Raw genomic sequence first — 72089 nt, 5'->3', positions numbered from 1 at the left:
ATCCAGTGTTCTTGAATCTTCAAACATGTGTGCCTATAAGAAGTATTTCCAAAATAACATCCTATACAATAATCTCATAAAAATATATTTAAAACTTCAGTTCTTAAATACCTATTTTATTCTTCAGTTTAGAAAAATCTAGACTCAACTCCACAGACAGGAAGAGAATGCCCTTACTGCATCCCAGATGACGCCAGATCAGTTAATGGCCTGGGTGCTGTCACTAATGGCTGGAAATTATGGGAGTAGGTGTCTGATGCCCTCTCCTCATCGGAGGGGGATAATGAAAATCACCATCGCACTGCAGGAATCTCCAGCAGCTACTTGAACGCATGAACAGCAGGCAGGCAAACCAAACAGGTTATGCTTTTACTGGGCTAAGCATGTATCACAAATATACCCCCTGTGATTGTCTAGATGACATGTCAAAAGAGACTATCCATCCCTAGTTGGTGGATAGCTTCATAGGTAAGTATTAAACTAGTTGTCTTTGGGGGCCATTTTAAGCCAAGACAATTTCTCACAAGGGTGAAAATGAAATCCTGTACCTTGTGTCTGTAAGGTAAACACTTTAACCATTAAGAAACCCCCAACCCCTACTGCTCCAAAAAGAATAAACAAGCAGAAACATTATTTTCTCTTAGGTAACAGTAGGCAATGTATAGATGAGGAGAAGGAGTAGGAATCTGGCACACATGAAGAATAAAAAGGACTAAAAAAGTCTGGAAAGGTACCTGATTAATAGAAACTTAATCTCAGACTGGGCCAAACTGTGATATTTACTTTTCTTTAAAATGTTTACAGACTGGTATATGGCAATCTACTCTTCCCTGCGTATTAAAAGTGTCCTTCTTTGGTGTAACAGAGGTTGATATCAAGCATATTTTGAAAATCTATACATATTATGTGGAATCTTTAAATAGAAAACATTTAGAAACTGTTAAAATTAAAATGGATATGATGTATGGTAGAGCTGTATCAGACTATACTGGATGTTTATGAAGTACATTCACTTAGCATTGATATGCAGTTTAAAAAATGCTTTCAGTATATATTGTATCACACATGCTGGAAAATCTTGAATTTGTTACAGTTAAACATTTTATGATTAGTGTAAGAAAATTCATAGATGCTGTAAGCCTGTGATCCAAGCCCATTAAACTTTTCAAGGGCTAGTCGCAGGTCTAGGTGCAAACTTTAGGCAGCTTGTTGTGTTCTAGGCATATTATAGTTTATATTTATTGAGGTGGGACAGCAGTACTCATCATGCATTACAATGATATATCATAACAATTCTTTTTCCTTCTTCAGTCAATATTTGTCGTTGGTAGTAAGTTTGCTATAAAAAATTGCTATGCAAAAAAAGGAATGATATAGCAGTTTCCTTACTTACACATTGTAGGAAAAGCAAAATGTGAGTAAACAGAATCTTTTGCCTGATTCTACTAAAGCACTAAATCCTGAGAAAGTAATCAAAAATCTAAAGACTCCTTAAACACAATATCCACAATATCCATAATATACAACCAAACACCCTAATACTGGGTGATTTCAACTACCATGCCATTAACTGGGAAAACTACTCGTGTATCAACACCTTTACCCAACGGATCTTGGAATTCATAAATTCCAATGCTCTGGATCAACTAATCCATAGTCCCACCAGGGGCTCCAATATCCTAGACTTGGTCATTGCCAACATGGGAAATCGATGCTCCACACCTATGGTCACCCCCTCGTTGTTCAGGTCAGACCATAAGCTAATCACCCTTAACATCCACATCCCACCCCTACACCACAGTAAGGAAACCTCCATAAAAAACTTCTCCAAAGCCAACTTCATGCTACTCAAGTCAGAAGTTACAAACTTCATGACACCCATGCAGATGGGAACTGAAAGTTCGACTGCTGAGTCCTACACTAAGCCACTGTACGAGCACATCCACTTATGCATGAATCGTGCCATCCTAAATAGAACCAAGATGCTCTCCTCCAAAAAAAGGAAGCCAATCTGGTAGTCTCCTGTCATAAACAAACTTTACAACAAAAGGAAGAAACTGTTGCAGAAAAAAGGAAAATCCCAGGATGCAAAAAACTCCTTTACCAGCCTCAGTAAGAAGTTGAGATCCCTCATAAAATCATCCAAAGCTAGTTACGAAAATAAAATTGCCAAAGATTCTAAAGACAACCACAAGGCATTCTATAACTATGTCAAGAATCTAAATGGCAATGCTCAGATCTGCTCTGAGCTACAACAGAATGGCATTAAATATACTGATCCCAAGGATATTGCCAATATCCTGGCAGATCGATTCAGTGCCAACTTCACCCCCCTCTCACCCCCTAAATGGTCCATCTCAATACCGGAAGATTGCCAAATTCTGGTAATAACGGCCACACAGGTAAAAAACGCACCCTCCAAACCTAAGAATACAGCATCCATGGGACCAGCTGACATCCCAGGCTGTGTACTACATGAACTACAAAATGAACTGGCACCTCATCTAAGTGTCATGTTTAATCATACCCTCACCTCAGGCTTCATGTCCACTGAGTGGCGCACAGCTACAGTTATCCCACTCCACAGGGAGGGATTCACCTTGGATCCCAGGAACTACCGCCCCATCAGTCTGACGAGCCTGATCTGCAAGGCCATGGAACGTATTATCATGGAACTTATAAACAAAGATATTGGCAACCTTAAAATACTGGAACACACCCAGTTTGGGTTTGTGAAGGGCCGATCTTGTCTCCTGAACCTGACTGACTTCTTCAAATCAGTCTCCAGAGCCATGGACAAGGGTAAGGCAGTCCACACAGCCTATCTGGACCTCACCAAGGCCTTTGACACCATCCCCCACTCTGGAATCATAGATAAATTTACTTGGCTGGGCATTAATCCCTACATCACTCAATGGGTTGCTAACTGGCTTACTGACAGAACTCACACTGTAAAAGTAGCTGGCTTCAAATCCAGCTCCAGACAAGTGACAAATGGAGTACCTCAGGGTTCAGTCCTGGGACCTCTCTTGTTTAGCATCTACTTCTCTGAAGTACAGGCCAACACTATGGGACTCTGGCTAACAAAGCTCACAGATGACTGCAAACTGGGAGCCATTATTGAATCCCCAAATGATGTTGATACTCTACAAAAGGGCCTTACAGAAACAGATGCTTGGTGCCAGAGCCATGGGCTCAAGCTCAATGCCAAAAAATGTATAGTTATTCCCTTTGGGAAAAAATATGTACCCGTGAATTACCATATAGGTGGCAGTACACTAAACACTGAAAGTGTGATAAGAGACTTTGGGACACAGGTGGTCAGTGGTCTCACCTTCAATAACCACATCGCCACAACAGACAGGAAATCCTTCTTCCCTCAATAGACCCATTATAGAATACAACGCCCCATTTGGTATGTGCCTCTCAAGATATCTGCAACAACTAGAAAGGCCGCAGAAATACCTCACTAAAAGAATCACATGCCTAAAGCAGATGCCCTATGCTGACCGCCTTAAAAAACTCCAGCTATACTTTGTCGCATATCATCTACTCCAAGGCAATCTCTGCTTAAAATACAAGGCCATGTCAAACCCAGAGCTGTTGGACATGCTACACTTAAAGAAATCCCAATCCCTCAGAGCCACATACTCCAGGGATCTAAACCTTGTCATCACAATAAACAAAACATGCTGGAGGGATAGGTTCCTGACCCAGAGACTCCCCAGACTCTGGAATAGACTGCCCATAAATGTCAAGTAGAGTGCCTCTTTGGCCGTCTTCAAAAGGAACCTTGATGATTGGATGGGAGAAAGCAAATTCACCCCAGGGATCACGTCAGTCATCCTGCTAGACAGGGGTCCAGGGAAGTAAATAGTGTGGGAAGAAATAGCCAGGGAATTGTTATGGCTAGGCTTGTATAGGCCCTAGGGCCAATAGCCTAGTACCAACCTATGAACCTATAAATAATGGCATATCACAAACTCATAAAGACAAGTATATCTAACTGGTACAGTACTGACCTTATAACCCCTATAAAGAAAGTCATTCTGCACCCCTGTATGTTGGGTGGAGTGTGCCCCAATTCTCATGCCACATAATTATTATCTTGCCACAGTAAGAAACCTCCCAACAATTAGTGCTATACATGCCTGCACATGAACCTGAATGTTACACTGATCTGTGCAACCCTATAATAAGGTTTGGGGGTTCTGTCCTCTCCATATTGGTGGTGCTACAGGTGTGTGCTCCAGCATATGCAGTGTTAATCAAACCATATTTTTTATAATCCTGTTTTAGACTCATATTCAGCATTTTTCAATAATTTCTGTTTTTTTGCAGTTTCAGCTTTAGGACTTTGGTCTCAGGATTTTGTGTTTCAATTCTGTAGTACTTTTTAAAAAATGTTACAATAACTGAAACAATAAAGCTGAAGAAATATTTAGGCAATAAAATGTGTACAATGCAAATGTTGCCTCTGTCAACATACAGAAACAGAAAACGATTACTTCAGAATTTACAAATTAAAATATCAGCATTTTATTTATAAAAATGATACTTTTAAATAAAGATAAACTCTGCATGATTATAATGTAACCCCTTGTTAATACATCACTATGCTTTATATGAGTCAGCACGCTACTTCTTTATTCATTGTATCCTCCTACCAACCCCTGATTCCAACTTTTTCACCCTATTTATTGCACTAATACCTCTTCAATAGTCATACACAACTGCATTCTTATCCATCTCTTCCAGGTCTCATCAATACCACCTTCTAATACCTTACTTTTCCCTTGTCACATTAAAACAATAGCTCGTCACCACTTTAGTTTGACATAAGAAGCCCAAACTTAGCCATGATATTATACTTTTCCTGTACCCTCATTTATTCCAAAACTGTGGTGACATTCACCATAACCCAGGCCAACAATATGCACTCCCAAACCACATCAGCTCAGACAACTTCCCTGCATCCACACACATCAAACCATCTCAGATATTGCAACCTTAATATTCACAGCATCTGTAACAAACTCTTGCTGATACAAGCTTGGATACCCCAAAACTTCCTAGACATTCTAAGATTAACTTTCATCTGCCTAAAACCATCTATCTCCAATAAAGAAACCACTCGGCAAGGGCACACTACTTTGTGCATTATATAGACTCTCTGAAAGACATGATAGCGTGGCCATCCTCTTTCAACAATCTACAATCTAGACTTATGCAGAGTTGCCCTCTATGACCTGCATATAATACCCAAACATTTGAAGGCATCCTCTCCTGAGCTGGTGAAAACAATCCCAATGGAACAATAATATTAGGGGATACAAACATCAACTGGTCTGCCTATAATCCCCTGAAGATGAAATTCAGTGCATCTTCTCAAACTCATCACTCTGCCACCCTGATACTTTCACCCAAATAATAACTTCCCCAAATAGGGAAAATAAACCAACAGGTTCTGAAAATATACTCAGCTGGATTCTTACCAGTAAACCCACCATCACAGTTTGGTATAATACCAGACAATCTAAGTGACAAGTCCCCCACCTGAGCCATCCAGACTTACACTTCTGTTAGAAAACCTACTATATATAATTAAGTCAGACACCTCTCCAACCGTAACAAAGACAATTTTACAGGCATTCTAAGACCATATAATTGGTCCATTCTCAAGCAGATGAACACTTTCACCAAACATTCCTAAACATACTAAATTACCATGCCCCTCTAAGCAGGAAAAAAGTAAAATCCAATTCATTCCTTGGCTAATTCTAGCAATAAAGTAGCTTATACAATAAAAAGGCATGGTGTATCTGGAAAACCATTAAAATATCTTCTTCCCTTTATGTCTTTCATACCCTCAGAACAGGGTTAAAACCAGCACTTACTAAACAAAATAATTACTTCATTATCCATCAAAATCTAAGTACTATATCAACAAAGAAATTATGAACCAAGATATGCCATCCCTAAAGCCAGGGAAACTATCTAGCCAAATATGCCTAGCTGTGAGATCATTCATGTCTTTAACTCCCACTTTATACATACCACTGCTTATCTTTCTAGCTCATACTCTGTCAACAATCATCCATCCCATCCGCATATCACCTAGTAATAACCAAAATGAGTACATGTTATAACCTGGTCTTTCAAATACAAATAGATACTATCTCTCATAGATGAATCTGACCACGCTAGTCCGAGATGACTGACCATCTGAATTTCTGAAACTAGCTGCTGATGTTAAACTGTACACATTATCTACTCTAATTAATAAAGACTGTACACATTATCTATACTAATTAATAGAGACTGTACACATTATCTACTCTAATTAATAAAGACTGTACACATTATCTATACTAATTAATAGAGACTGTACACATTATCTATACTAATTAATAGAGACTGCACACATTATCTACTCTAATTAATAAAGACTGTACACATTATCTACACTAATTAATAGAGACTGTACACATTATCTATACTAATTAATAGAGACTGTACACATTATCTACACTAATTAATAGAGACTGTACACATTATCTATACTAATTAATAGAGACTGTACACATTATCTACACTAATTAATAGAGACTGTACACATTATCTATACTAATTAATAGAGACTGTACACATTATCTACACTAATTAATAGAGACTGTACACATTATCTACACTAATTAATAGAGACTGTACACATTATCTATACTAATTAATAGAGACTGTACACATTATCTATACTAATTAATAAAGACTGTACACATTATCTATACTAATTAATAGAGACTGTACACATTATCTACACTAATTAATAAAGACTGTACACATTATCTATACTAATTAATAGAGACTGTACACATTATCTATACTAATTAATAGAGAATGTACACATTATCTACACTAATTAATAAAGACTGTACACATTATCTATACTAATTAATAGAGACTGTATGCATTATCTATACTAATTAATAGGGACTGTACACATTATCGACTCTAATTAATAGAGACTGTACACATTATATATACTAATTAATAAAGACTATATGCATTATCTATACTAATTAATAGAGACTGTGCACATTATTGCTACTAATTAATAGAGACTATACACATTATACTGATTAATAGAGAATGTACACATTACCGATACTAATTAATAGAGACTGTACACATTAACTATACTAATTAATAGAGACTGTACACATTATCTACACTAATTAATAGAGACTGTACACATTATCTATACTAATTAATAGGGACTGTACACATTATCGGCTCTAATTAATAGAGACTGTACACATTATATATACTAATTAATAAAGACTATATGCATTATCTATACTAATTAATAGAGACTGTGCACATTATTGCTACTAATTAATAGAGACTATACACATTATACTGATTAATAGAGAATGTACACATTACCGATACTAATTAATAGAGACTGTACACATTAGCTATACTAATTAATAGAGACTGTATGCATTATCTATACTAATTAATAGAGACTGTGCACATTATTGATACTAATTAATAGAGACTATACACATTATACTAATTAATACAGAATGTACACATTATCGATACTAATTAATAGAGACTGTACACATTATCAATACTAATTAATAGAGACTGTGCACATTATCTATACTAATTAATAGAGACTATACACATTATCTATACTAATTTATCGATCAATGCAGGAATCTCATTTCCTCATTACTTGAAACAGTATTTCATCCTGCCACTCCATAAAGGGGGCACCTCAGCCAACCAAACCAATGTCAGACTTATAGCTATCTTAGCTCCTCTCTCTAAGATTCTAGAGAAATGTATTCACTCACAAGTATGCCAAGACCTCCTTGCAAAAAATGTTCTATCACTAACTCAGCATGAATTTTGGACAGTTCACAATACAGATGCAGTACCTCTGTATTTTCTTGACACCTTCCACAAACATAAAACTACAATAACTTAGTATCCACTGTTTTCCCAAACCACTCCAAAGCATTCAGTGCTATCTTTCACCACAAAAAACATCAAAAACTCACTCATCATCATTTCTCATCCTATTCTATTGTCTGGTTTTCATCTTACCTTCCTAACAGGTCAGAAAGTGTTAAGTGGCAGCAAACTGCATCATCCTCTCTTCCCACTCTTGTTGAAGTCCCACAAGGTTCCGTCCTAGATCCCCTAGTTTATAAAATTTCCATTAATGACCAACCTGTCCATTGCAATAACTCCATCATTGAATATACAGATAACTGAACAATCAGGTGTACTAATAAAACATTCAAAGGTCTATAATGTACTACAGCACAATCCACCTTCAAATCAGGTGAAGCCTGACTTAAAGAATCAAAACTTTTTCAGAATGCAAACAAAAATTAATTAATTCATTAATTCATTCATTCATTCATTCATTCATTCATTCATTAAATAAAATAAAAGGAAATAAAATAAAAAAATAAAGACTTCATGGTACTCACCCATAAAACATTCTAGATGCCAGATCAAATGTTCTCAAATGACACCGCCACTCAGACCATCACACATGCAAAGCTACACAACTGACAAAAACCTCAAATGTCACCTCTACATTGAAAAAGTCACTAAAAAATCTCACCAAAAACCAGAGCAACTATACATAGCTAAACCATCCCTCTCTAACTCTACTAGGATAACTGCTTCATTTATTTTTATACTTCTGTCCCTTATATACACAGCATCAACTCAACCCTACTGTTTAAACTAAAACAGACCTACAATAAAATAGGTAAATTTGCTTCCAGCCTCTCCAGCAGAACCCATCACTGCATGACTGTCAAACCACTGATCCAGTGAGAATTTCCGAACAATCTCAAGTACCAATACATGAGATAAGCCTGCAAAATCTATATACTTGTAATGTAAACACTGCAGTCCCAACATTCATATCATGGTACTGCCCATTCATGCACTAAAGTCTGCAGACATGCGCGCACACACACACACACACACACACACACACACACACACACACACACACACACACACATGCACACATACATGAGCATGCATACACACACGCATGCACACACATACACACACACACACACACACACACACACACACACACACACACACACACACACACGAACATGCAGATATGCATATATGCACACATACATGAGCATACACACACGCGCACGCATGCGAGCGCATACACACACACACACACACACACACACACACACACACACACACACACAGAGTCATGCAGTAAAGCTTTTTGCATTTAGTGGAGAGGCCCTGACCCCCATATACATAAAATCTAACTATGAGATCAATGTGCCAATAAAGGTGGGGGGGAACAGTGCTACAAGATTCACAAAAATCCTGTTCTTTCACTGCATCATCATCAAATTTCTTAACTGCTCCCACTGCTCACCTATTACAGCCACACTGCAACTTGAACATAACCACCCACACCTGTTCCATCCATACAAAGGAGATGATGATTTATCATTTGTAAGGTCCAACTTAACAAAAGCTATAGGAGAAAAAACTTTTTAAAAACCTGCACCTGTTATCTGAAATTCAGTAATAGAAGGTATCAGGGATGTAGGTAAATTCACAATACTCAAAAAATGTTGTTATCTTACAAAAGAGTGTTAAGGTTCCTACTTAGGCATTGACTAACTAATACTGATAAGCAACATTTACAAGAACTTGCTTGTCTATATTGTTTTACATAATGCATAATGACATGTATATCCATGCATACCATGATTTTTTAACTTAAAAACAACTTGCATACATGTGTTGAGTAAATGAGGAATAACTGGGTGTATATATGTATATATTTTTGACCAAGGACCAAATAACAAATATATAAACTACGTAAAAGTTGGAAATGAATGGCAATGCATTGTAATTCCATTCAAGGCCACACTTTGTTGCCCACTAAGTAGCTTGTTACCTCTCTGTATTTTCAAAAACTGTGTAATGTAATGTTCAAACAAACTTGTAACTACCTACATGGACTGGGTTTTGTCTGAAAATGGTCTGTGGACCATCCCACCAACCTGGTTCACAATAATAATAGAAATAAATAAATAAAACAATAAACCTTTGCAGATTACATCAAACATGTCATTCATAAATGGATTCCACAACAAATCATGCATGCATATACTATCACCAAACAACACTCTTTGAAATATTGCTGAAAACCATTCAAATATAATAGACAATCACTAAAACTCATACATTTTGCAAAAAACAAACAAAAACACAAACAAATTGAACACCAGCCTTTTGAACAAGTGTCTATTTCCTGTAAAATGTTGTTCATTACGTGTGTGAAGGAAAGTTTCATTATACCTATAAATTAAAAATCTACTGTAAATAATGAACTTTTTAAAAATATGTACTTAAAAAAAGCTTCCAAGTTATTAAATGTTTGCATATTTTATATTTTGTTTGCATATTCTACATTTTAAAATGCAAGCATTAGTAAAGGCCCTACACACACACACACACACACACACACACACACACACACACATATATATATATATATATATATATATATATATCTATATATATATATATATATATATATATATATATACATACATATACATGCACAGGTCTACTTTGTTTGATTTCACTGAAACTCATTTCGTTGAAGCCTCATTGCACTGAAAATGAATTGCTTGAGCACAATTCACTGAAAGCTCACTTCACCAAAAACCCATTTGACTAAAACTCATTTCATCTAAACAGGTATATGGCCTGTTACACACTGTAGTGCGATCCTGGAATTAGTATATATAGTAAGTGGGGGTATGGGGGCATAGTCCACCACCTATTTTAAATGTTGTAAACCATAGACATGGATTCTTACAAGTCAAATGAATAACTCGTTCTAGAAAATAATATATACCCAAACATTGTGGGGGCTATGCCCCCACACCCTCCAATGTGAGGGGCGTAGCCCCCCCAACTATATATACTTTCTCCAGGATTTGACTGCAGTGGGTAACAGGGCATATACCTGTTTAGATTAAATGAGATTCAGTCAAATGTGTTTTCAGTGAAGTGAGATTTCAGTGAATTGTGCTAAGGGAATTCATTTCCAGTGAAATGATTTGACGAAATGATTTTCAGTGAAATGTGTTTTCTATCAAACAAAGTAGACATATATATATATATATATATATATATATGTGTGTGTGTATATAAGGGTTTATTTGTCAAATAGGTTGTTGAAACTACAAAACTGCTGGCACAACTGATCAAAAATGAGCTGATTGTACATGTTGGCAGTTATTTTGTGCACGATCACAGTACAGTGTGGATTAGCGAATTTGCCTTTTCCCCACTGCAGTGTGATCTCTTAGTTGGTATATATAATTAGCAGGTGTGTGGGTGCACATCCCCCCACAGAAGGGAGTGCACGTTGGCTTGCTCCCATGTTCTTCTCTTTAGTTTTTTCAATGTGCTGCTGAATTGACAAGTTGTGCTTGAAAAGTTGCCATTCAATGTATCTCTCTCTCTCTCTCTCTCTCTCACTAGGCTACTGACCTCTTTTCATGGGAGACTTTGGCTGGTACTTATACCACTAAGAGAACTATGGGCAGGGCATCAGAGACCTTCCCCTATTCTTTTCGATAGGTGCCATGAGATCTTTTACATCCACCTCAGCTACCCCTAACTCAAGCTGATGAGGCCTCAGTTTATTATCTTACTAGATGTATGACACATTCAAGAGTGCAGAACACCCCTCTAAGCTGCACTGCTGTGTCAGGTAATGATTTATTTGGTGCAAGAATAGAACCCTCAGCCTTCAGCACCAAAGGCAAGTGTGTGTGTGTGTGTGTGTGTGTGTGTGTGTGTGTGTGTGTGTGTGTGTGTGTGTGTGTGTGTGTGTGTGTGTGTGTGTGTGTGTGTGTGTGTGTGTGTGTGTGTGTGTGTGTGTGTGTGTGTGTGTGTTTAAACTCCTTTTCAGTAATGTCATTATTTCTGAATGCATTCTGTGACTGGTAAAACTCAATGAGCAGAATGCATTCTGAAAGGAATAAGAAGGAGACAATAATTTCTGTGAGATGACGAATACCAGACTCAGAAGCACTTTCTGCTTTAGCTGGTATTGTCCAATCCCTGAGCTGCTATAGATAAGTTAAAAGGAATGTGGGGGGTGCAGTCTCTCACATGGGGAGGCCACCTCCCTGCAAAAATAATTATTTGGAATTTTTGTTGGATTTTCCTTTTAGCACTTTTTTCAGTGTGTGTGCATTCAGGGAATTTTGTTTTCAGTACTGTATCATTTCAACATATAGCTATATAATAGCTGAAGCTCATTATGCTGGCAGTTTGAACTATAGTGTCAGAATATTGACACTTCATTTTACTAATACTTCACTTTGTTTTGTAGAAATGGGTAAGTGGGTTAGTGTTAGGGATGGGAGTGTGTTTGCATGAGTATTCTTGGGTTGGATTAAGCGTTAGGTAAGATGATAGATTTAGTGCTATGCATGTGTCTGAGCCTGTTCTGTGTATTAGTAGCATTATGGACAGGGTTCTTCTAAAGCAAGGTACAAGGCTAGGGTTAGGGTTCAAGGGTACAGGGGGAGGACCAAGAGGGCCTCCACCCAAACCTTAGACCTTACTTTAAAAAAAATTCTGAAATACTACCATTCTTTAGAAAAAAACTATGAATTATAGTATTGCTAGTTCTTTTTCTTTGTTTTATTTATTTATTTTATTAAACTGATGGGAAAAGGAGAATGTATGTATATACTTTGTGATTAGTTTATGCGGTGTTTGGTATTTTGTTTTTTGTCAGTATTTTTTATAACACACAAAACAAACAACCTGAACCAAACAAAAGACCAAAAAAAAAAACTAATGAGCAAACAAGAAAGTATGTTTACCACACAGAGTCTGACTAAAGTTCCTCTCCACCGTGTAGAAAAACAAAAACATACAGTGGAAATGTAATTAGTGCTTTCATTTTAATATTTGAAACTTCTTCTTGTCTTGTTTATTCTTTATTATGTTGTTTTTATTTATTTTGAGCTGTTTGTATAAATGCTTGTGAATACTTTTTGGGCAGGATTCACAAGGGCTTGCACGGAATCTAAGAGTCGTGTAAGACTCCATTAAGCCATTGCGATCCAGGAGCAGCTCAAAATCCCATGTAAGAGATAGCTAAAACGACTCTTACATGGGCAGGGTGTGGATATGCTAATCACCCCACTTGCAGCCGAAAGGCATGCAAATGAGGTAGATTAGTGATCCATGAAGCTGAAACCAGCCCGTGTAAGAGTCGTGTTAGGTGCAGAAATGTACTCAGTTGACAACTGAGTACGTTACTGCAAATAACACAACAGAGCCATGACAGCTCCAAATAAAGTGTGCAAATGTTGCAGTCAGCATGCCAATGGCCAAATATGTGGCCATTGGCATGTTAACCCGATGCAAACATGAAATAAAATAAAAGCTTTTTTTCAGAGATCGGCAATGTTTAAACGCAGTGCAGCCCCACGCAAACGGGCTGCGCTATATAAAACAGAAAAATAAAGGTTTGAAACCCACAAATGAGGGTTTTATGTAATACATGGATTTGCAATGCAGGGACTAGCAGACCAAAAACAACATGGTCACCGTCTAGTGGTTGCTAAGGGGGGAAGCTGAGTGTAAGACACGTAACTAAGCATTAGTAGGCAATCCTATGTAAATGAGTGATAGGAGAGTGAATCACACTGTCACATAGCAAATGAGCACATTCCGTGCAGTGTAAGAGTTAGATAAGGGGGAGTAACAGAGTAGGAGATAGGTGACATCACAGGGGGGAATTTCAGGAAGAAACCAAGCTCATTGGAGCAAAGTGGTATGTGAAAGATGTCAATCACACAGCAGATAAGCATGGGAAAGTCAAGAAATGGAAGGTGTTCACTGTGGCCAATACCAAAGTTTCTTGCTGTGCGTGCATGCATGCGTGTGCACGCTGGGAGCCGCGAGTAAGACAGAGTGCGCGCATGTAAGGCACAGTAAGCATGTAGGAGCCTGTGTAAAGATCTGTAAACCTGTTTGCACTGGTGTGTGCGCGTCTTTACCCGAATAAGCAGATTCTAGTCCGTGTAAGCATGTGTGCGTGTGTGGTAGCCACTGTGAGCGTGTTTTCGCTGGTATGTGCGCTGCTCCCCCTGAGGAAACAAAGAGGAAAAAGGAAGCAGAAGAAATAGTAGGAAACTAGCAGGGAATACTTGTACAGGTAGCAAGTGAAAACAATTTGTAGCAGGCAATTACACAGGCAGAATACAAGCCCAGCTCAGCACTTAAAACACTGCAAACAGCATTGCAGTATGTTTCTCTAAAGAGACACAGCAAGACAGGAGTAAGCTAGTAGAAGTGAAAACTGAAAAAGCTGCACTCAGACCAAACATGCTAGGGGCTGTCATAGCTGTCATAAGGAGACATAGGAGACTTGCTGAGGGTGATGACAATGGAAATGCTGCCAGACAACCCACAGTGAGGAGACGGAGAAGAGTGTACAGGCCCAGGGTCACCTACCAGGGGTTACATGAGCTGGAGATAGTGGAGAGCTATGGAGTGGACAGAGACCTCCTGCAGCAAATTGTTGAGCTGTGCCGGCCACGACTCACACACAGAACCAACAGAGGGGAACCCATCCCAGTGGAAACCAAGGTATGTGTTGGCCTAAGAATACTAGCAACAGGTACCTTCCAGAGACCAACTGGTGATATGATGGGGATATCACAGGCATCAGCCTCCAGGGTACTGCACCAGTTCCTGGATGCCATGTCAGCACGTCAGTGAGCATATATATTTCCCCAATGCCAGTGAGGTATTGGCCAGCAATATGTGTCTCTTCCAGCAAATAGCGGAATACCCTGAGGTAGTGGGTGCAATAGACTGCACACACATATGCATCAAAGCACCAGCCGGTGAGCGGGGTAGGGCCTACATTAACCGCAAGGGCTTCCTCTCCATCAACTGCCAGGTCATGTGTGATGCCCAGGGCATAATAATGAATGTGTGTGCTGGCTGCCCTGGGAGTTACCATGATTCCCATATTTGGCATTTGACACAGCTGTACCAGACATTTGCCAATGTGGACATCCCACATGGTCACCTAGTGGGGGATGCAGGTTATGCACTGGAGCCGTGGCTGATCACACCCATCAGAAACGCACACACACCTGAACAGGAACGCCATATTGAGGCACACGCACAAACACGTAATGTAAAAGAGCGTGTGTTTGGGCTGCTCAAGTCATGGTTCCAGTGCCTGGACACATCTGGTGGAGCCTTGCAGTACTCACCAACTACATGTACCCAAATTGTCATGGTATGTGCTATGCTACATAATATGATCCTGCGAAAACAGCTGCAGCAGGACCAGCATAGGGCCGGGACAAACAGCCCCCCACCATTGCCTGACTTAAAGAATCAAAACTTTTTCAGAATGCAAACAAAAATTAATTAATTAATTAATTAATTCATTCATTCATTCATTCATTCATTAAATAAAATAAAAGGAAATAAAATAAAAAAATAAAGACTTCATGGTACTCACCCATAAAACATTCTAGATGCCAGATCAAATGTTCTCAAATGACACCGCCACTGAGACCATCACACATGCAAAGCTACACAACTGACAAAAACCTCAAATGTCACCTCTACATTGAAAAAGTCACTAAAAAATCTCACCAAAAACCAGAGCAACTATACATAGCTAAACCATCCCTCTCTAACTCTACTAGGATAACTGCTTCATTTATTTTTATACTTCTGTCCCTTATATACACAGCATCAACTCTACCCTACTGTTTAAACTAAAACAGACCTACAATAAAATAGGTAAATTTGCTTCCAACCTCTCCAGCAGAACCCATCACTGCACGACTGTCAAACCACTGATCCAGTGAGAATTTCCGAACAATCTCAAGTACCAATACATGAGATAAGCCTGCAAAATCTATATACTTGTAATGTAAACACTGCAGTCCCAACATTCATATCATGGTACTGCCCATTCATGCACTAAAGTCTGCAGACATGCGCACACACACACACACACACACACACACACACACACACACACACACACACACACAAACATGCAGACATGCATATATGCACACATACATGAGCTTGCAAACACACACGCGTGCACACACATACACACACACACACACACACACACACACACACACACACACACACGAACATGCAGATATGCATATATGCACACATACATGAGCATACACACACGCGCACGCACGCAAGCGCATACACACACACACACACACACACACACACACACACACACACACACACACACACACACACACACACACACAGAGTCATGCAGTAAAGCTTTTTGCATTTAGTGGAGAGGCCCTGACCCCCATATACATAAAATCTAACTATGAGATCAATGTGCCAATAAAGGTGGGGGGGGGGACAGTGCTACAACATTCACAAAAATCCTGTTCTTTCACTGCATCATCATCAAATTTCTTAACTGCTCCCACTGCCCACCTATTACAGCCACACTGCAACTTGAACATAACCACCCACACCTGTTCCATCCATACAAAGGAGATGATGATTTATCATTTGTAAGGTCCAACTTAACAAAAGCTATAGGAGAAAAAACTTTTTAAAAACCTGCACCTGTTATCTGAAATTCAGTAATAGAAGGTATCAGGGATGTAGGTAAATTCACAATACTCAAAAAATGTTGTTATCTTACAAAAGAGTGTTAAGGTTCCTACTTAGGCATTGACTAACTAATACTGATGAGCAACATTTACAAGAACTTGCTTGTCTATATTGTTTTACATAATGCATAATGACATGTATATCCATGCATACCATGATTTTTTAACTTAAACACAACTTGCATACATGTATTGAGTAAATGAGGAATAACTGGGTGTATATATGTATATATTTTTGACCAAGGACCAAATAACAAATATATAAACTACGTAAAAGTTGGAAATGAATGGCAATGCATTGTAATTCCATTCAAGGCCACACTTTGTTGCCCACTAAGTAGCTTGTTACCTCTCTGTATTTTCAAAAACTGTGTAATGTAATGTTCAAACAAACTTGTAACTACCTATATGGACTGGGTTTTGTCTGAAAATGGTCTGTGGACCATCCCACCAACCTGGTTCACAATAATAATAGAAATAAATAAATAACACAATAAAACTTTACAGATTACATCAAACATGTCATTCATAAATGGATTCCACAACAAATCATGCATGCATATACTATCACCAAACAACACTCTTTAAAATATTGCTGAAAACCATTCAAATATAATAGACAATCACTAAAACTCATACATTTTGCAAAAAACAAACAAAAACACAAACAAATTGAACACCAGCCTTTTGAACAAGTGTCTATTTCCTGTAAAATGTCATTCATTACGTGTGTGAAGGAAAGTTTCATTATACCCATAAATTAAAAATCTACTGTAAATAATGAACTTTTTAAAAATATATACTTAAAAAAAGCTTCCAAGTTATTAAAATTTTATATTTTGTTTGCATATTCTACATTTTAAAATGCAAGCATTAGTAAAGGCCCTACACACACACACACACACACACACACACATATATATACACAGGTCTACTTTGTTTGATTTCACTGAAACTCATTTCGTTGAAGCCTCATTGCACTGAAAATGAATTGCTTCAGCACAATTCACTGAAAGCTCACTTCACCAAAAACCCATTTGACTAAAACTCATTTAATCTAAACAGGTATATGGCCTGTTACACACTGTAGTGCGATCCTGGAATTAGTATATATAGTAAGTGGGGGTATGGGGGCATAGTCCACCACCTATTTTAAATGTTGTAAACCATAGACATGGATTCTTACAAGTCAAATGAATAACTCGTTCTAGAAAATAATATATACCCAGACATTGTGGGGGCTATGCCCCCACACCTCCCAATGTGAGGGGCGTAGCCCCCCCCAACTATATATACTTTCTCCAGGATTGCACTGCAGTGGGTAACAGGGCATATACCTGTTTAGATTAAATGAGATTCAGTCAAATGTGTTTTCAGTGAAGTGAGCTTTCAGTGAATTGTGCTAAGGGAATTCATTTTCAGTGAAATGATTTGACAAAATGATTTTCAGTGAAATGTGTTTTCTATCAAACAAAGTAGACATATATATATATATATATATATATATATATATATATATATATATATATATATATATATATAGATATAGATATATATATATATATATATATATATATATATATATATATATATATATAGATATATATATATATATATATATGTGTGTGTGTGTGTATATAAGGGTTTATTTGTCAAATAGGTTGTTGAAACTACAAAACTGCTGGCACAACTGATCAAAAATGAGCTGATCGTACATGTTGGCAGTTATTTTGTGCACGATCACAGTACAGTGTGGATCAGCGAATTTGCCTTTTCCCCACTGCAGTGTGATCTCTTAGTTGGTATATATAATTAGCAGGGGTGTGGGTGCACATCCCCCCACAGAAGGGAGTGCACGTTGGCTTGTTCCCATGTTCTTCTCTTTAGTTTTTTCAATGTGCTGCTGAATTGACAAGTTGTGCTTGATAAGTTGCCATTCAATGTATCTCTCTCTCTCTCTCTCTCTCACTAGGCTACTGACCTCTTTTCATGGGAGACTTTGGCTGGTACTTATACCACTAAGAGAACTATGGGCAGGGCATCAGAGACCTTCCCCTATTCTTTTCGATACGTGCCATGAGATCTTTTACATCCACCTCAGCTACCACTAACTCAAGCTGATGAGGCCTCAGTTTATTATCTTACTAGATGTATGACACATTCAAGAGTGCAGAACAGCCCTCTGAGCTGCACTGCTGTGTCAGGTAATGATTTATTTGGTGCAAGAATAGAACCCTCAGCCTTCAGCACCAAAGGCAAGTGTGTGTGTGTGTGTGTGTGTGTGTGTGTGTGTGTGTGTGTGTGTGTGTGTGTGTGTGTGTGTGTGTGTGTGTGTGTGTGTGTGTGTTTAAACTCCTTTTCAGCAATGTCATTATTTCTGAATGCATTCTGTGACTGGTAAAACTCAATGAGCAGAATGCATTCTGAAAGGAATAAGGAGACAATAATTTCTGTGAGATGACGAATACCAGACTCAGAAGCACTTTCTGCTTTAGCTGGTATTGTCCAATCCCTGAGCTGCTATAGATAAGTTAAAAGGAATGTGGGGGGTGCAGTTTCTCACATGGGGAGGCCAGCTCCCTGCAAAAATAATTATTTGGAATTTTTGTTGGATTTTCCTTTTAGCACTTTTTTCAGTGTGTGTGCATTCAGGGAATTTTGTTTTCAGTACTGTATCATTTCAACATAAAGCTATATAATAGCTGAAGCTCATTATGCTGGCAGTTTGAACTATAGTGTCAGAATATTGACACTTCATTTTACTAATACTTCACTTTGTTTTGTAGAAATGGGTAAGTGGGTTAGTGTTAGGGATGGGAGTGTGTTTGCATGAGTATTCTTGGGTTGGATTAAGCGTTAGGTAAGATGATAGATTTAGTGCTATGCATGTGTCTGAGCCTGTTCTATGTATTATTAGCATTATGGACAGGGTTCTTCTAAAGCAAGGTACAAGGCTAGGGTTAGGGTTCAAGGGTACAGGGGGAGGACCAAGAGGGCCTCCACCCAAACCTTAGACCTTACTTTAAAAAAAATTCTGAAATACTACCATTCTTTAGAAAAAAACTATGAATTATAGTATTGCTAGTTCTTTTTCTTTGTTTTATTTATTTATTTTATTAAACTGATGGGAAAAGGAGAATGTATGTATATACTTTGTGATTAGTTTATGCAGTGTTTGGTATTTTGTTTTTTGTCAGTATTTTTTATAACACACAAAACAAACAACCTGAACCAAACAAAAGACCAAAAAAAAAAAACTAATGAGCAAACAAGAAAGTATGTTTACCACACAGAGTCTGACTAAAGTTCCACTCCACCGTGTAGAAAAACAAAAACATAAAGTGGAAATGTAATTAGTGCTTTCATTTTAATATTTGAAACATCTTCTTGTCTTGTTTATTCTTTATTATTTTGTTTTTATTTATTTTGAGCTGTTAGTATAAATGCTTGTGAATACTTTTTGGGCAGGATTCACGATGGCTTGCACGGAATCTAAGAGTCGTGTAAGACTCCATGCAGCCATTGCGATCCAGGAACAGCCCGAAATCCCATGTAAGAGATAGCTAAAACGACTCTTACATGGGCAGGGCGTGGATATGCTAATCACCCCACTTGCAGCCGAAAGGCATGCAAATGAGGTAGATTAGTGATCCGTGTAAGAGTTGTGTTAGGTGCAGAAATGTACTCAGTTGACAACTGAGTACGTTACTGCAAATAACACAACAGAGCCATGACAGCTCCAAATAAAGTGTGCAAATGTTGCAGTCAGCATGCCAATGGCCAAATATGTGGCCATTGGCATGTTAACCCGATGCAAACATGAAATAAAATAAAAACTTTTTTTCAGAGATCGGCAATGTTTAAATGCAGCGCAGCCCCGCGCAAACGGGCTGCACTATATAAAACAGAAAAATAAAGGTTTGAAACCCACAAATGAGGGTTTTATGTAATACATGGATTTGCAATGCAGGGACTAGCAGACCAAAAACAACATGGTCACCGTCTAGTGGTTGCTAAGGGGGGAAGCTGAGTGTAAGACACGTAACTAAGCATTAGTAGGCAATCCTATGTAAATGAGTGATAGGAGAGTGAATCACACTGTCACATAGCAAATGAGCACATTCCGTGCAGTGTAAGAGTTAGATAAGGGGGAGTAACAGAGTAGGAGATAGGTGACATCACAGGGGGGAATTTCAGGAAGAAACCAAGCTCATTGGAGCAAAGTGGTATGTGAAAGATGTCAATCACACAGCATAAAAAGAGGAGTGTCAACAGATAAGCATGGGAAAGTCAAGAAATGGAAGGTGTTCACTGTGGCCAACACCAAATTTTCTTGCTGTGCGTGCATGCGTGCGTGTGCACGCTGGGAGCCGCGAGTAAGACAGAGTGCGCGCGTTTAAGGCACAGTAAGCATGTAGGAGCCTGTGTAAAGATCTGTAAACCTGTTTGCACTGGTGTGTGCGCGTCTTTACCCGAATAAGCAGATTCTAGTCTGTGTAAGCATGTGTGCGCGTGTGGTAGCCACTGTAAGCGTGTTTTCGCTGGTATGTGCACTGCTCCCCCCTGAGGAAACAAAGAGGAAAAAGGAAGCAGAAGAAATAGTAGGAAACTAGCAGGGAATACTTGTACATGTAGCAAGTGAAAACAATTAGAAGCAGGCAATTACACAGGCAGAATACAAGCCCAGCTCAGCACTTAAAACACTGCAAACAGCATTGCAGTATGTTTCTCTAAAGAGACACAGCAAGACAGGAGTAAGCTAGTAGAAGTGAAAACTGAAAAAGCTGCACTCAGACCAAACATGCTAGGGCCTGCCATAGCTGTCATAAGGAGACATAGGAGACTTGCTGAGGGTGATGACAATGGAAATGCTGCCAGGCAACCCACAGTGAGGAGACGGAGAAGAGTGTACAGGCCCAGGGTCACCTACCAGGGGTTACATGAGCTGGAGATAGTGGTGCGCTATGGAGTGGACAGAGACCTCCTGCAGCAAATTGTTGAGCTGTGCCGGCCACGACTCACACACAGAACCAACAGAGGGGAACCCATCCCAGTGGAAACCAAGGTATGTGTTGGCCTAAGAATACTAGCAACAGGTACCTTCCAGAGACCAACTGGTGATATGATGGGGATATCACAGGCATCTGCCTCCAGGGTACTGCACCAGTTCCTGGATGCCATGTCAGCACATGTCAGTGAGCATATAAATTTCCCCAATGCCAGTGAGATATTGGCCAGCAATATGCGTCTCTTCCAGCAAATAGCGGAATACCCTGAGGTAGTGGGTGCAATAGACTGCACACACATACGCATCAAAGCACCTGCTGGTGAGTGGGGTAGGGCCTACATTAACCGCAAGGGCTTCCTCTCCATCAACTGCCAGGTCATGTGTGATGCCCAGGGCATAATAATGAATGTGTGTGCTGGCTGCCCTGGGAGTTACCATGATTCCCATATTTGGCATTTGACACAGCTGTACCAGACATTTGCCAGTGGGGACATCCCACATGGTCACCTAGTGGGGGATGCAGGTTATGCACTGGAGCCGTGGCTGATGACACCCATCAGAAACGCACACACACCTGAACAGGAACGCCATAATGAGGCACACGCACAAACACGTAATGTAATAGAGCGTGTGTTTGGGCTGCTCAAGTCATGGTTCTGGTGCCTGGACACTGGGTGCCATCCCTGTGTCACATCTAGGAAAGTAAACCCTACGTGGGCATAATATGCATATTGCAAGGGGTGCTGAGACCCACACACATTCTGTCCGTGCTCAAACAAGGACAGGGCAGATAGCCTAGTATGAACCTATGAACCTATGATGATACAAATTGTGCAGGACACAAAGGATTATCACACAACTGTCCTACCTGACGGTAGGAACCATGGTGATAATCCACAGATATGCTCTACAGCACTCTAATATCACAAACAATACACCAAACCCACACACATTGCCAACAGCCTACAGAACAGATTCCTTCCAACTTCCCCACCAGCACCTAACTGCCAAATATCTATCCCAGGAGAGTGCTGGCCCCCTGACATTGCAGATGCTGAGGTAACAGCCAGCATCCACAAAGCACAGCACACAGCATCAATGGTACCAGATGGTGTCCTGGGTTGTGTCCAACAAGTACTGTAAGAAGAATGGTACAGCAATTGGCATTACTGCGCACTATCTGTCCTACCACAGGATATGTACCCAAAGAGCAGTGTACAGCAACAGTGGTCCCACACCACAAAGGGGGTGCCTGAATGGATACTGCAAACTATCACCCCTCAACCCCGACTATCTAGGTTGTCAAAGTAATGGAGAGGATGATCATGGATACCATGAATAACGAGATTAGGTACCTACAGACATTGGACCCTACCCAGTGTGGCTGTCATAGGGCAGACCCTGCCCCTTACACATGTCTGACTCATGTGAAACATGCACCAAGCCCATTGATGTGGGGAATGTTGATCACACAGCCTATCTGGACCTTGCTAAACCCTTCCATACAATACCCTAGTTGGCAGTACAGATAAACTCACCAGCCTAACTATAAACCCCTATGCAAGTAGATGGGTTGCAAACCAGCTCAAGGACAGAACTGACCTGGCAGACATGCTGTAGCCATGGCAGACTGCAAACCAGGTACAACTGGCATCCCACAAGGCATGGTCCTGGGACCTCTCTTGTATGCTATATATGTCACATAGGTACAGGCCAACATGGACGTACACTGTCTGAACAGGTTTGCAGAGGACTACAAACTGGCCACCATATTGGACCCTCCAGCTGACACAAGCAACCTACAAAAGGCACACATAGAAACACACAAGTGGTGCCACAGCCATGTCAACAAGCTAAACGCAGAATAGTGTATAGTCAACCCCTGTGGAAACACAGTACATGGCCAGAAATTACCACATAGGTGTTAACCCAGTAAGTACATCAGGAGCAATAAGAGACCTGGGGACACAAGGTGATAGATAACCTGCATGTGACAGCCATGTGTCTGTAGTGATCCAAAGAGCAAGCAAAGATTAAACGTTATGCTGAAGTCCTGTTGTACCAAGCAGATAAATCCAAAATAAGAAAGAAAGTAGCAGGACACTGCCAAGACAAAATTAATTAATATCACCTTTTATTGTATAGGAGTTAGCGCTTTCGGGATAGCCCTTCTTCAGACATAATATAAAACTATAGATACAGCCATATTTAAAATACATACCATCCAATCATTTACTCACAAAAACCCACCTATTTTCTAACACAGGTTTAATAGGTAGTACATCATTAAGGCCTGGGGGTCTATGTGCTCTTAAATCAACAATCCACTTGGATTCAGCCAAAGCTGTTCTATGTTTAATGTCACCCCCCCCTATCATTGGCCTTCATATTCACAATGCATCTGAATTTAAAAGTGTGCGTAGGATATTCTTTTATATGTCTATATAGTGCATTACTTAAATCACAGGTTCTAATGTTGCTAAGATGTTGCAAGATCCTGATTTTAAACATATTGTTAGTCATACCTACATAGAAGCACGCACATTCTTCACAATTAGCCATATAAACCAAGTGTTGTGTCCTACAGGTTGCCCTCCCCTTGAAGTTAAAAACTTTAACTATGTTTGGATGTTTAAAATCTGTATCACTCTTAATATACATACATGCCTTGCAGTGTCCACATGGATGTGTGCCCACTCTCATATTGGGTATGTATTCCTTGCCTAGATGTACCTCTTTGCATAATAAATCTTTTAAGTTCCGATTCCTTCTATAATTAAATATTGGGCATTCACCAACTATATCTTTCAACCCAATATCACTTGTTAGTATATTCCAATTATTCTGCACTATCTGACAGACATCTTTAATATTGCTCCCGTAGGTGAAAAAAAAGTTTTGGTTTATCCTTCTTATTAGTGACAGCACTACCTTGTCTATTTCTATCCAAACCATCCAACCAAGGCCTGTACCTAGTCCTCCTATATTGTGTGTGATTATTCATGACTTTGCTAACCAAAGTTTTTTCATACCCCCTATTAATGAAATGTTGGTCTAACCTTAACAATTCTTCATCACAGCATGCATCCTCAGAACACACCCTGGATATCCTACCCACTTGGCTTTGCACAATGTTGGGAAATATGTGCCTTGGATGCATGCTGTCAAAAGAAAACAAAGTGTTCTGACAACACTCCTTTCTGTACAATTTGGAAATGAAACCCAAGTCTGTTTGTTCCACACAAACATCCAAAAACTCCATCTGATGGTAAGAACTTTTTGCAGTAAAGCTCAAAAAAGTGGTAGTGGTGTGAAGGAAAGCCACAAATTCTTCAAAAGTAGATGCATCTCCATCCCACAGAATAAAGACGTCATCTACAAATCTCACATATAGAACTATGTGCTTTTGCCATCTTTGATTATTCAAAATCTCCTTGGTCTCCCATTTGGACAATACTAGGTTGGCATATGTATTAGCACAGGGGGTGCCCATGGCTACATGGCTACCCCCTGTGCTTGTCTATATAGGGACCCTGGCCCTATAAAAACATTATTATTCAAGACCAGAGATAACAGATTCTCCACTATATGTCGCATGTATTCTGTTGCTCCCAGGTTACCAATAACCTCGCTTACAGCTGTAATTCCATAATGATGTTCAATAACAGTAAAAAGACTGTTAACATCCAAAGTGGCCATCAACAATTTCTTCCCTTTCAACTTAGTCTGTGCTAACAACCCCAAGAAATGCCCTGTGTCTCTTAAAATATTGTCAATCTTATTCAAATATGGTCTCAAGGTAAACTCCAGCCAAATCGAAATATTCTCTGTAACCCACCCTCTCCCCGAAACTATAGGTCTGAGTGGTGGGTTACTGAGAGATTTGTGGATCTTTGGCAAGGCTTTAAACACGGGAGTAACTGGTTTTTCTATCTTTAAAAATTCAAAAGTTTCTTGGGTTATCAGCCCCCTTTTTAACAGTGTTGTCAATCTATTATGTAGTTTGTCTATAATAATTCTAACCTGCAGCGGATTAATTTGTTCATATGCTCCATCCCTAGTCAGTGTGTCCCTCAACTTCCTTTCATACCATTCCGTATCCAACACTACGATGGCTCCCCCCTTATCAGCCATCTTAATGGTTATTTCTTTTTTATCCATTAGTCCATGTAGGGCTGTTTTTTGTTCCAGTGTCAAGTTATAATATTTACTGACATTCTTGCTTTCAAAATACTTGAACAGATCACTCTCACACCCATTCATGAACAAATTAAGTGTTGGTGTTAGGTTGGGTACAAAGCTACTCAGTTTTCTTGGACCCAGGGTGTTACTAGCTTGATTATCAAATATCAATTTAAGTACAACACTTCTACAATATAGCATTAAATCAAAAATAATGTCACTGTACATGCACATTTTACTTGGGGCAAAAGTTAACCCTTTGTTTAAGACTTCTAACTCTTCAGTATTCAGCAAAACTTTAGATAAATTATAAACAATACCAGAAGGCATATTATCAGTCACTGGATAGTCCTGCGACGTTTCTCTGCATTCCGGTCCTCGCTCGAGGATCTTTTCCAAGCACCCTTCTTCCTTACTGGTGCCGGTAAGCTCCCCAAAACATGCAGTGCCCCTTGTTGTGTTTTTGGACGTGCCCCTAGTCCAATGTTCTGCTCATTAATTTCCGTTGGTGTCAGTTCAGCCGGCAGGCCAGATACCTCGTTGTGAATCAACACTGCAGATACCTCTGCCATATGTGAGGAGTCTCGAGTAATGGTCCTATCAGAGATAGTGTCCAAATCGACAGATGGACCAGATGAATCATAGGGTGAACCGGTCTTAGCGTATAGGGCATCAGAATAATCTTGTGTACAGGAAACAATCCGTTGCCCAACCTCCATACTGGGACAAACAGAACGTGCATGAGTTGTAGTAACTAGCCCTGTTGCTTCAGCGTTACGTCTCTCTTCAGTGCGTGCTGGCTCAGTACATGCTGCCGGCATCCTAGTATGACGATTCTCTTGCTCGACTGCACGTTCTCTATATCTGGGCCAAACAAAAATGTAACCTTCAGCAAAATCAGAATGGTCCCTTCTGATTTTACTGAGTTTGGTCTCTCAAAGCTTGTCAGCTTCTTTCACTAATTTTGATGTCACTTCAGATAACCTTTCCTTACTTTTAGCATCGGTAAAGTCTGAAGCCAATCTATCATGCAACGATGCTACTTCTTTTTTGAGTGTATCCAGTTCAGGTGCAAAAAATCTTATTAAAAGTTTCATGTACTCCATACTAGTATTTATATTAAGTGCTTGCCACAACCCAATTCAGAAGCATACTGCACAGTCAGAGGTGATGTATGCCTGATGTACAAGGCCATGTCCAATCCAGAATGAATGGACATGCTCCACTGCAGAAACCCCAAATCCAGCAGACACACCACAGTGAGATATCTGAACCTCCACACATAGATTAATAGGATGTGCTGGAGGGACAGATTCAAAACCCAGGGGCTACTGACACTCTGGAACAGAATCCAAGTCCATGATATGCTGAGCTCCACACACAAACTCAACAAGAGAAATCCGGTGAAGTGCATGGGAGATAGTAGATGTACACTGGGTGCCATCCCTGTGTCACATCTAGGAAAGTAAACCCTACGTGGGCATAATATGCATATTGCAAGGGGTGCTGAGACCCACACACATTCTGTCCGTGCTCAAACAAGGACAGGGCATATAGCCTAGTATGAACCTATGAACCTATGATGATACAAATTGTGCAGGACACAAAGGATTATCACACAACTGTCCTACCTGACGGTAGGAACCATGGTGATAATCCACTGATATGCTCTACAGCACTCTAATATCACAAACAATACACCAAACCCACACACATTGCCAACAGCCTACAGAACAGATTCCTTCCAACTTCCCCACCAGCACCTAACTGCCAAATATCTATCCCAGGAGAGTGCTGGCCCCCTGACATTGCAGATGCTGAGGTAACAGCCAGCATCCACAAAGCACAGCACACAGCATCAATGGTACCAGATGGTGTCCTGGGTTGTGTCCAACAAGTACTGTAAGAAGAATGGTACAGCAATTGGCATTACTGCGCACTATCTGTCCTACCACAGGATATGTACCCAAAGAGCAGTGTACAGCAACAGTGATCCCACACCACAAAGGGGGTGCCTGAATGGATACTGCAAACTATCACCCCTCAACCCCGACTATCTAGGTTGTCAAAGTAATGGAGAGGATGATCATGGATCCCATGAATAACGAGATTAGGTACCTACAGACATTGGACCCTACCCAGTGTGGCTGTCATAGGGCAGACCCTGCCCCTTACACATGTCTGACTCATGTGAAACATGCACCAAGTCCATTGATGTGGGGAATGTTGATCACACAGCCTATCTGGACCTTGCTAAACCCTTCCATACAATACCCTAGTTGGCAGTACAGATAAACTCACCAGCCTAACTATAAACCCCTATGCAAGTAGATGGGTTGCAAACCAGCTCAAGGACAGAACTGACCTGGCAGACATGCTGTAGCCATGGCAGACTGAAAACCAGGTACAACTGGCATCCCACAAGGCATGGTCCTGGGACCTCTCTTGTATGCTATATATGTCACATAGGTACAGGCCAACATGGATGTACACTGTCTGAACAGGTTTGCAGAGGACTACAAACTGGCCACCATATCGGACCCTCCAGCTGACACAAGCAACCTACAAAAGGCACACATAGAAACACACAAGTGGTGCCACAGCCATGTCAACAAGCTAAACGCAGAATAGTGTATAGTCAACCCCTGTGGAAACACAGTACATGGCCAGAAATTACCACATAGGTGTTAACCCAGTAAGTACATCAGGAGCAATAAGAGACCTGGGGACACAAGGTGATAGATAACCTGCATGTGACAGCCATGTGTCTGTAGTGGTTACAGAAATATACCATATACCCACCTAATCATGAAGGTAAGCACAGCTTGGTTAGGGTAGGTCAATGTGCATCTCCAGTCATCCATCAGCAGCCTCACAATTGTGTACAATGGCCCTTCAGGGATGTACCATAGCAGACACCTGCAGCAACTGGAAAGACCACACAAATACCCCACCAGGAGGATCGCAGAGCTGTAACAGATGCCATGTGTCACCTGAGTAAAGAAACTGCAGCTCCACACAGTGCCATACTGCCTGGCTGGAGGTGAACTGTGCCTGATGTATAGAGCCATGACCATCCTGGTATCAATGGACATTTGGCACCATGTAAACTCTGAATGCTGGTGACCTATGCAGCTGACAGGCCTGAACCCCAGCACAGACATAAACAGGACATGCTGTACCGAGTGGTCCATGACCCAGAAGCTCACTCCACCCACGACTAAACTCCCACTACAGGATATCCAGGGAGTCCCTCAGTGACTGTCATCCAGAGGAATCATGATGACTGGATGGGAGATGGTAGGTGTACCCTGGATAACACCTGTATGTCACGGGTAGACAGAGGCACAGCACACTAACCATGACATATGTCATGGCAAACACCAGTAAATGTATGTTGAAGGACAAACACTCTCTGACTAGCATTACAAATGGACTAGGGCACATGGCCATTGTTTGTCACTGTCCACACAAGTTGTGGAATACATTAACAATGTCGGACAATCATGTACTATGCTGTCCATATCTGAACAAAATGCAGCATGGTCATATCTGCACAACTGGCCCTCAACCAGTCTGGTGTGCTCACTATAAATATTACAAGCAGTGATAGGACCAAAACCAATTATACTGTCCACCACAGTGAAAGTTCTGCACCAGTACACTATACAACAATACAACTGTTTGGTCAGCAGGAAAGGATGATGACAACTGTATGCAAACTATCCCATGGCAATCCTGCAGGCACAGCATAATGCCTGTTAGGTTCAGACACAAAACATTTGGGCAGTACGAACACAACCTGATGTCCAGCACTCAACTGTACATGTGATATATAGATGGCGTCCACACACAAACAGAAATGTGGTGGTCCACAGATCCCAACATAAGGAAAGGTCACACTGGGCATGCTCGCACACAGATAAATGAGACGTGGCAGTCAAGAAGCCATACAAACTGCGAACTGTGCATGCTCACACACATAGGCCATGTCACAGTTCAGCAGTTGCATACACATTTCTGGCATTTCTATGTGTTAAATCAGGAACCTCCCACAATACAGACATCTGCCCAGTGCACACAGTGAAGTTACAACAGAGACATAAGTAAAGTACTGGATCCCACTCATATGCAAACATCTCCCACAGTACACACATTGTTTATAGAGATAGGGAAGGCTATGGCAATAAAGACCCACAAACAGTATATGAGCAATAGATACTTGCATCTGACAGGTAAACATATGGCCGCAGAGTGCAATACTTGATTGTTGTCCCTAGGGAATACAGAAGGCTATCCACAGTGATATTGGCATCTGCCTCCACAGTACAGTAGGCCACTATGCCTGTGCAAAGTTAATGCATAGATATGCTCTCCCCTGTACTGATGGATAGTCACAGATGTACATACCTCTTCATCCATAATGATGTCAGCAAACTATACATATGTCAGGAGCAAATATTATATCCAGTAATGTGAACAGCGCGCTCTGCTACAGCATCTCTAACAAGTTTCATAACATAGTTAGGTAGGGGTTTGAATCCTGCAAGTGCTCAGTGTGTGTGGGGGAGTAGTGTGTGCAATTCCATGTGTATGAGAAATGTCCCTTTTGGCAACTATTACTACACAACACATGCTGCATATTCCACTGTCTAAACACTGATGATGTCAGCACCCTACAAGTACAGCAGGAGAAAACTATACCCCCAGTAATGCAAATAGCGCACTCTGTTAATGTGTCTCTCACAAGTGTCATAACATAGTTAGGTAGGGGTTTGAATCCTGCAAGTGTCCAGTGTGTGTGTGTGAATGTGTGTGGGGGAGTAGTGTGTGCAATTCCATGTGTATGAGAAATGTCCCTTTTGGCAACTATTACTACACAACACATGCTGCATATCCCACTGTCTAAACACTGATGATGTCAGCACCCTATAAGTACAGCAGGAGAAAGCAATACACCCAGTAATGCAAACAGCACACTCTGCTACTGTGGCTCTCACAAGTGATCTAACATAGGTAGGGGTTTGTATCCTACAAATACCATGTGTATTTTTGTCACACAGTTTGTCCATGTGTGTGGGGTGTTGTTCCCAATATTGCACTACATACATTATATCAGTAATGTCAATGCACACATGATGTATGTGTGTGCCACCAACACATATGTACCTGTGAACTGCAAGAGATCCCATGTCCGAAGCCTGCCTCATGTGAATACATGGAATATGCATCAGACAACTGTATGACTGTGGTGTTCTGTGCAGGGGCTGCATGTGGTATGTGACTATACAGTGTGGGTTGTAGATGGTGTCATCCCACCAGCGAGGGATACATGATTGTTCTGGAGCATATAGTCCACATGTTGATGAACAGGTGCAGCATGTTGTCACCACTTGTGGGAGTGGTAATAAGTTGTTCCATAGCAATGCAGGGAATGAATGATAAGAACCCTTCAGATAGGGTCTTGCAGCTAGAGTAATGCTCACACTGTATGTTTGGGTAGTCGCAGTACAACCATATAATGGTGTATGTAGAGACCGTCATATTCCCAGTGTTGTCAGGAAGGCCAAGTGGGTTTCCTGGGTATGGGAGTGTGGTGTGTGCCAGGCTATGAACCTGAAGGCAGTCTAACCCACTGTGTGTTGCACATGGAGAGGCTCTGATGCTTTGTGCAGTGCCACCAACCTGGGGGTGTGTGTATCTCAGGTGCCTTTGGATACATCCCCCCTGTGCTGGTTTGCTGCATGTGTAGGGGATGACAAGCATGGTATCAGGAATGACCTGGCACTGATGGTGTGCACCTGGGAGCCTTGTACCAGGAGTCTGTTACTGCACGGATATTGCTGTACCCCATGCTAAGGACAGTTTACACTGCATGCATCTTGAGGTCTACACTGCTGCTGTTGAGTAGCATTGCTATTAGTGTCCTATCCCATGTGATACCTGTGTAGGTGGCTATGTAATGTCAGCCTTGCATACAAAGGCACTATGTGTGTAGCAACAGCCTCTGCCAATATACAACGGCCCATGGGTGACAGGTGCAAGCTGTTCCAAGCAAAGCAATGTGGCTTGTCCAGCATGTAATCCCACACTGACAGGCATTGGATCCCCTTTGAATGTCACTGAAAGATACGTTAATTGCAGAAACGGATGATCCTGTCTACATATTGTGACAGCATTCTTGGTGAGGGTGAGATGCTATGCAAGGCCAGGGTCATACCAGCCTGTGCCACAAGCTCAGAGATCCCCTCTATGTCCCCTAACATGTAGTCCAGGGAGGTGCATCAGAGGTCATACACACTGGCACAGACAATGACTGAGTCATAACTCTACATGCCATGGAGTGACTGGTATGCTTGTGTTATGTGGTGGATCATAGTGCCCAATGGGTAGCTCAGCGTGACCGTCACCTTGTTCAGCCTGTGAGCAGGACCTCAGTGTACGTGACAATAGAGGTACCTCATACAACTGTAGCAGGTGTGTTGTCAAGCCATATGGCCTGTGACTGTTTGGCACACAGGCTTTGTGAGCTATGTGTTGCATGTGCTCTGCTCTGGCTTAACGTTTGCTTGCGTGTCTGCTTTGCAGGTGTCAGCTGCTCAGGCAGGATGTTATTCTGAGAGCCCAATAATGTACCTGTGTGTGCCTGTGTTTGGATTGTGGTCGTGGCAGGTCTATTGGAGACTGGTACTGTATTCACTGTAGTATCCCACTCCACCTGACAGGGAATGCCAGTGCTGTGTTAACAGAGCTTAGCCCCCAGTTTGGCTATGTGGTGCATCTCTCACATGTGTTGTACATTTATGGGAAGGGGAGAAGGTTGTCTGTGTACATGAGGCCGCTGTAACATTGCAACATGACTCACAGATTCACCAACTGGACCTGAGAGTACATCGAAAGGTGACCTTTGCACATACTACCATAGCATTGTGACTCCCATACTAAGCAACAACACATACAGCCAATGGGGAACAAGGTACTCAATGTGACTATGTGAGGGTGTAGTGCTCCTGATTTGTTAGTGCTGGCATATATGAATGCTGTCATGAGCAAATGTGAAGTAAGTCATATGCAATGTGTTACAGGCAAGCTACATGCAAACAGGACAAACAGTGACGTTCTGTCAAGTGACACACGGACATCAGTACAGTAAGCAATACAGATGTCACTAGGGATCCACAGTGGCACTGTATATCTGCACTGCAGGTGGAATCAGTGTTTCAGGAACATAACAGACAAACATGCATACAAACAAAGCTACAGTCAGCAGGCCTGTATGTAGACTATGCTATAACAAATAAGGTGTACGACTTCCAGTAGATAACAGTGCATATATGCAGGCACTATAAGCCAGTACCCAGACATTAACAGGTCAGACGGGCTGGGTCCAGCCACACCCCACACAAGTGTAAAAACCACGTACCTTCGTAATGTTGAATAACTGGCCTGATACCCAAGTGCTCATACCTGTAATACTACACATGTCAAATAGACACTGAGCCCACACTCAGCAGTTCCAGACCTAGTATGATGTATGCTACCTGTCCTGGCACCACAGTATCCTTGACATGTATGGACACTCTCCCTCCTGTCATAGTTAGTTCTGTGTTTTGGTGCTGTCATGCATGGTATGAGGTGTGACCTTGTAGTGCTAGTGTGCTCTTGTGAGCCTTGAAACTGTTGTGTACTACTGAACAGATATCAACATCCTGAAACATCTGCATTGCCAGAGTCATGTGTGGACAGCATGCAACTCGCAGTTGACATGGCCATCAGTGAGTATCAATATGTACATTGTTGTATCCCCTGTGCTACCTATGTAGGTGGCCATCCCTTCACAGCCTCACCACCAGTATGCAATGATGTGCAGACAGAACACTGTGGTAATTACTATGGGTGTACAAAACAATACATTGACATTCATACTGTAACTGCATCAGGCATGCTGGTATATACCCACAATGCTATCATTACACTGGACTGTTGTCAACATCATACTATTACAATACATCTATGTACTCACCCTGTGCATCAGCACCATGTTAACCTGTTCCTGCACCGATTTTACAGATTGCAGGAGGTGGCACAGTTTCACCATATGCACAGGGTGTGTACCTGGTATGCCTGAGTCTGCCACTGATACAACCAATTGACATGTCTGTGTGTGTGTGTGTTGGTGAGGGACAGCAGTACAAGATAGGGCAATGTTGATGCAGTGTGTGCGTTTATGTGGTAGCCCTAGGTGTTATCACTTTGCATGTGTATATGAATGCACACAGTCCCACCTCATGGCTGCCATATACAGGCGTTTGTGGACAGCCGCAGACTGTACCTGCCAGGTCATATAGATCACTGTCTGTGGCCACGGACGTGGTACCTGTGCCTGGCAGGGGTGCTATGGACCATATCAGGTACTAAGCCAGACTGTGTACTGTCATCAGAAGCAGGTGGTTGGTGACTGGAGACAGGTCCCTGTTGGGATTGTCCAGCTCCATGTGCACGTGGTCTCCTGGGGCAGTCTGATGACAGCACAGTCCCAGCATTGCTGGGGCTGCTGCTGGCACTATGTGAGCAGCCGCTGGCCTGTTGTCATCCATGATGGCTGCCAGTTGCTGCTGTTGCTGGCATACGGCCATGTCGACGCCTCAACCATCCACCATTGCCCTGGCTCATGGACATGTAGTTGTGGAACAGATCTAATGTGTCTTCCCAACATCTGTCAATGACCTCGGTGAAGTTGCAGATGGCAGCCGCAACATCACGCATACTGTCACTCATGGCTGTGCGACATGCTCTCAGCTCCCTCAGACCCTGTCTGGTGTACTGTTCCATACGTGACTGTGCTTGCATTACAGCCTGAAACATAGCTGAGGTTGAAAGACCTCTGTGGGCACATCTGACAGGGGTGGTACGCCCACGGATGCTCCCACGAGAACCCATGGACGTCTGCCTGTGTGGTACCATGTCAGGACCCTGGCCATGGCTGCTGTGTGGGGATGCATGTGCCACCGGTACCACATTATCCTGGTCAATGCCCACTGTATCCTGTCCATCACCTAGGGACATTGGTGACAAAGGATGTATTGGCAGGATGACTGTGCACATTGATGGGGTCAACAGCTGTGTAGTGTCAATTGGCTGACCAATGATGGACCCTGGCACACCTACCTGTGCCATTACACAGGTATCATCATTATCACTATCCACAGCAGCTGATTCAGGTTCCCTGCTGCACGACACCAGAGCAGCACCAGAACCTGTGGGAGTAAGACAGGAAACACAGTTTACAATGTGTACACAATGTCACCACTGATGCACACATGCACACATGCACACATGGGCACATGCACACATGCACACATGGGCACATGCACACATGCACACATGGGCACATGCACACATGCACACATGCACACATGGGCACATGCACACATGCACACATGCACACACAGGTGCATGCACACATGCACACATGGGCACATGCACACATGCACACATGGGCACATGCACACATGCACACATGTGCACACACCTCAGTATATGAGATATCAACCCACAGACACAAACACACCTGCAATCAAACACATAGCACTACTGCTTCAGCCTATTATTACTATTAGTATACAGAGTATTGAAGGTAATGGTATTACACACTCACCAGCATGAATAGGCTGCCTTGCTGTTACACCAGAGGGACCTGCAGAAAAGAGACATTTATCGTCAGTGGGCACAACTGTGCCATTGATACTGTGGGCATGATACAGTTCAGTAGTGCAACAGTTAGCTTCCACAGGTGTACTGCGGATATTGAGGATATCACTATTGCACAATAATTACCAAGATTACAGCTACAAAACGAGGACACACCTCACACATGCATAACCTAACAGTGTACAGAATGGTCAACTATACACATGGCATGTTACCTGCATGCTCTGTGTCTTGCTGCTGTGTGGCTCCAGCCTCCATCATTACACATGTATGCTGCTGCTGTTGCTGTTGTGCTGGAGCCACAGCACTTAAGAGTAGTCCCTCCAGTCTGGTGAGGGGGATGTCTAGCCACCCCACCACCAGTGGCAAGCTGCTGCCTGTGGATATCCGACGCATGCTGATGGACATTTCTAATTAAATCACTGCAGTGATGGCGTACCTGCTCATATGTTTGGTTATGTGTGCCTATGTCATTTACCTGATGGACCAGATACAGTGCAGCCCTCTCCTGCTGGTTCTGGCTGGTGTGGGAAAAGAGTACAGCAAAATTCCGCACCAGGCTCTGGTGTATCTCCTCCTCCTCTGCAGTGGAGTAGTCAGGGTTCCGCTGGTGAACCATAGCCCTGAAAAGGAGAAGGAAAATATGTCAGCAATATCTGTCAGCAAACTATGGCATACATAATACTCGACTGCAGTGATATAACTTAAGCACCATATATAGCATCTGTCTGTCTATTGGGGGATACATATGTAAATGACCAGATATCAGTGCTCATCCAACAACTGTGCAACAGTACCTGGCACACTCCATACGACAGACTAGTATACTGCAGCAGTCAACACACTGTTTCAGGTACAATACATAACCTCACACTGGGGGTTTGTATCAAGGTACTATATGGGGAACATTATCAGCCCATGCACTGCACACAATGCATGTTACATATTTCACTGGTAATGCACACTACTCTTACTTGCCATAACCTTACCTACACCACAGTGACATACAGGGTAACACAGCACAACATATGGCAATGTAGTATGTGTTGATCACAATACCTCACACACCTGTCTCTAGCCTCACACCAAGGACACACACTACCATGACAGACAGACAGTCATGGTGAGCAATCACACCAGTACACAACATGCACCCAGTCACTAGCACACTCATTCCACCTCACATATTCCATTTGCAATGTGTTCATGGGTGTGCATTGTGTCTTAGGTAGGTAGTGTGCATTTGGCCCTGGGCCTACAGCAGCATACTGTTATGCTACCCTGCCCCTTGTGACACATGTGTTATGATCATACCTGCTCCTTACAAACAGTTACACAGGGTGACTCATATGGCATATTACCTACCTGCATATAAGATATACAAATAAGGAACACCAACTGCTGTACGTTGAAATTTTTTAATTCTGGTACCTTGGCCTTCGCCTTCTCCTGGAATACAATTTGCTTACCAAACACCACCCATTTTTAAACAACATTTTGATTGAATTATTGATGCACCATCCCCTAATTATACAATTAGGCTCACTATATACTATTTTAACAACACTTGTTTGGCATCTTTCCCCCACTACATAAAAATGTGCATGATATTAGCAGGAAAAATAAATAACAATCAATGCATAAATACTAGAATATAAACAGTATTTTAAACAGTATTTTTTTAAATTCTTCCTTTCTACCTTATTTAAACTTTAATTAATGTATACATAAATACAAATACTGTTATATAAAAAATACATATTATTGATTTCATTTGACCCTTGCATACAGTTCATTGTTAACAAATTATTAACAAACACTTCCTATGTCCAATTATTCCCTGTTTTTGAGAAATATGTGGAAAATACATTACACCTCCATATTCATTCCATTAGGAAACAATGTTTTTAGATTGAGAATAAACCTAGATTCCATCAAAAGTAATTTTTCCCGGAAAATAGCTTCATTACCATATGCATTGGGTCTGCCCAAAACACTGAATACAAAACCATCTGGAACCCCCCCATGATTATCACAAAAATGTTTTCCTACTGGACTCTCTAATCTCCTATGCCTTATATCTCCTAGATGTTCTAAAATCCTTAATTTGACCCTCCTGGTGGTTTGTCCTATGTACCAAACTTGTTTCTCACAGCCACATCCTATGATATACACAACCCCAGTTGAATTGCAATCATAAAATTCAGTGGCATTGTATCTGACCTCATTAATTTTGAGACCATCCAAATTCCTAACCCACTTGCACACCTTACATTTTCCGCACCTGAATGTTCCTTTTCTATTACCTTCACCCAAACTACCTTTTTTTCTGAAATTCAAAATTTCCCTGAGATTAAAATATCTCTTGAATGAAAAGGTCACCCTTGACGGAAAAAGTTTTCCTATTCTCTCGTCTTCATAAATAATGGGCCGAAATCTATCCACTAGTTCCTTCAATATTTTGGAAAAATGGGAAAATCTGGTAACAAAAAATATTTTTTCACTTGACCCATTATTACCACCATCATTTTCAACATCAGTTCCAACAATCCCAGAGTGCCCCAAACCTCGAAATCTAACCCTATTGCCAGACCTTTTTATGAGACCTAACTCATTCTCTACCCTCCTTCTAGCTTTCCTGACACTCATTACAGAGTATCCCCTCTCTATCAACTTTCCTTCAACCTTATTAAATTCTTCAGGAATCAGATTTTTCTCTGAAATATGCCTACCTGTTCTCTTAAATTCACCTAAAGGCAAAGAACTTATCAAAGAGTCACTATGCATACTGGAGGCGTGAAGAAAATTTTCAGCTGCAGTCTTCTTATGATAAGGTTTATACTGTATTTTATCGCCAGGGCAAACATAAATTTCTACATCCAAGTAATGGATACTTCTGCCCCCTATGATGTAAGTAAAATCCAAACCCCAGAGGTTTTGCTTCATTTCCGAAACAAAGTTGCCAAATTCCTCGGGTACACCTCTGCACAAAAATAGGAGGTCATCAATAAACCTCACATATTTAACTACCTTGCTTCTATAAAATTGAGAGGGATAAATATGACTGTTCTCAAAATGGGCCATAAATAAAATAGCATATGAGGGCGCAAATGCCGCCCCCATTGCTGTACCCTCTTTTTGCAAAAAATGCTTACCCTCAAACTCGAAGCAATTGTGCGTGAGACAGAAGTCCAACAAACTAATGATAAAAAATGTTCTAGGTCCATCCCCTAACATTTTTTCCACTGCTTTTAGACCGTGAACCCTGTTGATGCTAGTGTATAAAGACTTGACGTCTACACTCGCCCAGTAGAAATCTTTGCCCCATGCTATATTACTGACCTTGGAACACACCTCGTCACTGTTTTTAACATGGGATTGTACCCTTTCTAAATGACCCTTTAATAAGGAATCCAAAAATATTCCTATATTCTGTAAGTAACTTCCCTTCCCTGAAACTATGGGACGTCCAGGTGGATTCCTGAAGTTTTTGTGTATTTTTGGGATAGTAAAGAATTTAGCCACTCTGGGATTTTTGACATGCAACTTTCTAACATCCCGTGAAGATAAAAAGCCAAGCCTTTCACCCCTTTCCAATAATTCCAACAATAATATATTATATTCTTTCATTGGATTTAAGGGTAATTCCAAATAAGTATTGGAGTCCTTTAATAGCTCCAGAGCCATGGAATTGTACTTGTCCCTGGAAAGAACTACCCAGTTCCCCCCCTTATCTGCTTGAGTGAATACATACTTATTATTCATGTCCTTTAAATCACATAAAGCTTTCCACTCATCTTTCTTCAAGTTATAATTTTTCTTTTTGCCACAAAACTTTACATATTCTTCTTCTAAGGTTCTTAATAATGTTTTCTCAAAAATATTAATAACCATGTTCTTTCTGGGTGGCATAAATTCACTTTTGCAAGGTAAATTGGGAACTGCTAGTCTTCCATAACCAGTGTTGAAGACGAACCCCCCCCCAACATCACCCACTTCATCCTGTTCATAAATATCCACCAAATCATTTTCATGCAATGGTAGGTTCAATAAGGACTCATCAAAAAGTTCTACGTTCACTACATTTTCTCTGCCATTATTAACATTATCAGACAATGGAACATTTTTGTTAGAACTATCATTGTATCTATTATCAAACAAAGTTTGAAATCCAAAAAATTCCTTTAAATACAGTTTTCTACAAAATTGCTTAATTTCCAAAGATAAATCAGCTAAAGATGGAAAACAAACAGGTACAAATTTGGTGCCTTTAAATAAAACTTGTCTGGCACTCTCTGTGATAAATAAATCTGAAATATTTACAACATTGTAATTCTCACCTTCACAAAATGCATATGGTAATGAAGCTATTTTCCGGGAAAAATTACTTTTGATGGAATCTAGGTTTATTCTCAATCTAAAAACATTGTTTCCTAATGGAATGAATATGGAGGTGTAATGTATTTTCCACATATTTCTCAAAAACAGGGAATAATTGGACATAGGAAGTGTTTGTTAATAATTTGTTAACAATGAACTGTATGCAAGGGTCAAATGAAATCAATAATATGTATTTTTTATATAACAGTATTTGTATTTATGTATACATTAATTAAAGTTTAAATAAGGTAGAAAGGAAGAATTTAAAAAAATACTGTTTAAAATACTGTTTATATTCTAGTATTTATGCATTGATTGTTATTTATTTTTCCTGCTAATATCATGCACATTTTTATGTAGTGGGGGAAAGATGCCAAACAAGTGTTGTTAAAATAGTATATAGTGAGCCTAATTGTATAATTAGGGGATGGTGCATCAATAATTCAATCAAAATGTTGTTTAAAAATGGGTGGTGTGTGTTATGCAAATTGTATTCCAGGAGAAGGCGAAGGCCGAGGTACCAGAATTAAAAAATTTCAACGTACAGCAGTTGGTGTTCCTTATTTGTATATCTTATATACTTGAACTGTGAAGGAGTGGAGGAATTGTGTTTTTTGTATATTACCTACCTGCATAACATTCAGCAGGGGTATGTCTGATATCTACTCATGGGGAGCCTTGCTTCTTAATTCTGTGTGGTCTACTACAGGGTATGTCATATCTGTGTGTAGGGTCCTGTACCTCCACCATGTGCTCTATACTGCACTGACAAGGATGACAGACATAGGTAATTTGTTTTGTGGATGTTGGAGGTGTTACCATGGTTGTTAGACAACTGTCATGGGTGTGACCAAACTATGTATATCCAGCAGTGCTAACCTCTATGTTGGTAGTCTGTGTGTGCTCTGTGGTGTTTGAGTGCATTGACACAGTTACTTGCATATGTCTGTGTCCTTCTCCATATCTGTAGCTGTCATGGGAGGTACATACCGTGTAGGATATTGTGGGGTGTGGAGGGGTACAGTGACCTACATGTCCATAGCTGACACACCATGTCTGCTGACACATTCCATGTACAGGTATTACAGGACTAGTGTGCCACTGTGTATATCAATGTGGAGCCTATTGTACACTTGTTGCCCCCTTTTCCCCCCTGACACATGCAGTGGTGGGCAGACATGTACATATGTGGTGGTTACTGGTGTCAGTGTTTTTGAATGTGGTATGGTACTCCAGTATCCACACTGGTGTTCACTCCATGCCTTTGACACCAGGCACCTGTTGCAAGACATCTGCACACATGTGCCTCACACAGTCTATATATATATATATATATATATATATATATATATATATATATATATATATATATATTGATATATTTATATCTGTATATAGATATATATATATATATATATATATATATATATATATATATATATATATATATATATATATGTTTGTATATATGTATATAAAATATGTATATATAGATGTAGATATATAAATATAGATGTGGGGAGAGAGGGGGAGAGAGTGAGAGAGAGACACAGGGAGAGTGAGAGTGTGAGGGGGTGGGACAGAGAGAGATAGATAGTCATATACAGACATATCTGTTGTCAGTCAGATCTATCTGTATATGTATATGTCTCTACAGATATCTATATATGTATGTGTGTATTACATATAGAGTATGTACATATTCTACCAGTCTCGATGTCTGTGCAGTAAGTGAGAACCTGGTTCAAGGCTCCTGACAGCACACCAGCAGTACCAGGCTATACCCCGTATCATGCTTTTTGGCCCCAGGACTCGGGACAAAACAAAAAGGGAGGGGGTGTGTCCATATTCATGAAGGACACACACACCTCCAGTTTAGTGGCAACACATGAAGCATCACAGACCATCTAGGTGCAGATAACTGTAAGCAAACCTGCTATACAACTGGTAGCATGTTACAGACCATCCTCCCAATCTCAGGGACCACAGTCAGCCTTCCTGTAGTCATTGGAGGATATGAATGTCCCACCACACACCATCATATTGGGATACTACAACTACCCTAACATACACTGGGTGCATTATTCTACCCCAAACACCCTAGCCCAAAGGTTCCCAGAATTCACTAAGTCAAATGCAATGGAACAGCTAGTCACCTCTCCCACAACAGGAGATAATATACTAGACCTAATCATCACAAACATGGGGACAATGTGCTACACACTGGAAGTATACCCCTCACTAGTCACATTTGACCACAGACTAATCCCCCTTGATATACATATCCCACATCCCCCACAACACAAAAGACTACAGTGGGAAACCTCTCACATGCCGACTTTACACTTCTTATAACTGAGTTGGTATCCTTAATGCCCACTGGGCCAGTGTAAACCACTTCTCACAATGCAGACACCTTCACATATGCTTTCTACGGACATCTCCAAGAATGCATGGATCATGCAATCACAAATGAAACCATGACCCTCTCCACCAAGGGCAGGCATCCTGTCTGGTGGACCCCAGCATTGAACAAATTGTATAACAACAGAAGGTAGCTACTGCACGACAGAGCATACTTCCATAGAGCTATGGCATCTGTGATCAGCAATAGTAGAAAGATACGTTTTGTCGTACAAACATGCAAGGCCAACAATGAGAGGGACATCACTATGGTCACTACAGATAACCATAAGGCCTACTTCTGCTATGTTACACACCTGGGTGGGAACCCTCAGTTGTGTTCACAGTTAGTTCACAGTGACAAGCGCTACACTGAACACACAGATAATGCCAACATTCTGGCAGACAGGTTCAGTGCAGATTTCTCCCTTCCCTCACCCACACATGTGGAATTACTTATCCCAGCTGACTGTAACCTCCCTGTCATCTCAGATGTCCAGCTGGGAACCACCCTCAGCAAAGCTGTAAACACAGCATCAATGGGACCCAATGGTATTGCAGGTTGCATGCTACATGAACTGCAAGAGGAGCTACACATGCACATTAAATGCTATTCAGCCATAGCCTTACTACAGCATATGTACCTGGACACTGGCATACAGCAACAGTAGTCCCACTCCACACAGGAGGCACCTCTGCAGACCCTGGTAACTACCGCACCATAAGCTTAACCAGCCTGGTCTGCAATGCTATGGAAAGGATCATTATGGTACCCATACACAGAGACATTGGGGACTTAGACACTTGATCCCACCCGATTTGGCTTTGTAGAGGGAAGATCCTGCCTTATGAACCTGGTTGACCTTTTCAAATCAGTCACTAGAGCCATTGACAAGGGCACAGCGGTCCATACAGCCTACCTGGACTTGCCTACGGCTTTCGACACAATACCGCACTCTGGCATCATAGACATGATCAACAGCTGAAATGTAAATCCATATGTCACAAGATGGGTTGCAAACCGGCTAATGGATAGAAATCCTACAGTCATACTCACTGGTGCCATGTCAGACTCAGAGCTAGTCACATGTGATGTCCCACAGGGCTCTGTCCTGGGACCGCTCATGTTCGGCATATAATTCTCAGATGTGGAAGCAGACATGGGAGGGTAGTGGCTGACAATGTTCAAAGATGACTGCATACTAGGCGTCATAGTCAATACACCAGCTGAGACATACATCCTACTGACAGGCCTCACGGACACCAACAACTGGTGCTGGAGTCATGGCCTTACACTGCATGCCACGTAATGTATACTCATACCCTTTTGGACGGACAAGGTACCCACATATTATCACATAGACAGTAACCCACTAAGTACAGACAATGTAATTGGAGACCTGGTGACACTGATCAATGCTGACCTCTCATTTGACACCCACATTGCCAAAGTGGTTGGATAGACTTCCTACCTTGCCCACCTTATCATGAAGGGATTCACATCCAGATCAAAAGGGGTCATTTTACACCTATACTCCTCCCTTATCAGGCCCATGACTGTGTACTATGCCCCATTTGGTATGTACTTCACCTGGCACTTGCAACAGCTAGGGGGACCCCATAAGTACATCACCAGGAGGATCAAGGGTCTGCAACAACTGTCATATGCTGCCAGACTAACGTAACTCGTGCTCTATTCCATGGCATACTGCCTATGTAGGGGTGATCTGTGCCTGATGTAGTAGGCCATGTCCAATCAGGTATTAATGGACATGTTCCACCTCATACAATCCAAATCCATCAGACCCACAACAGCTACGGATTTAAACCTCAGCACACATATGAATAGGACATACTGTAGGGAAAAATCCATCACTAAGAGGCTTCCCATACTGTGGAACAGGATCCCAGTTCATGTTAGGCAGAGACCCTCACTGACACTCTTCATGTGCATTCTTGACAAGTGGATGGGAGATCATAGGTTTACAGCAGGGGTCATATCTGTGTCACTATTAGACAGAGGCACAGTAAACTAATGCTATTATGTAGGGGGGGGGGTCTTCACTGTGTCACTACTATACAGAGGCGCAAGTTTCTAAATCTATTCTATACACTGTCTGCAGATAGCCTAGTACTAAACTATGACACTATGAAACTATATATGTCTATGTATTTCTACATCCCTCTCTATCTCTGTATACACATATGCATATATACATATATATATATATATATATATATATATATATATATACATATCTCCTTATACATACGTATACACATGTTTTATATATATATATATATATATATATATATATATATATACTCCTTTTTAGTTCCACATATGTATACACACAGTAACGTACTGCTGAACATCCATTACTGTACAACCTACTTGTACAGTGCACTACAACCTACATTGCTATGTGCACATAGCTACCATCACATACATATGTATGTGGATCCTTCAGTGACAGTTTCAGTATGTCCCCATCCCTATGCACATCCTCATATACATAGATACAGACCAATAACACATCTGGAGGGTTCACAGTATGTAGAGTATTATAGTAGTACTTTACATTACCTGTGTTTGTTGCAGCTGTTTGTGTAGGCTTGCAGTTACTTGGCCTGCTGTCACCCTCTTTGTTTTGTTGTTACAGGTATTTTTTTTTCTCTTTCTTTCTTTCTTTCTTTCTTTCTTTCTTTTCTCTCTCTCTCTCTCCCTCTCTCTACCTCCAGTGGGTGCAATGAAAGTATTGCATGTGTGGACTGGGAGTACAGGATGCTTTTGTAGGTATCTGCACATGTCCATGTGATGGCCTCTGCGCCAATTGTTAGCCAGCATTTACTAATTGCATGCAGCCTGTTGTGCAGTGATTGCAGTTCTCACTGTGATTACAGGACTGTGCTATAAAAAGGTCTGTTAGGTAGGCGTAGCCCTTTCAGATTATCAGGGTGGGGACCATGCTGGTTTGCTGTGGACACTGTTCTGTGAGTGTAAAGGTTGAAATGTCTCTCATATTTCAGGCTGTGTTGTAGACACTGCAATGCATGTTGTTCTGCAAGCTGAGTATTCCTTCCTCCAGTGTCCTCTTCTCCGTGTGTATGTAAACTGACACCTACGACTAGTAATACTGTGTATATGGGTGTGTGTGCATTGCTGTGGGGATTGTGGTGTAACTGGTATATAGCAGTGGCTCTTGCAATCTGTTGCTATGGCTTCAATATTTGGCCTTTACATTCACTCCTTGTATGCCTGCTAGGTGTTTTTCCTGTAATGTGTTGCTATGGATTTCCTATTTTCCATTTACATTCACAGCTTGTAATGCTTGCTACATCTGTTTGGGCAGCAATTCCCTATGTTTTTGTTGTGGTAGGGTGTTACTGCATGCAGTGTGGTCTGGCCATGGTGTGGGCCTTGACACTTACAGGGGTATTTGATCATGCTGCTGAGCAGGCCTCAGATACTCTCCAGTGCATCTTTTATCAGCCTCATGGAATGATACATAGCAGTGGGTTACTCCACTGACATATTCTGATATTCTGCAGTTGTGAATGTGGGTTATTTCAAGCCTATGTATTAGTACACCATTTGTGACGTGCAGGTGGTGCATACCTTCAGTCAGTCATAGTTACCATTGCATGTGTAGTTACACCTTTCTGCCTACTGTTAGTACATTTGACAGGGTGTCAGTGGGGCACAGTTGACATTTGCTTTCACATCAGGGACATCCCTGTAACTCAGTCACAGTTGCTATGTCTGATCTCTTAACTATTCAACTATGGCAGTGTTTATCCTGCTCTGAGTATGTGTGTGGCTTGCCAAATGCTACTGTGACATTATTACCTAGTAGCTACCAACTAGCATGACTGTTTCCCAGCACACGGTACTATTTTACAAATCCACTAGATTTGACAGTAAATATACATGACATGCTTTGTGTACTAGACTTGCTATATTCCCTTTACATTAATTCCTACTATTTTATGATATATTTCTTTCAGCACAATGTTGTTCTATAGCAGTCATGGCTTAGTGGTAAGTCATGCAGACTAGTGTTTCCAAGGTCCTGGGTTCAAGACTGAGGGAGGTATTTTATTTTGCTGCTGAGAAAACTACAGGCCTTGTCATTCAGAGTGACTAAGGCACTTTTAAGCAGTTGTAAGTGGGTTAGCGCTGGTTTGCGTGGAGGTCACGCATGCGCACTGCCGCTTAGCTTCGCACACACCCGCTTACTACTGCTTAAAAGTGCTTACTCTCGCGCACACCCACGCTATTTTCTTTTAAAGAAAAGAAAATGGGGAGATAGGAAAGTGGTGAAAAAGGGGGCACAAAGAGGGTAGGACAGTAGGAAAACAAGCTCGGGTTTTGCAGGAGGGATATAGGAAAGGCCCATAGCTGCCCATTTCTTCGTCAGCAACAGCTGTGCATATGTTTGTAATTTGGTGTGAAATTTGAAACCTTCCACCCCTGAGAGAGGTGTGAGGACAACAATAATTTTTGTTGTACAGCCAATTGTAATTGCCAGTTTACATGTCCAGCAGACATGTGTGCAAAATGGGCAGCTATGTATGGGGTGTAATTTTTTTGTGGGTACAGAGTGCCTTTTTTTTTTTTTCAGGTGAGAGTGGTATGTCAGGTACAGGAAGTCGGTATAGCTGGGGAGGTAGGTAGGGGAGGTTAACAGACAAGACAAACAAGGCGCATACAGGGGTGGTGTATGACACATGTGGGGGGGGTTACACAATTGACGGGGACAGATGTTTGGATATCTCGAGCCCATGAGCCCACAGATGACAACAGTGGAACTGAGATCCCCACCCATGGGCAGTTGCCACTGTGCCTTCACTGCCCAGGACAGGGCTGTGCTGGGGGCTGTGTAGGCCGGGCAGCAGGCACACCCATGTGTTGTGCCACCCATGCCTCAAGCTGGCATAGGGGCCCAAGCACAGCGTGCCGGATCTCCCTACGTACCACAGTCTGGACACTACAGAGGTTGACTGGATGTTCTCCTCTTTCCACACTTGCAGAGGGGGGATGAGCCCCATCCCCTGCAGCGCTTCCACCCGCAGGTGGCACAGGGCCATCAGAGGAGGGTCCGGCCTGGGCACTACTGCCAGGTGCACTCGCCAGCTGAGGTGGGAGAGGTGGGTCCGCTGGAACCCGCCTTCCCTGTCGTCCTATGTTTTGCATTATGTTATAACAGTTTGGGTTAGTAACATACAATACCATTCACAATTAGTTGTAACATCTTGCATTAGTATTCCCATTAACCAAACACCCATACATTTAAGCCATTAAACAGCAAGCATAACACATGCATAATTTGAACAGCAATACACAATCCAACAACATGCAGGATTGATTGATGGCAACAGGCCATCAGGTTTGGATGTATGAACAGGGCACATGCATCAACGTACATGCAAATATGTATGAACCAACAGGACAAATGTCCAGGGGTGTTAATTGTGAATGCACGTACCCATGTCATGTGGAATGGATTATTTGTGGTTATAGGGTAGGGTGAAGAAATATTTTATTAACATCTTCAAATACCTATACATATGCTGTACATTTCTACTAGCTGCAGATATATACACACTACAGGTCTGACTACAGTTTCCTATGTGATAACTAATTCAGGTTGGTGATAGGAATGTTACTGCTACATCAATATACATTTCATATTTATTCATACACATTCATATCTGGCTCTATTCAGCTACATCATCCTGCTACATTTGCTTTATATGGCTATAGACAACTGTGGATGTTTGGTATTTCATACAACCATACTATCTGCATATTGCAAACTGAGAGCAACATATCCAGATTTTGGGACACACATTCCGGCTTCAGTACTTTTTTCAACACATGTTGCCATTTGGTTCTGCCTGTCACATTCATTTCATTCTGTACTGACTGCAGTATACTTTATTCAGGAGTTATTACTACTTTATTGGTGGATTCATACCTCTTTCTCACACTCTCTCACTTGTTTTATTTTTACAATTCAGGATGGTACTTAATTCTAGGCTTTATTGACATGTTTTACTTTTAGTTATAACAATCCTTTCCAACAGTCTCACTTATGTCATGTTTCAGAATTTAAACAGGGATATATTTCACACATGTGTTTTACTCAGCTTCTGTAGCTGTACTTTTCAGCCTGCTGCAGGTTATGTACTATTATATTACAGGTGGGACATCTTTATTTCAGACTTGTTTCATTTTTTATTTTTGGATCACAGGCTGCATCACACTTTTGTAATCAAGCAATACTTGCAAACTCTCTTACACTGTTACTTGCACATTTTATTAATAAGTGACTACACTGCACTCTTTTGCAAACTGTCATACTTTTATATTTATTTACAGTTACAGGGAGAGGATTACTGACCTGCCTGGTGGCGCAACCGTGCCAGCCTATCGCCTTAGGCTCTACAGTTCACAGAACGGACACCTGCAGCTGTAATATAAATAAAGTAATATTGGAATACACATCTCCATAATATCAGCTAGGTTAATTTCTTACATAAATAATTACATGTAACTTACTCAGTAGTTGGGCGTTGGGCATTTGCCGGGCCTCCTGGATCCAATGGTTCAGCTGGTCCTGCTTCCTTCTCTTCAGGTCCGCATGGTGGTGACAGACCTGTTTACCAGTCCTTGGTATTCCTGTGGCACTGGTGAGATCATGTGCCAACTGGTCCCACGCCACAGCCCTATATGCTCCACACAGGACCTGGCCCTGCATGAGTTGGGTCTCATGATCATGGACAAGGAGCCAAACCATATATTTGGACTCCTCAATGCCCCACCTCTGTGCTCGGAAGCAACTACCCTCTCCTACACCTGCCATCCTGGCTGCAATTCGGTTCCACAATTGGTTATGCTGTGTATTCCCGCCTATGGGGCTTATATATGCCGTTTTTCCCGCACTTATCTGTGATTGGCCATTTTGGAATTGTATCAGCTTCACAAGACCTGCTTTGTCATGCTCCTCTTTCTATTCATTCCTATATATATGCTATTACTGCATTTCTAAGTGCAGCTGTCATGGCTTAGTGGTTCAGTACTTTTACTATGGTGCATGGTATCCTGGGTTTGAGTCTGGCCATTGCTTTTTATATTTTATGACTGTCTACACAGGCTAGGAGGTGTGTCTGTGTAAAGGCAGTTTTGATACAGCTTGCTCAACGTTGCCCATCAGTTAGCTTGTTGGTGCAGTGCACAGCTCCGTGCAAATGGGCCACGCTGGTTTACGCATTGTTTGGCTGTTACCATGCATATTATGCTCAGCTCAGCTACGGGCAGACAGTTTCAGCATGTTAAAATGCTGCTCAACCCCGGGCACTCATTTTACACCTGTTAAACCACTGCTCACTGACGGACACTCATTTTAATCCTGTTTAAACACTGCTCACCTATGGGCACTCATTTTAATCCTGTCAAAACACTGCTCACCTACAGGCAGATGTACTCAACTTGTTAGACTGTAGCTCAGCTATAGGCACATCTGAAAATTTTTTTTTTATCTCACATTTCTTCAAAATACATGGCCCATTTCATTACATTTTACATAAAATATTATTTTATATATGTACATATATGTCAGGGAATTGTTTAGTGCTTATTTCACTAAAAATAAAAATTGATGTTGTGGGGGCTCAAACCATGACTGCCTCCTCTTAAGCCAACATCTCTACCGCTATGCTATTGCTTCTTGGCTTTCTTTGCATATTTAGTTTTTATATGCTTTTCCACTGACTGCTAACTGTGGCTAAGCGCACGCACGCAAACGAGCGCACTCACGGGCAAACATCTTTACAACTTATAAAAAATATATAAGATGTTCATTTATACATTTTATGTTCATAGTCTGTGGGGCCATGTGTTGTGTTGTGTTTATTCACATTTACACGGACTCTGTCATGGGGGTTTACTTTCGGGACTTTTACTCTTCTGGGGGCATGTCCGTTTGCAGGGCTCGCCCTACGGACCCGCCCCTTACTGTCTTACATGGACCGTATTAACCTTAGGTGTGATTCAGTATGCCCTCATGCATATGCATGGCATGCTGACGTCACACCGTTTAACTGCAGCCTCCGTGTAAGCCTTGTAACTCTTACACGGAGGCTTCGTGAATCCTGCCCTATGTTTATATAATGAGTTTCAGTATTTTAATGTGTCGATACTATGAGCTAGATCAATCTATACACACACACAAACACACACACATACATATTTATGCATGCACTATAGCATCATATCTTTTTTATTTATTTATTATTTATTATTCTATCAAGCAATGTGATTATTGCACCCTTAATTCCCTGTTTATAAAGGCTTGTATCACTTCAAACTGTGCTGTTTTCTATAAACACATATGAAAAACATTCCAAGCTATTTTGTATAATTATCTCATGACATTTCTAATTAAGATGAAATATGTCATTCATTCTTATATCTATTTTATAACAAAATTAAAGAAAACTGTTATGGTCACATTTCCAAAATCCACCATTCTATATTTTAGGTTGTATCCTACTGGTGATGATTTCTTTAATGTGCATGGTTTAAAAAAATGAGAAAAAGGTGACATCAGTCTAGTGTGACTAACCTGGTCAACAATAACTAAAAAGAAATAGATAAAAATAAAATGAAATTATCATTTACTGAGTGCTTATTCTTTTTCTGTGAATGCCTGTGTGTGTGTGTGTGTGTGTGTGTGTGTGTGTGTGTGTGTGTGTGTGTGTGTGTGTGCACATGCACGCAATTGTATTTTTTCTTAGTATGCAATATCTCTTGCTCCTCCCACTATTGCATGATCTGTAACAAATAAAAGCAGGATATTCACCACATAATTCAGTCAAAGAAGTGAGAAACAAACTTCCAACATGAATCGTGTGACTCTGGTTCTTCTTGTGCTGGTTGCGTTGGCAGGATTTATGAGTAAGTAAATTAAACAGACTAGCATAGTCTGTTTTAAATGTCTACAAATGCATGAATGTTCTGGTAGTATAGTAAAGTTTAATTTAATCTATAAAATTCCCTCATCATTTACATTTGCAATAGCTATAGATATCTTTACATTTATAATTGTATAATTTACCTTTGCATTAGAACAACAGATTAAAGAAATATGTTAATCACGGAATAAGTTATGTGTTATTTCATAAGAAGCATTGCTTTAACTGTAATTTTCCTTGAAGAGCATATTTGACATTTGTTTATGAACAGAGCATTTTACCAGTGCATTACCAAATGAAAAGTTTAGTCTAGGAATATGTTAATTATTACTTCAGTACATTAGTCTGTAATGTATTCTTAAAGAAAAACTCATATTACTTATATAATTTAGAATGTTTTATGAACAAATCTGCAGTCATAAACTTAATTTGAATGCCAATTAAAATGCAATGCTTTTGGGTGCATTAACACTCAAGTCATAAATTACTATGAGTAAGACTTGAAACACAATGATATAAGCATGAAACTTACCAGTTCTGTACATCACCCTCTGCTTGACCTTCTTCTGTTACTTCACAATCTCCATTATTTCTATATATTAAAAGAAAGTCAGTTCCCACACAAACCCCTCTCACATTCTTACACTGATATGCTCTTATACGACCATACTATAAATTCTTTCTGAAAAATGTCTCTCCTTTTCATCATTCTATTTCCATAACAAACTTATTTTTCATTTTCTTCATTTTATTTATATATATTTGCCTGTTTCCTTAACTCCTTACTCCTTTCAGCCAAGTGTTTCCAACTGATATATAGTTTATTGTGTTACAAAATTGTTTTTGATAACTTTCAAGTTTGTCAGTTCTGAACATGAGCAGTGGAAACTCTATATTCCTCAAAACTATATACTTGTCGCTGAACTCTTTTATGTTTTACCTTCATTCAAATATGTTAACTTTTCCTTTGTTATATATTGTCTATGGCCTGGGTCGTGGCTGAAAGGGATATCTGGACCAGCCCACCAACTTGATTAACAAGATCAAATAAATAAATAAATAAATAAATAATCCATCAAATCTAAAATATTCTGTCCTTGATTGGGTAATAACATCTATAGAAAGATTCATTCATGCCTGCCAAGTCTTAGAAACTGGTATTTATTTATTTTTTTTGTTAAAAATATTGAAATAAAAACTTATTATAGTGATATCATTAAAATGTATTATCAAGGAAATGGTTTCAACATTAAATGGAACTGACTGAGCTTGTATTGGTTCTCTCTCTAGACATTATTTTTTAACTTAATTATTTTGAAAAGAAAGTTAAATAGTGCTTTCTAAAGTAATGTCATTAAGTGCTATTTCTTAAAAGAGCATTTAAAGTTATTGTTTCATAAAGATATTCAAACACTTTAGACAAAAATGAAAGTGTTAATTTTCAAAATGCCATCAAAAATGCCAATTATTAATGTATAAGCAAAAATGGCAAAATCTCATTAAGTAAACAAGAGGGTTTATTAGAAGATATATTTATTTAACTGCAGTATTAAATATGTGAGTTTAAACCAATGTAAACACCTGGTAAGCAAAACAGCCCAATCTGCTCCAGTTTTAATAAAAAAATTATAGGCTGCCATTCAATTGTTTGCAGAGACCTGCAGCAGTCATTTCTGGAAAACATCTAAAACATTTTATACTCACTTTATGTATAGTCAGTCTGTACAGCTTACTGATGCCAATGCACTTGTATAATATTTTTCTAATTGACTTGCACATTCATAGATTAATGGAAATTAATTTGACATCCATTTTACAAAAGTAAGATTGGGCACTGGGCTCTACCATTTGATTGATGCATTTGTAATAGAGGAATTCATAACAACAAGATAGAAACAGAACATTTGTAGAAACTACTCTTTTATCTCTGATACCATCTCTGGACAAGCTGCTAAAGACATATTAGTTCAAGTAGCAGGTTAATCAGAAGATTTTTAATTTTGTTCAGTCCTGAGTATATTTTGAAGACATCAATACAACAACACTGATTCCTTTTTCCTTATATCTAACATATATTGTACACTTAACAAAAATAACAATTCCTCTGTGATGTTTCTGGTCATGCCCAGGTCTTCAACACCTTTAATAATTATTCTCTAGTAGATATTTTGACCAATCCTGCTCTCTGATATAGCTTGGTAGAACAGATTGTAAATTATTTATTTGATAGGGCCTGTAATATACAGGTAAAGTATTAGATTCTAACATGCTCTCTGTGCCAAAGCAGATATCTTCTACCATCCATCTTCACTACCTTAATTCCAAAGTCAGTGAACAAAATTGTTTTATCCTTAGCATGCTTCTTAAACTAATGCCATATTATTTTTTCAAGCTTTATCTTACAATAAAATGTTTGTGAAAGCTGTTAGTGCCATTTTATCTGTGAGCTTTATAGTTTGTTGCTTCTGTAAGTCAAACTCCTGACTGGACATCAAGGTTTAAACTAAAACCATAAAACAATAAACTTGAAGCCCATGCATGTACGTGTGTGTGTGTGTGTGTGTGTGTGTGTGTGTGTGTGTGTGTGTGTGTGTGTGTGTGTGTGTTCGTCTGTCTGTCTCTGTCTGCTTCTGTAGGAAGTTAATTAAACATTACTAATGATGATCTAAAATAAAATTAGTAAGGAAGAAACCTGCTCACAGCCAAGGGTTAATAACAGTCTATTTTTGCCCATTTAAAATTGTAAGACATAATCAGGCAAACACATTTATTTTAATATGCTAATAAGAGATTTTCTATATTGTTAGCAGTGATGTAAAAATTAAGGAAATGCTGAACAGAATAAGTGGCATTTTTAAAATGTCAGCAGCCTGTTACTAAATGAGTAAATTGTTATTAAGACAAGTTTCTGTTTTAACCATACCTAGTGTATTGGTATACATCAGACATCATTCTGAGTATAAACTTTAATAAAATTAGTGTTCTGCCAAATAATGTCATTCTTTCCCCTACATTATTCATTTACTTGTTTATTATTTCTTTAACATTTGTTTACCGGGAAAGTCTGACTTTGAAAAAAGCTCATTTTCAGCAGAGGCCTAGCTAGAAATGTTCTAGATGCCTGTCTTTGTAAAATGGGAAGAAACCCATGCAAATGCAGGGAGGACATGCTGACTCTGTACAGAGGGCACCCCAGCTGAGACTCAATCTGGAGAACCTCTTGCTGTAAGGTGACAATGCTACCACTGCACCACTGCACCACTGCTCGTCCAATAATGTACTGTTGTTGTAAAATAAGAATTGTGTTTGTTTTCTAGGTATGCAGAATGGAGTTAATGTGGAGGCTCATTCCTGCAGAGAACATTTAGGCAAATGCCGGAGAAAGTGCCGTGGTGTTGAGACATCCATTGGACCACATGGATGCTGCTTTAGACGAGTGTAAGTAATTGTAAATATGGCAGCACTTTAAGCTAGTTACACATAAATAAATAAATAAACACCAGTAGTTAAGGATGCCAAGAGAAACACACCATGGGACAGTTCCAGTGATAAGGACATTTTCTCTGTAGGCAGACAACGTATGAGAGAATTATCATTTGATCTTGTGGATCTCACATAGAATGAATGAATGGGCTTATATGGGAAAGATAAAAGAAAAGAGAACCTCGGTGGAGTATGAGCAAAGGAAAAAAAGAATTATATACGTGTGAGTTTGTATGCATCTACATGGCTGAAAGGCTAGAATACTTCTTTGTAAATGCATTTTGCATTTTATTAATATCATGTTATCATGTTAATATCATGTAGGTGGGCTAATCTCTCCTTTTACATATTTATTGTATTATCAGCTAAGACATAAGCAAACATACACTTATGTAAAAGTAAAGTAAGTTAATATGTTCACAGTTACATCACATACATCCTTTTACACAGTTATCATCAATCCAAAATTACATAAATTGCTTAATTCCTGCCATTCCTTAAAAAAAAATCATTCTACCTCCAAAACATTATTCTGCATGTGTTGTTCCCATAATTTCTATTTTTATCTGTAATTTGCTCCTACCCTTTCCTAAAGATTCAACGTCACGTTTTTGTTATCTCTGTTACAATATTCACCACTTTAAATACAGTTGGTTTAGACTCCGATTTCCATTTTCTAATCATTGATTTTTTGGCAGCCACCAGACTTAAACTTAACAAGGCTTTACTATGTCTAGGCAATTCAGATCCTGTATCCCACCTAAATATATATATATATATATTTCCTTAGTTATATACATTTGCTCACCCAATATTTCTGACAAGGTACTCTGTAAGAATTTTTAAAGTTTGCCAACTCATTACACTCCCAAAACATATGTTCCCATTTACCTCTTTCTTTCCCATTCCAACTCCGATGTTTGCCATCTACCTGAGAAAAAAAATTTTGGAGTCTGCTTGGGTACAAAAATACTTATAGAAACACTTCCTAATTCTTCTAGACTCTTTTGTGTATTTTGGAGCCATATATATGTCCTCCCATTGTTTCCTTGTGAATTTCTTATCCAGTCTCTCTTCTCAATCTTTTTAACCTCTTCTGATTGATTTCTGTAATCATTGTTTAATATTTTATATGTCCTACTATTTATCCCATTTTAACAGCATCTTCTTTCCTAGATTCAAAAACTCTACCAGAGCAGGTCTTTCCCTTTTCAGGAAGTTTTTGTATTTTTTTTTTCCTGCAAAACCAATGGTTGGACATGAGGCAAGAAGAAGGCTATTTTGAGTGGCCAAACCAGAATATTGGATTTTTTTTTATATATATAAGCAGATGACATAAAAGGATGACTGCAGTGAAACAGATACATAAGATTTCCAGGGAGAACACAGTTTTGTGTGTACTTCCTATTTATTTTTACATTTATTTATTTATTTTTGCACTAAGGTAGTGATACAAATGAGTAATGATTTTCAGACTGAGAAAACTGCAGCTGTTTGTGTGGCAACCCAATGTTAAAGAGTGTAAGTTGAAAGAAGTGTGACACTGTGTTGTGCCTCACTGGGCATGTAATGTGGGGTGAAGGGAGGAGAAGGAGGAGGTAGAAGGTGTACCGTTTAGGGGTGAGATAATCTGGAAAATTCACGTTCTACAAGAAGATGTGCCAAAACTGGCAGGATAAGGTGGAATGAATAGTATGGTAAAAAGCATGACACAGAAGCAGTATTAGCTGTAATAAGTAAGGAGCTATTGAAAAATTCAGATCACACAAGTTAGAGTAACTTGAAAAGCATATTTCAGCCTCAGTTTTGATGACATGGCCTCAGTCATCCATTCAATGGGGGTTATGTACTGAGCAATAAAAGTGACAAAATGGCAGAAGGGTAAGGAATAAATAGTTGTAGCTCACAGAAACCATTGGAGATGTGTAACAGGTGAGAGGGAACCAGAGCCTAACAAATTTACTGCTATGCAAAGTGTGTAGTAATACAACAGAGATGGGTTGCGATTTTGTGAAAATGTTGATGTATATTGGGTAAATGCATAACAGGAATACAAAAGAAGAGAAAGGTAAATATTAGACGTACTTGTGCAATCAGAAGTGAAAATCAAATTAGTGACCCAGTTAAGAGAAGGAAAATAAAGGGGGAAATGTAAGAGGTCAGGCTAGTTCAGGACTTGTCTTTGCATTGTGCAGTCCCAGGACAGGCAGCTCAGAGATAAAGGTCAGTGAATTCCAAAGTTACTGAAGATTTACAAGATGCAGAAAAAAGCACTGGATAATATGGACCAAAAATATGCCACTGCAATCTCTACAGTACACATTCAGGGTCTTCTTGGTCTTAGGTAATTTTGGAATTCCCTCACTTATGAAATTAAATCTATATTCATCATTTTACATTTCACTGATGAACTAAAACTGAACACAAAGATAAAGCCGCTTGTAAATGTATGACTATGTCCTATATTTCTTTCATTTGTCATTATATTTCATATTTGCTTTCCTTTCCTTTTCTATATTTAGACCAGGTTCTGGATTGCTATAGTAGGATGGGATCTGATTTATATAGCACATCATTTGTAAATTAAACAATATCAAGTGCCTCCATGTTTTTTGTTAAGTCTAAAAATGTCATTGTACTGTGTTTTTGTTTGTTGATTGTTGATATGAATAACTAAGTGTATAGCCAGTGTGGTGCAGTTTACTTAACTGCAGAAATAAAATAAGTAGGAAGGGAGTGAGGACTAAATAGAAAAATCAGAGGTGGTAAATCATAGAGGATTCCAGAGAGAAGAGAAGGAAAGCGGGGCAATAATTCTCTTGTATAAAGACTTGAATGGGAGGTGCTAGAAGCAGGTTCTAGGTTAAAGTGTAGGAGAATGTTTAGTATGGCTAAGAATGTGAGATGAACCAGTGGTAGGGAAATATAGGGCACAAATGACCTGAATTTTGAGCACTTATGGAAGAAATGGTTGAAATGATGTGACAGTGAACCACTGATGTTGTAAAACTTATATGAATGTAAAATAGAGTATGTCTAATGTTTCTGATGTTTCTGGAGACATACCCCAAGGTTAGTCTTTATGCCTTTTCTGATCAATGCTTTTATGTCAACCATGCCTAACATAATTAAAATTTGCCACTGATGCTGAAATAACCAGCATTGTGGTTTGTACCAGTGATCAGAATAACATTTAGTCATGCTTATATCAATTATTTATTTGAGTAAAGGAAAGTCAAGTGTCCTTTAATTGCAACAAGTATAAAGTTGTATCAACTGGTACTTTGAATCAGGAGGCTAAAATGCATTGAATACAAACAACAGCGAATCTTAATCAGTGATAAGATGGACTCATTCTCACGTCAATATGGCAATTAAAAATGTTATCTTATTATTGACTCAATCATGTGATTGACTACCTTGAGACATAAAGATGCTTTCATTGATTTGTACAAAAGCACATTCAGGCCAGTGCTTTAGTACATGCCTTCCTTCTGTACTTAAGGTGCATGAGAACTAAACAGACTTGAGTGGGTAGGGAGATAAAAGGTGGATGGTGAAGGCTGAACAGAATACGAAGGATGAATGGTTTGTTAAATGCAGAGTTTGACTGTAACAACAGGTATGAAGATCTGCAAAGTGCCTATGGTCTAGACAGAAAAGAGTGTTGAAAAATTTAGTAGATGAGTGAGCTATGCTGAATATGAATAACTCTGACTAGATATGTAGGAGTTTAATCTTATTTTTCTAATGCAAGGCTGGCTGAAAATGGAAATAGAATTATTACCTGCATCATTCAGCTTTATATTTAGATGAAGTAAAGTTAGGTGAGGTTTTGAATAAAGGGGTCAGTGTCAGGTGGCTGCTACTGTTTCAGGAAATGGGGACCATGAAGAGACTTTTATTTTGTGAAATTGGAAGAAAGGGAAAATGTGATGCCCTACCACTGGACCAGTGATCAAGGAGCCTGAATCCTCACCAGTGGCACTAGTTGGGGAACATACATTGGAAGGATGACAAGTTACACACACAGCATTTCTAGATGCAGCTCTCTGTATCAAGTGCTATTTCCCTTACCAGCACACAGAGACCACAGTCAGTCCGGGGCTGATTTCTCACTCTTTCACCAAATCCCCAGTATGACTCCCCACTGGCACAGCTATGGAGTTGTAGCCAAGCCAAGACCTCCAGCACCCTCTCTGTCCAACCAGTGCTTCATGTCCCTCCCAATTAGCTGATACATACACTCTTTGAGGTTTGATTTATACACGCACACACACACACACACACACACACACACACACACACACACACACACACACACACACACACACACACACACACACACACACACACACACACACACACACACACACACACCTGAGAAAGGCTAACACAGATCTATTAGCTTTGTCCCTTCTGCCCAGATTATAAGGTAGCATTCACTGCTACCAACCACTCCTTGTCAGCTATTTTAATGACCTTAATAAAGGGTGTCCAATCTTGCTGTGTAATTTACTGTTAATACAAATGATAGTTTGACCAAGGACAAGGCTATTAGGAGTGGCCCACACAGTGTCACCAAATAAATATCTAAGTACTCTCAGAACTTTAATATCTCTAAAAGGATCAGCCACAATGAAAGGTTTAAATATATTTAATAATAAATAATAAAAGAACAAGAAAATACTCATAATCACAGTAACATCAGAATTCAAAATCACATGAAATATTTAAAACAACATTGCAAGACAGTCTCAAATAAATAAAGAAAAATATCTAAATTATGTTTTACTATATTTCTGACTGAATCTAAGATAATTAATAGTCCCTAGTCAACTTACTTACAGAGCAAGGCAAGTGTGTGGTGAATGGATCTTGTCAGGTCCAATACAGAATACAGACTGCTATCTCTCTCTCTCTCAGAGAGTTCTCAAAATTAATATCATAAATTGTACTGCTGGGATAGCTTGCAGAATAAACTCATCTCTTTGCATTTGACTCTATCCCAGGTGAAACCCCCCACTGCTGGAAGCTGTAAGTATTTAACATTTACCTGTGAAAATTCATGACCTCAGATTACTGGCAAATGGTGGAAGTCTTAAAACAATAAAACACTTCCAAGACAAACAGAAAGCTCCCTAGTATTAGACAATGTGTCTCTTGCTGGACTGAAAGAGAAAGATAACATCTTTGTATGGCCTAGCCATAAAGTAATTTAATTTTAGCTATTTTTCTGAAGTTAACCTTCCATATTCCAGTTTCAACTGTTAAAATATATACATCTAAACAGTTACAATAGTGCAGGTACATTTCTATTATATTCTAGTAGGGCATGCTGTGGTTACATTTCAAGTACATTGCAAATACCTTCAAGCAGTTTAATATACACATGACATATAGTTCTAATACATTTGTAACACAAGTGTCTTGTATACATCATGTTAATACTCACAAATAACATATAATTATTTACAGAATTCCAGATAGCTGGGCTGGCAGTATCTCTTTTCATGACATTTCTTCCCCCTTGAAGATTCAAGCTAGTTTATTAAGTGACCCTTGAGAAACGTTGCTTGAGAGGGATGAGCCTATCTGAGAATACCTTACCCCATTCCCTGTCTTGAGACCCCATCTGCATTAGCATTGCTAACCCCACTGTGGTATTGCACTGTCATATCATATGCCTGCAGTCCTAAGCCCCACCTTAGTAACTTGACATTTTGTTGACTGGCTTAATGTAGCTATGTTAAGGGATTGTGGTCTGTAACTACAGTGAATTTCCTTCTGTATAGACAAGGCTGACATTTCTGCAGTGCCCAAACTATGGCTAGACATTCCTTTTCTACAGCTGCATAGTATTCCTCCCTGGGTTGGAGCCTAGAGCTGAAATATACCACTGGGTGCTCTTCTCCCTCTGAGGAAACCTGACTGAGTACAGCTCCTACCTCATGGTTTGAAGCATTCACCTGCACAACAAATTCTTTGCTATAATCTGGACTGGCTAACACAGGGGGTCCTTCCAAAGCTCCTTTAATCTTCCGGATTGCCTGCTGACATGCTGGGGTCCATACTACCTTATCTTGCCTGTTTTTCCTTGTCAGATCTGTAAGGGGAGCAGCTATAGTACTATACGTGGGGACAACTTTCTGTAGTACCCTGCTGTCCCTAAGAATTCCCTCACCTGCTTTTTGGTAACAGGAGCAGCCCATGCCTGAATGGCTTCTACTTTGGCAAGTTCTGCTCTGATCTTGCCACTCCCCACTCTATGTCCCAGGTAGGAGACCACTGCCATACCTACCTGAAATTTACTGGGCTTAATAGTCAACCCTGCCCTCTGTATTTTGCCCAGCATCTCCCTGACATGCTTAAGGTGCTCTTGCAAGAATGGTCATAGATGGCAATATCATCCAGGTAAGCAAGGGCAAAATCTCCTGCTCCTACTAGGATACTATCTACCAGCCTTTGGAAAATCAGTGAGGCATTTTTCATCCCAAAGGGCATCTTCGTGAACTCACATAAGCTAAAAAGAGTCACAAAGGCTAACCTCCCTCTAATGATGGGAGTCAAGGGGCACCTGCCAGTAGCCCTTGGTAAGATCAATAGTGGTCAGATACTTAGCAGTGCCAGAAGACATCAAATGATACACTAATTTTAAAAGATGAATGGTCTGCATACAAAATATTGCCTAACACTGTCTTGACATAGAACATATAGGAGTTATTTCAACCAGCACCCTGCTATAGAAGGATAACGCCTTGGCTACAGCCAAGGTAATCTAAGTTTGATAGTGGCTCAAATTCATGAAGACACTGGCATGAAGAATGGCCATGCCCATCCTGGAAAGAAGAAAGAAGTTTGCCGCAGATCAGAACATACTCTGCTGGGGACTGGAGTGTGATTTCCATTTGGTGTCAAAGGTTACAGTAGTAGTCAAGAGGGGTGGGCATGAACATGCTGCTGTGAGTGGTGACATATGCCATGTGTGATCCAACAGTTAGGGACTATTATCCCCCAAAAAATCCCTGGGTCTTACATATGATGCTTACTCCTCGAATCAACTCTCATCAGAGAAGGGGAAGAAGGTACCTGTTTTACAGGTCAGAGAAAGATAGGCTCTTCTTTCCCTGGAAAGTGAAAGCCCACCTACAGGGTCAAATAAGATTTAGCCACTCTGTCTTCAGTCAGTATAATACATACAGGAAAGGTACTGTCACCTTAGAGGCTGCAGACCTAGAGGTAATTTTCTCCACGAAAAGGTAAGACTCATCTGTGGGCCAAGCAGGAACTGGCTGTAACCTCTCCCTTAAATGAAGGGCCATACGTGAGAATAGCAAGAGTTCATGAAGATTGACAGGACATCAGTGGTAGGTGGACTGTAGAAGTTAAACAAATATATATATATATATATATATATATATATATATATATATATAGAGAGAGAGAGATATATATATATATATATATATATATATATATATATATATATATATATATATATATATATATATATATATAGTTCAGTAGTGCCTACAATATCATGGCATCTGAATATCAGACTTATGTCTATTATGCTTACTAAGAAGAGACATGTATCTATTAAACCTGGAGTGTATGATGCCAGTGGGCATTAGGCACAGAGCGCTAGCCACTGGGTGGAAGTGTATCCTGCCTTGTAATGTATTACAGTATAACTTTCTTCTCAAATATACTTGGTCCGTTACTTTGTTCATGCTGTTTTTGTGAGGACTGTGGATCTCAGAGAACATGCATTATGTTTCATGTATGTACCACTGATATATCTGATCTGGAATTTTCAGTCAGTAATTTCACTTGTTCTTTTGAAATTAAGAGTATTACATGGATTTGTTCTTGAAGGTTTAAATACTTATGAAGCACAAAAGCCCTCTTTTTGAATGTTTGCCATTAGTAGCACTGCCATAGGCTCAAAGCAGAGCTTTGCATTCAGCCTAAATTATTTTGAAATCCAGCCTCAGAAGAACCATTTGTTTTAATTTATAATTTTACTACCTTAGTATAGATAAGTGGAAATTGTTTATAGTGCTTCTTTCACAAAATATTACAGAGAAACAATTTAAATCCTTTGTGTTTTCCCATTCATTATATCTGAGTTCCAAAGACAATGGGAGAATTAATTGTGCAACATTAAAAAGACACACAAAAGAAGGAAAAATCTGCATTTTGGGAGACTCTAAAGAGCACCCAATGCAACTGCATGGTATGATGGACGAGTTAGGGGCAGATGGAGGCAGAGGGTGGTTGTCGATGTCCCGTGGTACACTGGTTACACACTTAACTTTGGAGTAGAAAGCTGTAAGTTCCATTCCCATAACAACTAGAATATTGCTGACACTTCAGTGCAGCATAAGGGGGGAGGGGGGTGCTGCACTCATAAGTGTGCAGTCCTTCATATAAGATGTAAAACTGAGGCCCCACCTGTTTCAGCTGGTGGTAACTTAGGTGTATGTAAAACAATCCATACCACCTATTTGGAAGAGTAGGGAATGCTCCCCTATTCTTTATCCAAATTCCCCTAGTAGAATAAATACCATGCCAGGTATCCCCTGAAAAGAGGTTACTGGCCTAGTGTGACTAATTCAGTCAACGAAGGATAAATACATTAAAAAAGGGGTATCTATCCCAACAAACTGAACAGTCCATTAAAAGTATTCAACCTGGAATGGCTCAAAGAAAAGTATTTGATGGAACTAGAAAACAGTTTTGCTTTTAATATCTTGATACAATTTACTGTAACCCATTCATTATCATCCTGAAACAGAAAAGTCATAATAATATGAGTTTTTTTGTCTGAATCATAGCAAAATATTTGTCCTGTGGATGTTCCAGACTTCAAATGCCTTTCCATTTTCTTTTGTTCCAGGTGAAAATTATTTTGCTACCAAAATTAATTTTTGCTCCTTATTATACATTTTTGGTGTCCAAAACACTTTCTTCCTCATCTATCATTTTCTTCTTACTCTTTTCATCATTAAATGTAGGCTTGACAGTAAAGACACCATTCAGTTATAAATTCTGAGTAATAATTACTGAACATCTTTCTAATTTGAACTCTCTTGCAACAACTGACATTTGATTCATACACACACACGCACACACACACACACACACACATATATATATATATATATATATATATATATATCACACACACACACATATATATATAATATATATGTGTGTGTGTGTGTGTGTGTGTGTACACAAATATATCGATATATATAGATGTATGTCTCTCTTTGTATACATACGTATATATATATATATATATATATATATATATATATATATATATATATATATATATATATATATAGACACACACGCACACATATAATAAATAGTAGAATTATAAAAAGGTAGCGGAAGAGTGGGAAGGTTGAAGGGAATTGATGATCATATGGGTAGGCACGTTAGACAAAGCCAAAACTAGGCAGTAGACTGCTGAATGAATGGAGAGAGTGCTGAGGAAAATAGAAAAGGAGAAAAGGGTGCAAAAGGAAGTTTGGATAATAAAGTTGATGACACCTCAGTAAGTAAGTTTATTTATTTTATTTGTTTGCATGTTTAACTGTCTGATTGCTAAGTGGGGTTGACTTATTAACCCTTATCAGTCAAAACCCAAGCAAAAGGCACAATAACATTATAATCCACAACATATACAAATGAAGATATGGGACCATTTTGGGTAAAAATTGATAATATATTTCCTTAAAAGTAAAGTATAAGAAATAATATAATGATATGCATTTCAAGGCAAGTCAAATAAAATGAATTACTTTTAAATAGTACTGTTTGGATCTGGTTTGTGAGGATGATTATGGAATGCATTTACAAATGGTTAAATTAAGGAGAGCCATAACTGGTTCATCTTGCATTGTACCCAAATTTGGTGCCCCTCAGGTCTAAGTTGATGATTAAAAGAAAGATGGTCTGATCCTTCATTTGGTGCTCCAAGCCAGATCCATTCTGGACTTCTCCAGTCTAAGATGACAAGCATACAAAAAAGGTCTTATTTCAGGACTAAAAAAAAACTTTTGGCCTTAAAAGCTGTAGCAAACTGCTTGCTACATTTCTAGCAATTGGCTTGCTAGAAAGCACTGAAGAGCTTCAGCTTTATCCCAAAAGTCAGAAAAGCAGTTTCAGCATTAATTTTTGTACTGAAATTCAGAAATACTGGCATAGAAATGAATGCTGGTACTGCACAAATGATTGATCAGCATCTCCCATTTATATTCCCCTAACAACTTTGCCCCCTTCAACCCACCATGGCTATTCCACTGAATTTAAGTGACTGTTTTTTCTTCTTTTGTTTATATTTTGTAGTCATCTTAGCCAAACTGACTATGAGCTGCTACGCCTTCAGCCTTTCTCTAGATTAACTGACTTGCTTCCAGACTGAGGCTGCCAACCTTAGAACTAAAGACAGAGGACTAATCCATCTTCACTGTGAAGGAGAGGAGAGTAGATGAAAACATCCTAACCAGCATCAGCCACTTTTCTTCTCAAGTATTTGGTATATGCCATAACTTATTTCCTGAGATTCAGGTATTCAAGGATGCTAACACACATGCATGGGCATTTCTTGCCATGATATTTTAACATCACCCCCCCCCCCCCAGTGCATACACATAATTGAGTGACACCAAAGCACTCTAGAGCAGTAAGAGCAGTACAGTGCTGTAAATAACCCATACTCTCCCCTGTGGTAGGTAAGCTGGGCATCAGCTGCTTGTGCCTGCTACTCTAAGTTGTCTTCCCAAATTTCCAAGTTGCTATTTGATCCTGAGTCACCAGAATAGTAAATAGAATCTCTGGCCCTGCACCAATGGGCCAGCCATTAACTTTTCTTACTTTTTATCTATCACTTTTTACTTATTCTTCCTCAGTGACTCTCAGTCTCTGAGAACAAGTTGTGTTACATTGTACCAGCATCCACTTTATACAGAATGTGTTTTTCATGGGTAAATGGTTTATACCAACTTAAATTTAAGTCATACAAGTTTCACACCTCTTTAGTTTTGATTATTTCTCTTTCTGTACTTGGAATACAAGCTATAACTGCTTGCCACATGAACAAGGACTTTAAGTTATGTCAGTTAGTGTCAAACCCATGGCTGATGGATATTGTACATGTGCATATAAAGTCTCCATAAAGCAGGCATGCTAGTGGCTACAGGACAAAAACGACAACACAGCGTAGTCAACAAATACAATCAATCCACTAGTCCACGCTGTATTAGTGCCACAAATCACCAGACCACAATCTATATATGCAATATTTTTATTCACAATCTAGTTAAGCGCTTTCATCTAAGTAAAACAGACTTCTTCAGAACCATGAAACTATAACACGTGCCCAATAAATACATCCTCATATCCAATCACATTCATTCATCAATGAATATATGCATCTTCATATACCTAATTATACGTGCATGCATATTCATAAAAAAATGTTAAAGTTTTTTTTAAAAAAATGTTCGTAAAACTTGTTATTAAAAATATTGTTAAAATTAGAATATATCTTGCACTATAACAAATATATTCATATAGCAGTATGACTTCCATTCATCAGTACAAACTTTCCTATTCTTCAATGTGTATATACAACTGAAAGACTTTATTTTGGTAATTTATTATGTTTGTCTTACATTATGAATACTGATTCTAAACATAACTATTTATGTTAACTTTCTCTATCTCATTACTCTGGCTTCTATCACAGGTTTAATGGGTATATTGTCATTAATACCTGGTGGTGTAATCACGTTTAATAAAATCTGCCACCTAATCTCTTTTTCACCCAAGATCTGCTTGATGTTTCCTCCCCTATTATTTCTCTTGAGGCTCTCCATAATCCCAAATTTAAATGTAGTACATTCATTGTTCTTTTCTATATGCCTATATAATGCATTATCTCGTTTTCTAATAGCATATAGATGGTCATATATTCTATTCCTTAAACATCTACCCGTCTTCCCCACATAGAAACTGGGACAACTAGTGCACTTAGCCAAATATATCACATTTTATGTTTGACGATTACCTTTCCTAAAGTTAACTCTCATATGATAACTATTCTGTATATCCAAAAATTCCTGCTCTAAAATAGCATGACATTGATTACACAGATTGCACTTCGTGGTACCACCTGTCCTACCATTATTGATTGACATAGGTGCAACACTTTCAGATTTCCTTTTCAGATTTACTCCCATCTTATGTACAAATCCTGGTTGTTCCCCTAATATTTTGACCACCTCATCTTCACACCTAAGTATATTCCAGTTTCTTTTGATTATGTTTTTAACTTCATTTGTAAACCCATTATATGGCAATATATAAGCCCTTTTATACTTCGTGTGTGTTTCCTTCTTGGTGGTATCTCCCTTTGTCTCTATACCTATACCTAATAATGGTTTATATTTTTTTCCCCATTCACTTATAACATAAATTGTCACATCGTTTATAAGTGAATTAGGGTAGCCTCTATCTTTAAACACGCTTCCTATGTAAGCTATTTCCTCTACCATTTCCTGTCGGTCAGAAGTCATTTGGGCCCCGCTAATACATTGCTCCTTCAATATATTTCTTTTTGACCTCCTGGATGACAGCTAGAATATTCAAGGTAGGAGTTGCTAAAAGTGTCCTTTCTATAAATACGTGATTTAAATCCTGTACTGGTATTAGAAATAAATGTATCCAGATATGCAGTACCTTCATAACTCATATTGTGTGTAAACTTGAAATATGAGCTTGATCCATTCAAATAGTTTACAAACATCCCCACTTCAGCTCATGTACCTTCCCACAGGACAAACATATCATCCAGGAATCTAACAAAACATCTAATATGATCACGGAAAGGGCCTTGTAAAATTATCTCCTCCTTCCAATCAAGCAAAACCAGATTGGAGAATATTGGGGTGCAAGCTGTACCCATAGCTATGCCTCTTTTTTGCCTAAAATACTCGCCTTCAAAGTAAATAAAATTGTGTTCTAATACCAATGACATGAAATCACTTATCAAATTAATTCTTTCCCACTCAAAATTCATATATTTAGTGACACTGCTAATAAATCTTTCCATACCCTCTTCTTTAGGTATGCAGGAAAACAAGTCCACGACATCTATTGTAACCATTAATAACCCTGGCTTCCATATCTCTGGTTTCTACCGACCTAGGAAGTCCCAGGAGTCCTTTACTATGTGGGAATGCATTCATATATAGGCTTCAGCCATTTGTCAATGACTACACCAAATTGAAATGTCTTAGATTTACTCCCTGAAATAATAGGCCGAAATGGGGGTTCCATTTCATTTTTATGAATTTTTGGGATGCCCACAATTGTGGCCAAGACAGGAAATTCTACTTTCAAAAAATTATATAAATCCAAATCTATTCCATTATCTAATTCTTTTAGACATAAATCAATATACTTGTAAGCTATATTAACTTCATTTAGTGAGGAAGTTTCATACTTATCAGAATCATATAAAATTGTAAACATCTGATTAATGTAGTCATTGGTTTCAAATAGTACAATTCCCCCACCCTTGCCTGGTTTCATGACACGTATATTGTGATTACTACATATATCTGTTAATGTCCTATATTCTTCTCTACTGAGATTATATTTCATCCTAGATTTTTTACTCTCGGTATAAAGTGAATATAATTCATCCATCACCACTTTCTCAAATGAAGCCAATAAGAGGTGCATTGATTGTCAGCACCAAAATCTTGAAAGTGAAAGTCATTGTGCGTGTAAACGGAAATCTCCATAAGTGGAGATTTCCATTTACTGCAATGTAGTGCAATCTCGGAGTTGGTATATTTAAGTAGTGGGGGGTGTGGGAGGTGCAGCCAGGGGAGCTTGCCCCCCCTGCATAGAGCAATTTGTGTTGTGTTTGGGTGGTTTTTTTGTGTATGTTCGGGGGTTTCAACATTTTCATGTCGATTATTACGCTGTTGACAGTTTGAGTTTTTGACAGCGTAATATAAACGTGATATTTCTGTATATGGATGGTTGAAACTTTACTAGATGGAAATATCTATTTGGTTACAATAAATTTTTCTAATATTGTCCTAAATGTTATATTTTCAAGTAAATCATAAAATACATAGACAGGTAGGCAGACAAGTAGAACGATAATGCATATTTTCTTGCATATTGCTAAAGTGAATCAAATGTATGCTAGCTTTTGTTGATTCTGCAATAATAATACAATACTAACACATTATATAAAGTAAAAAAATGTTAAAGTGGTGAATTTCTTGAGAATTTACTAAAGGTAAGGACTTCATATTTTAATTGTGTATGATTGAGCAAACAAACAAATCAATTCCTTACTGCAGACTACTCATTTTGACTCTGGTACAGCTAACTGCAATGCTTTAGAGATTTCTATAAATTATAACTTGTGGACCTTAGCTACATGCTCCCTGATGTTTTCTAGCTCTTTACATAGTTAGGATGGGTGTCAGAAATGCACAGCACACACATTGTGTGTGTATATGGACTGCTCAGTGCATTTTGCTAAAGTGATTCAGAGACTGCTGTAGTGCTGCAGCAGTAAAGAAGGTGCTAGTCAGTAGTGCCACACTGGTCTCACTGGTGAAGGCAGCATTTGAATACAGTAGTCCCGGAGTATGACTGATGTTAATTAGCAATGTGTGCTTTCCCAGAACTTTTGGCCAAGATAAGAAGAACATGGAAAAGCAGCTCAAAGACTAGATGTACACCACTATCTGGGGAATGAAAAGAAAAAGTGTATACCATCAAGCTAGTGCACACTCGCTCAGGCCTATGGTAGGAGCAGGGCTCTTAGCCCCATGGGATGAAAGTACTGCAAAGCTCTGCGTATGTGAGTGAGTGTGCGCGCACGTGTGTGTGTGTGTGTGTGTGTGTGTGTGTGTGTGTGTGTGTGTGTGTGTGTGTGTGTGTGTGTGTGCGTGTGTGTGTGTGGGGGGGAATAGCACAGTTACCCGTAAGTGTGCCATGTTCAAATCACAGACACGATAATGGACTATCTATCAGATGTTGTTCCAAGTGATATTATCATGACACTGAATTTCATGCTGTCATTCTACTGGGCACTGCAGCATTGCTGCACAGTTCTGGTAACAATTTAATTTCTGAATCCTAATTTTAGTCTTTTAGCCAGAAAGAAAAAACTGGGCTGGTTTCATTATGAGGGGCTCACAATTTAGTAATGTTTATTATCATGTCAACAATCATTTGATAAGCAGTAATTATATTAAAAAAAACACTAATAAAATAATTAACCTGAAGCAAAATTCTCAAAATTCAAACATCTAACATAATTTCTGAAAATATCTTCTTGATGAAAAAAGAGGTCTAAATGCCTAATTTATTACTATGTGCAGATGTTTAGCCATGAACACTTGCACTTTCTGTATATTTATACAGCTTGTAATGTACATTATTTTTAAGAGCAATTTTTTATGATCTGCATTAAGCATTTTTCAGCTAATGCAGTGTGTTAATTTGTTTTGTGGTGTTGCTGAAATTATGGCTCTCATCTGCCAAGGGGATGCATTAGTTAATCTGGCAAGGCCCTATCCTATTACCAAATGAACAAAAAAGGAGAAAAGAAAGCAAAATGTGTTTTTTTTTTCTTTCAAAAATTAAGAGGCTATAATAAAACAATATGAAGTATTGTCACATTGCTCTTATACCCACTAATGAAAACGTTATTCTTTTTATCCACAGTTGCTGTCTAACATGAAGAACTTGGTTCATGAATTAAGAAGCAAACAAAAAGAAGGAATGGTCTTCCAAAATGCTTTTTACAGAATTCTAAAAACTATGGCTCTTCAGAAGTTTTGTTTTGCCATTTGCTTTCTTTGCAGCATCCCTCTTAAGAGTCAAACCAAATCCAAATGCAGTGACTTTCATGCATTCATATTTGCTATAAATAATAAAAATCTTGCTGAATATATACATAATAAAAAGCTTGCTGAATATAATAAATCCCAGCTGTTGCATTTGGAGACAGTGGTGATTAATTTACTAATTATTATAAGTGCTTCTTGATTTTGTATTTCTGTTCTGCTTACTTTTTAATAAAACACATATTTTGCAATATCACCAATTGGCAGATTTATTGAAGTATTATTATTAAGTACTAATATTCTACAGCAATAATATGTGTGTAGCTATGAAACTATGTATTGTATACAGGACCACATTTTGAGGGATTCACAGTAGGTCTGAGTATGAATACATCAGATTTATTAAGAGGCATAGAATAACAAGTAAAAATGTGTTGGGAGTAGTTTCTCTGTGAAAGCTTGTTATATGACTGGTCAGGTGCCGTTTAATTATTACTGATACAAAATAAGACATTTATTGAACATCAGGGAGATACTTCTGCAGCACCATTTCAAATACGCAACAGATATTTTGAGATATAATCAGAGGTTAGAAAAATGTGTGAAAAATATGTATAATTGTCCTTATTAATTCTGGTGGGGGGGCACTAGATTCTGCAGCACACAATTCATACTTCTCAGTCTCTTATTGCAACAATCCTAGCCAAAGCCAAAATATAAGAGAAAGACAAAGTGTTAAAATCTGAGACAGATTTTAAATATTGCTCTTATAAAGCAGAAAGCTGATAGAACAATAGATTTTGCATTAGCATTTATTTTCTGAAGGCTATGAAATCTGAAAATCATTCCAAAGTGATTTCAGTGGTTTGCCAGATAACCACACATTTTATGAGCAATGGACCAAAAATGTGAGACAAAAATCTGTATATTCTGCAAATTTCTTGATAGTTGGGATGTATTAGTACCATAGGAGCTAAATAAGAAAAGTATATCTGATATAAAACTATATGACAATTGTTTATGTGCCATTTATACATTTGAAAATACAGAAACGAGGTCATGGATAGCTGGATTAATGTTTCAACAGAGATTTACTTAAATGGACTATTTAATGCAAATACTGACATATCAGTGTCAGAATATCAAGACTAGATAATTAGAATTTTGAAACACTGAACAATGATTGTGATGCTGCAGGTAAATCAGCAAATGTGTGAAAGTTGCTGTTATACATTTAAAGCATTTGTTCAGGGGTGCAAACACCCTCTACCTCCACAA

The 72089-nt window shown here is 39.5% G+C and overlaps 1 long non-coding RNA gene across 1 annotated transcript; it reads left to right on the top strand.

Moving 5' to 3' along the window:
- The first annotated feature begins 51314 nt into the window (after positions 1-51314).
- Positions 51315-70734, top strand: LOC122801658. The gene is made up of 3 exons (XR_006364776.1): positions 51315-51409; positions 54744-54864; positions 70690-70734. It is a non-coding gene; the product is annotated as an uncharacterized LOC122801658 (long non-coding RNA).
- The last annotated feature ends 1355 nt before the right edge of the window (positions 70735-72089 follow it).

The sequence above is a fragment of the Protopterus annectens genome, chromosome 5.part0, assembly GCF_019279795.1.
Source record: "Protopterus annectens isolate FY-2018-M chromosome 5.part0, PAN1.0, whole genome shotgun sequence".
In the NCBI taxonomy this organism is placed as follows: Eukaryota; Metazoa; Chordata; order Ceratodontiformes; family Protopteridae; genus Protopterus; species Protopterus annectens.
Note: the sequence above shows the minus strand (reverse complement) of the source record. Positions and strands in the feature narration are given on the sequence as shown.